Source organism: Pinus tabuliformis, chromosome Q, assembly GCF_031772625.1.
Source record: "Pinus tabuliformis cultivar Carrire ecotype Pingquan chromosome Q, CPIR1, whole genome shotgun sequence".
NCBI lineage: Eukaryota > Viridiplantae > Streptophyta > Pinopsida > Pinales > Pinaceae > Pinus > Pinus tabuliformis.
In genome coordinates, this window is record NC_142296.1 from 732,867,061 (window position 1) to 732,939,149 (window position 72,089).

The 72,089-nt window shown below is 37.9% G+C and overlaps 1 protein-coding gene across 1 annotated transcript; it reads left to right on the forward strand.

Annotated features, from left to right (window-relative positions):
* Positions 1–11,985: 11,985 nt before the first annotated feature.
* AN (NAD(P)-binding Rossmann-fold superfamily protein) lies at positions 11,986–58,107 on the forward strand. The gene is made up of 7 exons (XM_089385157.1): positions 11,986–12,882; positions 15,400–15,571; positions 15,808–15,938; positions 56,041–56,823; positions 56,934–56,981; positions 57,285–57,401; positions 57,799–58,107. Exons 1-7 carry the CDS (start codon positions 12,289–12,291, stop codon positions 57,871–57,873), a joined length of 1,920 nt encoding a protein of 639 aa, XP_089241283.1. The 5' UTR covers positions 11,986–12,288; the 3' UTR covers positions 57,874–58,107.
* Positions 58,108–72,089: the final 13,982 nt, after the last annotated feature.

Genomic DNA, 72,089 nt, shown 5'->3' on the forward strand with positions numbered 1-72,089 from the left:
ATTCTTTGATGATCCTTAACTCAACCATGAAACATAAGGAGACATAGCCACTATTAGAGATAAATGATCACCTTGCATCTAATAAAATTTCCTCAAACACCATTGTTCAATAATCTAAATATACATCAAAAGTATACATGCATGCTAATTGAGAACTTGATACTCAATTGGATTAATTACAAACTATTGTCCTTATTTCACCCTCCAATGCATTATTTATTACATGCTTGCCCTAAATACATGCTCAATGTTTCTAAACATTAGGGAATAAATCATTGCTCTATGCATTAACCTCAAATAGTAAACACAAACCTAAAGCTCACTAGTGTTCACATGATCACTAATTTCCAATGAGAAAAGTTCATGCACAATACGTGCCTTTTTCTAGAAGTTGTAGGAAGACATTACTTGCTTAATTATTAGTATTGCATCTTACATATACGATGTCCATGACCCTAATACATGTGTTGCTCCACTAAAGAAAATGTTTTCCAACACTTCCTCCAAGCAGATGGTAGAGATGATGTTAATCTCAACACTCATGCGTACTACAACATATATAATCCTTTTGTCTATAACTATTGTAACAAACTATATTTTTGTATTAAAAGAACACTATTTGTATACCTTAATGAAGGAAAGTTCATCTTCCTCCTCGGCACCCACCACATTGAACACAAATCCCAAGGGATCATAAATATTTCTTAATTTTTTCTTGTCCCAACTTAGATTCTTCACCTACGAGGTGGGGTCCTTGATCTTCTATTTTTAACTTGAAGGCGAGACTCTACAAGAAAAAATAAACCTCCTTAAGACCTAATATACCTATTCTTTAACATTTTATAATCCTTTACAAATAACTCTTATTAAGCTTGGAATCCACATCATTATCATTCCTTGAGCCTTCATGGTCAAATTCCACTTGTGCTACATATCCTCTCAAATCAGCTCTTCTGGTTCACGTTTACTCTAAAGATAATGGATAAATATTATTTTCCTTTGGTACTCAATAGTTGAATAGGCTAAATAACACCTTGATGTGAATATGATACTTGAAAATTGGTTTATTGCCACATCACTTAATAATCTTCAATTGTCAGAAGGTGAAGAGCTTACTATTAGGATAAGAAGAGTTTGTCTCCACAATCTCCCCACTACATCTTTCCATCAACTAGACACATTTTTTTCATCATCCTCATGATGCCATAGAAGAGTAGAACTCTACAATGATCATTTTAATTGTGTTCACTTAGTCCTTTATCTTCTTATCCACGATTTTACCGCATTGCTTCACAAGTGAACAAGTAGTCATGTCGTTTTTTACTTCCATCATAGGTTGGACTATGAGAAGGATCAACATGTATATTTTATTTGCCATATTTTCTCCCTTTCATCAGCAAATTGTCTTTAAATTATCCTTTCATTCTATCTTGATAACCATAATTGTGATGGAGCTTATAGTTGTTATCATGCTGATGAGACTCCATCAACGTCTCTCACCTAGAGCTTAATCAATCACCATCCAATGTGCTCTTCTCTCTCCCTCGTTCATCTCTATTCCCATTATCATTAGGGTTTGTCTTACCATTACCCTTCTTCCCACCTTTGTTCACCACTTTTATCCCTTTGTTTAGTAATAGGGATAACAATGGTAGTGGTAGAGATAGAGGGTGTGGACAGTTTCAAAGGTTTTTTACTCCTTTTCTCATGCTTATTGTTCTCATCATAGTGGACATCACCCTCCTTTTCGTGTATTGTGCTCTTCCTCGATGACATTTCACCTGAGGTTGTTTCTTTCCCTTTGTCTTTGATGGAACTAATTTCTACAAGGGAAAACACAATTTTCTTCAGTCTTCGCCACATTGTGGATTTCATCCATTTAGTACCACACTTAGATTTCTTTCTTTGACTCCTTTGTCTCCCTCATCTTTTGTTGGTACCTCCTCTTTCACTCAAGTGTCCTTCTCTTTACGACACTCAAACAAGCCAAACCTCAAGATAGCTATGAACTCAATGATCAAATGTTATTGAATAAGTTCTCTTGATGATGCTCAAAAACATGCTGTTGGATTGATGGCCACAATCGTAATGGCTTGTCAACTAATAAATGGAAATACCTAACAAGTTTATCGCTAGTCAATAATGTAACACTAGTGATTTACATGCTTAAACTTCTAATAGATAAGATATTGAATCATCAACATAAAAACAATGAGATAGACATATATATACACAAGATAAGCATAACCAACATAAACCATCATAATCATAACATAGAGACATCCTCGTAACATAATAAAACAAGACACAACATCCATCCTATAAAGTAACACAATGGAAATAAGTGTGACATGTTATCATTATCCACACGATTGTGACTCCCTCCTCTATTAATCATTATCTTAACCATGATCCATTAATAGCACAAGCACTATTAGAGATCAATGATCAACTTGCATTTGTTGCCTTAAATCTTGGTGCTCAATAATTTAAATATATGTCAAAAGAATCTATGCATGCCAACATACTATCTAACAATCATTACAGTTATCCATGCTTTGCTCTCTAGTGAATTATTTATAACATACATACCCTAAAGTCATGCTTAATGTTCCTGACATCAAGGAACCTAGCACTACTCTATACATTAACCTTTAAGCATTAAAAAAATCATATGACCCACAAATTTTATAATTAAAAATAAAAACTTTATCCAAAAATGATTTTTGGTCAAAGTCATAAGGAAATGTTAGTTATCAATGCTTTGTTAATATACATTGCTCCATTAATGTAATGTCCCCATCCACTTAGGAGCCACGAGGAAGGGGATGTGCTAACCTAATAAGGTCCCCGTAGGCTAGAATGGGAAAAATTAATTAAGAGAACACGATTCACCTAGGAGAAAACATTACAAAAGCTAAAGTGGTGAAAATGGGACATGTGTCATAGGCTAATGAAAAATCACTTTTAAATAATAAAATGAGAAAACCCAATAAAGTGACTTTATTAAAATAAAAGGGTAAAAATGTGGCAAAAATGGTAAATGAGTTATAAAAAGGGAAAATGAGGAGTTGGTCGTGGCCATCAAGTTAATTTATGGACATAGTTCTTAACCATGATCCATTAATAGGCACAAGCACTATTAGAGATCAATGATCAACTTGCATTTGTTGCCTTAAATCTTGGTGCTCAAAAATTTAAATATATGTCAAAAGAATCTGTTCATGCCAACATACTATCTAACAATCATTACAGTTATCCATGCTTTGCTCTCTAATGAATTATTTATAACATACATACCCTAAAGTCATGCTTAATGTTCCTGACATCAAGGAACCTAGCACTACTCTGTACATTAACCTTTAAGCATTAAAAAAATCATATGGCACACAAATTTTCTAATTAAAAAAAAATTGTATCCAAAAATGATTTTTGGTCAAAGTCATAAGGAAATGTTAGTTATCAATGCTTTGTTAATATACATTGCTCCATTAACGTAATGTCCCCATCCACTTAGGAGCCACAAGGAAGGGGATGTGCTAACCTAATAAGGTCCCTGTAGGCTAGAATGGGAAAAATTAATTAAGGGAACACAATTCACCTAGGAGAAAACATTACAAAAGCTAAAGTGGTGAAAATGGGATATGTGTCATAAGCTAATGAAAAGTCACTTTTAAATAATAAAATGAGAAAACCCAATAAAGTGACTTTATTAAAATAAAAGGGTAAAAATGTGGCAAAAATGGTAAATGAGTTATAAAAAGGGAAAATGAGGAGTTGGTTGTGGCCATCAAGTTAATTTATGGACATAGTTCTATCTCATACAAGGAATTGAAGTCATTTTTATGTTTGTTGGCCTAGCCTGTGTCGAAGGGCCGAGTTTCTCTTCCATTATAGGTCGAGTTTCTCATTGTTAAGAGGGTCGAGTTTCATCTTTTGTTGGGCCGAGCTTGTACTCTAAAAAGGGGTTGGGTTAATTGTCACTTCTTGGGACTGTTTGTGCCATCCTTGAGGTCGAGTTACAATTGTTCAAAGGAGGCCAAAGCACTCTTTCCTGGTACCAGCTCGAGCTACAACCAACCTTTAAGAGTACAAGTTATTAGTTCAATGGGTTATTTGTGGGTTGAAACCCCTGTGGAAAAAGGACAGAACTCACAATCATTTGGGGTTGATATTTCCTCAGAGTATGTTGAAGTTGTATGCCCAAACTGAAACTAAGTTTCTCTATTCCACTTGTTCACTATATAATCTCATATTCTATTAGTGGAATGATTATTTATACTTTAAATTATGGTTATGCATAAATGTATAGGTTGCATGAGCATTTATGGGCTTATTACAAGCATATTATATTGTTGTGAAGCATTTCTTGCACATGTGTTAGTCGCTATATATATTTAATTGAAATTAAACTCAAGGAAGTGCACCGATGACCTAGTACATACAAATTATTTGACAAAATGGCAAACCAAAAACTCTAAACAAACTCATAAAATTGAAAAAAAAATATTCCAAAAAATTCATAAAAAATATTTTACAATTAATATACATATAAATATGTATTTTCATAAATCTACACTATAACATATAAAAAGATTTATAAATACAATTAATATTTAAATTTGTCGAAATTTCAAATTAAAAATAAATAAAAAATACCAACCCAAAAAAAACAAAACAAACATATATTTATAATATACTTGATATCTCACTTACATTCATAAAATATGTACTTAATATATTTGTAATATCCTTGATATATTACTTACATTCATTAAGTATATACTTTAGTATATGCATGGGTATATACTTAGATATTTTACTTATATTCGTTGGGTATTATAATAACTTTAAAAGTGATCTAATTATAACGATCATTATTTTCCCTGCATCCATAATTGAAATGACATGACAATGTTCGAAAATTTAAGTGCACAATTAAATATATTTTAAATAAATAATATCATATAAATTATATTTTAAATAAATAATATCATATAAATTTATACATGGTCCAATAACTTTGGGAATAATCTAATTGCAAGTTGTCAACAACCTCTCCTCCCAAAAAGATTCATAATCATCATGCATATATAATTATTTGTTCACACTGAAGTGGTAATGATAGAGAATTAAGTACGCAATTGAATACATTTTAAGGCAATAACATAACGTAAAAAGTTTATTCGGGGAATGCTGTTTGAGGTTTAGTTTTAGTTTTGAAAATCTAAGTCAAAATATAAAGTTATGCACTCCGTGTCTTTGAATAACTTTGCCATGAAAAAGGTATATACATCTCTCAAGTGACCTAACACAACAAACATTTTGGACTATTCACACCAACCTTTCGAATTGCAATTAATGACTTGCAAGGAGGTTGCATTTTCATGTAGCAATTGCAATTAATGACTTGCAAGGAGGTTGCATTTTAATGTAGCAATTGCAATTAATGACTTGCAAGGAGGTTGTATTTTAGTGTAGTAAGGACTTAAAATAAAGTTTATATTATAGTTAGGGTTTTTCATAGTTAGGACAGTGGAAAAGATCTGAAGAAGTTTAGGAAAAATGGGTGTGTATATTTTGTACATTTGAGGCAGTGGAATTAGAAAAACATTTTATTTTGGAATGTGATGCATTCAAAGACGTCAGAGAAAGTTAAGCGAATATGTTAGCATCGGTTTCTTTGCATTGACTTTTCAATGAAGGGATTGTTGGAAGGTTGTGCCAGCTCATCATCAATTTGAATAAGAAAAAGATTGAATTGCAAAAGACGAAAAGCAGGGACCTAATAGTCCCATAGACTATTTCTAGTCTCGTGAACGTTAAAATATCGTTTCATTATTTTTTTTTTAATATTTTTCATATATATATATATATATATATATATAACATTTATTTATTCAAAAAAACTATTTGTTATAAAAAAATAAATTTATTTATTATTAAATAAATTATAGAAATTATAACTAGTAATTTAAATTATTTTAATTTATAAAAGTAAAATTATACATTGTTTAATTAATTTAAATAGTGCTTGCATTTATATCAAATATCCATAAATTTTATTTTGCCACATAACCATTCCTAAATCTTCTCTTTCTTTTCATGAAATTCCCACATTAAAACTAATTCTTACCTATTTTTTTATTAATTATAACAAATTCTACATGAAATGATTAATATTAAGCTTCAATCGTTTTGCATAGTTAACACCAATGCTTGAAGGTTCACATTTATGAGATATTCAAGAACTTTCATTTACTGCATCTTTATTGTCCTTTATATGTGGTTATGGTAAATGATTGATAATAAATTTCAAGATAAAGGAAGTAACAATCATGGTAATGCTAGTCTCAAGGGATTGCTTGGTTGGTTTGACCCTTTTCACTAAGGTGCAATGGAGATTGTGATAGCCATTCCTATTGTCTTACGGAGTTACTAGCAATTATTATGATTGGTAGTTAATAACATCCTCCATTTGAAAATTTGAGGAAGAGGCGGGAAGTTGTGAGGTAATAATAAGGTATCAAATTCCTTATTTTAAATACTAAATACAAGGGAGGGTGAGTGAAAATTATTTATATTTAGAAACAAAAAATAATTCACGATAATTCCCTATATGCTTGTATTTAACCATAATTGAGGAAAATTATATTAATAAACACGACAGATGTGTCTACAATGAGATTAAATCGCAATTATGTTTCAACACTTTCAAATAAAAAAACTATGCCAACTACATTTCTGTAGCAAAGTACATCTATATATTCAGACAAAACTTCCTAGTATTTCTTAACACTATATATTATGAAATATAAACCCAACATTCGAATAACTTTGAAAAACATGATACTTGACATAAAGCATGATGACTAGTTGCTTCTTACAAGCTTGTACTCAGAGGGTCAAGGTCCTACTTTATGATTTCCATGTCTTTGATAAGTTAGTGCATTGTGTTGTCTTCCTTTGGCTCCCTTTAGGATGAGTTAATTGACTAAATTTGATTTGAAGCCCCAAATTGATCTCCCTTGCTTGAATCCAGGACCAGGGTTCTAAGAAGATTACATTATGCTTCTAGGACAATTATTTATTGTTTATATTGCATGAGAATTCTCATGATTGCTATTGTTTGAAAGGTAATTTGGTGTTCATGCTCATGGACTTTCTAGGTGGTTGTAGATATGGAAGTCCTATTGCAATCTATATGCTACTTGTGGCTTCTAAGAACTATTGTGATTTCTTGAAACTCTATGTGATCCATCAAGTTTGCATAAGGACTAATATCCCTCACCGATTGTAGGTTGCCAATTCCATCTAAATTCCAATTCTCTTGTCACACCTTTAGGTCATATAATCCCACTTTTTGCTAGAATGGTTCTAAGGAGAGGGCTCCCCTCAAAACTTACAACAATGCAAAATAAAAAGCCAAACAAAATCCTTAGTAGATTAAGATGAATTCTTACCATAGTACATAGATTTGGGATCTTGTATTCTCATTATTGCAATCCATGTAGACCATAGTACCACCATGAAAGGGGAAATTACTAGCTGCTAGTTTGAATTCATGAGCATTCATGACTATAGGCACGTGGAGGAGGAACTTATGCCTCTTCTCGCAACTAGCTCAATGTTGAGTATGAAGTTCAATGATCCATGCAAAGGTTTAAATGTACGAGGTGTGTCATTATACCCATAGCTATAATCAAGGAATATAATGTTGATTAGTGTTTCCATTAACATTAAGCAGCCCCTCTTTTAAAGTTGAGGCTATATAGGTAAACATGTTTGCTTCATAACTATTCTCCCATAAAACATGCTAGAATGTGATTTTTGTGAAATAGTTTGCCTCTTCCTTGACTTGGGTCATAACAAATACAAAGAATTATCATTTGGTAGAGAGTTGAGGACCGCGTGGTTAATAATTGACGTTGAATCTCCTACCACAACCATCGATCAAATGCGAGAGCCAATAGCTAATCTTAGGCCCAGCCACAAGGAATAAACTTTTGTTTAATTATTGAACATGATACCAAGTCCCCATGCAAAGGATATTTCAATTGTTCCTATGGGGTCCATGGTGACACCCACTTGCACCTGCCACCCTAGATAATGCCTTATATATTCACAACCACAATCCACTGTGATTTTTCTTAAAAAAACCTCATGTGGAAACCAACGGGATGTTTCCCTATATTTGTGGATGGCATGCCTAGTAAACTTGTTAATGTAGACTAGTATAAGTTAACTAGGGGAATTTGAACTAGACACTTGCCAACATGAAACTAGAAAAATGTCCAACAAACAGCAACAACAATTAGTTGAGCCTTTTTTTTTTTTTTTTTAAACAATTGTTGGTAAATTATTTAGCAATTTTTTTAAAACACAATGGGATTACATATGAGAGCTTATGGTACAATCATTTCTTGAGATTTCTATATAGAGATACTATGCTTGGGCGATTTTCTAACCCAAGACCAAATTACAAAATAGTAGGGAGGTTTGCAAGTGAACTCCTTGAAAAAAGCAGTCACAAACATACAAATTTTTTACTACGTATTAGGCCTTACAATATATGGATATCATGAAAAACATCTAAAGTAGTTATGATGTCAAGAGAGGTTGCCAAATTTAAATCAAATGAGTGGGCAAGGGGAGAATAGACTAAGTTTACTGAGGATATCATATACGAAGCTAGGCAAACTTCCACTTGCTATAGCAATTTCAGTTGATTTCTCAAATTATTTATTTCATCAAATTTTCCTTTGAATCATGTGTTAGTGTTTTATGAAAATATCCATTCTTGTCATTATTTGAGTAGTCAATTGTTCCATGTGCAAATTCAAAGCTAAACATTGTTCACGAAGCTTGGCCACAAAACCATTAGGAAAGGGGTGACCCATCTTCAAACTATCTTGATGAGTAGCCATGGCCAAAACTAGTGGAAAGCCACGACTCCTCGATTTGTCTACTTGCAAACCTAGAGCAATTCACCGACGTTTAAACAACTAACGATCTTCAATTTTCCAGATGTTGATTTGAAATAAGCGATGACCATAAAAATGGGAATCCCCACATGGAATAGAGCCCATCTCTTGTCACACTTTAGTTCCCACGTAGATTGATGCTAATCAATGAAACTTCCCATTCTGCTCACATAAGTGAAAAGTATCAATCTAGCTATGTTCATGATGAAGGATTAAAGTTTAGTCAACTTACGAAAAGCTTAATCCCCAATTTCTTGAGCCTTGATTAAATCCCATCTTATGTCAATTCCACCATTATACTTCCCCATAATATTCACACAGGCGAGGGAGATCTCCCCTACAATGTTCATGATGGGGTCATTATGCTATGGCCCCAAGCTATGTGTTAATAACCACCTTGATGTGATTGCCCATTCAACCGTTTGGTAAGCAAAACTTTCTCTGAAGGTCATGATGAGAGTGTTAAGAGATGGGTGGAGTTTTGTGGAATTGTTCACCCACAACGTTCTAGGTGGATGAGTGACTATTTGGTTAGCCAATGAGTTTGCTAGTGAGTTGAGACCCTAAAGGACGTGGACAAATTGAAATTCAAAAACAAAAGATAGGCTTGTTAAAATTCTCTTGGATATAGATCGATTTTTTTGATATGAAGGAGCAATGCTAAGGTTTAGGTGCCTTATAATGTTGTTGAAATTGCTCATGATAACTAATTTGTGGATTGGGGATTTCCTGGCAAGGATGATGCCTTGTAGCAATGCCTATAACTTTCCTTGGTTATTCAACGTTGTGCCCAAACTCTAGGAATAAACTTGTTATTTTTTTTGGAGGTATCGTCAAAACAAAGAATGTAGGAATCTTGGGATACTAGCCATTCTTATTAACTTGGTTTGGAGAGGGATAATTGCTAATGCTACTTCTAAGTGGAGAGGAGGGAAAGTCGAGGTTGAAAATTGAATTGTGCCACCCATCTTTCTTCACATGAATCCAATTTTTGAGGCCAATATATCACAACACATTAGATTCAAATATGCTTCGTTAGTAAATATTATTTCATTGAATATTTTGGAATATAACTCTGTTATGTTAGAAGCCAACCAAAGATTTCAACACACATACTTGGGGAGTGCCATCAAAAGGTTTTTTAAAAGCTCTCAACTAAATGAATTAAGATAATGTTGATTTTAGGCTTCAAAGAATTGGAGGAGAGATTTGGGCCACTAAATGAGATGTAGAAGTCGCTGCATAGCATGATTCCATATTTTCTTGGTGAGTTACATCCTAAAAAAAGATGAAAGATGATTTCACTCTTAGAAAGAGATAAGACACATCCCAAGGGCCCTTTAATTCCTCTTTTAGCTAAGTTAACTTCTTACACTCAATACATTATTATTTACACCCTCAATAAATTTGATTTTTTTCTTCTTCCTATTTTAAAATTCAACAAATCAATTCTTAATCAACCACTTACCACCATTAATATTAATAAAAGAATACAAAAAAAATCTTCTAACATAAAGAGAATCATAAAATATGCTAAAAAAAAAATTCCATATTTATCTCTTCTTTAATATCATCACGCAACCATAAAAAAAAATTCATAAAATGTGCTAAAAAAAAATTCCATATTTATCTCCCCTTTAATATCAATCAACCAACCCACCATAAAACAAAAACAAAAAAATTCTTTAGAATCACAAACACTCTTAGTATAATTTTTCTTTTCATTTTATTATTGAAATGCTTAATCAACCAACCAACCATGAAACGAAAACAAAAAAATTCTTTAGAATCACAAACACTCTTAGTATAATTTTTCTTTTCATTTTATTAAATGCTTTAACTTTTTAATGGTTTAAGATTTTAAATTTTTTTTAGTTAAATAATTTGTATTAGAATTATAATTTTAATTAACAATATTTTTTATTTATCTTTTTATAAAAAATAATTTAATTATTTAAAATATTTTTATATATCACTTCATCTAAATTAATTTTCTCAAATTTTAAAGTAATAATAATATGAATTCTTCTTATTAGATATCATTTTTTGGGATTCAAGTGCGTTAAAAAAGTCATTCATTTATGATCATTTCCATGAAAGGTAGTCGTAATTGACTAATTTCTCATGATTTTTGAATAGTCTACTTAGCACTCATTGCATCTGTCATTCATCTATAACCATTTCTATGAGAGGTATTCGTAACTGACTGACTGATTTCTCATGATTTTTGAATAGTCCACTTAGCACTCATTGCATCATCATTCATCTAGACCATTTCTATGAGAGATTTTGTAACGAACTAATTTCTCATGATTTTTGAATAGTCCACTTAGCACTCATTGCATGAGGTGATGCTCACAGGGGTGAAGAAGTGGGAATGAAACTAGTGAAATGAATCACATAGCGGCAATCATCACTTTCAGGGCTTGCACCTGGTAACTGGACTTCCCGAGAGGTCACCCATTCCAAATCGCCTTTGGCTCAAGCACGCTTAACTGTGGAGTTTTTCCCACAATCAAACCTACTTAACTTGCTACCTCATTTGCTAACACAATTGAATCCCAAAAAAATAATATCTAATATAATACACTTAAAAAAAACCTCCATACTTAAATTTCCTCTTATATTTTTAATATTTAAAAATAACTAAATACATAACATTTAAATAAGAGAAGAAAATAGTCGTATAACTTTGCCCCAGATGAAACCTATCCTTACAGATGACGTGAAACCCCCTTTAAAATTCATTCCTTCCATAGGAAATCACAGTCAAATATTTTACTAATAAAATTCGCATAAACGACTTAACATCCAGTCGTCAACCTGACACGAGTGAAGCACTAAATCTAGTATTATATATCTGAGTCAAAAAAGTGAACATGTGTAGTGTAGACCAACATATATGTTCGTGCAGGTGACCCTAGAAATAGGGAACATCTACGTCCTCAAAACCGTTTCTCTGCGGCCTACTTCTGCTGCCTCCATGTGACCAAAGGCTAAGAAATCAACGGCGCTATATAATCCTCCGGACCGGAAATCCTGTGGAGGTAGGAAGGAACCGAACAAATCCATGATCAACTCTCTCGCTCAGACATGGACTGCTCAACGAATTCAAATTTCTCTCACTAATCTTAGTCCACACCCGAAGAATAGCCAGTGCACTTTACATCAATGAAATCCTCTGATCTAAGCATCTAAACCCTTAAGGGCTTCGGTAAACAGGACCCGAAGAATAGGTCTCCAATGAAATCCTCTGATCTGCTCATGTAAAATCCACCGCCAGTCCACAAGGGCCTCGGCAAAGATGACGAAGTTGGAGGCTGTGAACAGCAATGGCAGGGAGGGGGATAGGGATCCGACGGGTGGTTTGCCTCTGGTGATCGCGCTGAATTGCCTGGACGACTGCAGATTCGAAGAAGAAACCCTCCGGGGCATCGCCCTCGTCCAGCATGTGGAGCTGTCACGCATCGCAGACGGGCGCATAGAGTCGGCCATGGCTGTGCTCCTTCATTCCCTCGCTTATCTCCCCCGGGCCGCTCAGAGGAGGCTTCAGCCATGGCAACTGATCCTCTGCCTCGGCTCGTCCGACAAGGCCGTCGATTCCGCCCTCGCCACGGATCTAGGGTTGCAGCTCCTCCATGTCGACACAGCCAGGGCCGAGGAGGTGGCCGATACTGTCATGGCCTTGTTGCTCGGACTGATCCGTCACACGCACTTGCTGTCGAAACAGGGCTTTTCCAGTTCCGGTTGGCTTGGATCGCTCCAGCCCCTCTGCCGGGGTATGCGCCGCTGCCACGGTCTCGTGCTTGGGATAATCGGTCGATCGGCCTCGGCCTGCGCTCTGGCCACCAGGAGCCTGGCGTTCAAGATTAGAGTCCTCTATTACGATTGCGAAGAGGTATGTGCTATTGATATGTCTTTTGTATTTTTACAACATTTGCCTCTCAATAAATGACTTTGCAAGTCAACTCGTTACTGGCTTTTGAGAATTAATGGGCCCGAAAAAACATTCTGGAACATAATTTTTTTTTTGGCATTTGAATGCTGGATCTGTGTACACTTCTGAAAATGCCCTAACAAACGTTATCTTTAAATAAAGACTGCCCAAGGGTAATCTGCAATGACGTTCCATGATTTTCTTCAAAGAATGAGCCCTAAAAAACATTTGAGCCATGGATGGCTTCTTTGGCTTTTGAATGATGGATCTGGAAACATGTTTGGGCTTATAAGAATTATACTGCGACCAACGTCATCTCAATGTGTTCGGTGCTGGAAATTTTGTACAATCAAACTACTGTGTTCACTCGAACGAGTCTTGCCATTGTGATTCCCGTGGTTATCACTGGCTGAACAGGTTAAGCTTTCTGGATTATAAGAAGGGATTAAAACATATTTGGTTAACTGTCAAATTGCAAAATCCATCCAACGAGTACACCGGTTTTCGCATCTTTTAGTCCTTATTATTTGATGTTGTCCACCGCTTGGCAGCTTTTTTTGAACTGGCTTCCTCTTATCATGGTGGGGGCTGACTCACCCTGCTTTAGTATTTCGGGGGAACCATTAGCTCCGTTCAATATGGTTACCTTCTGGCAAACAGCGGCAAGTTGCGTGTATGTATTCCGCCAAAGTTGCCCAAGATTTGCACTTGACCCCAACCACTGTTGAGTGCTCTGGTGCACATCCATAAGTGTGAGCACAAGCATTAGACAGTCACTTGGTAGGACTTGAACCTCGGTGGAGGTTAAATTAGCTACCCGCTTTCACCAACCTTGCAAGCACTGCTGATGGCTTGACACTTTCAGTTTATAAAGTTTGACAGTGATGAATATTTAATCACGTACAGTAAATCCATGCAACGCCAGTATTTTGATGTAGAGGAAAACTCAACGGAAGTGATGCTCTTGGCCTTTCGGCATTGCCATGCGTAGTGTTTTTGGATTAGGAGAGTGAAATTTTTTGTTTAGGTGCATTGAAATGTTGCGTCCAAATAATTCGAACTTTCTTGCAACTCTGCCGTATCAGTATTTTCTCGGAAGCGGAGGGTAAAACTACGCCTACTGCCATATCAGTATTATCACTTCATATGTTTTGGAAGAACCGGGTCTCTATCTTGTGATTAAACATCATAACCGCAGATTATGTGCATATGCTGATTCCTGAAGTGGTTTCAACTTGTGATTTTCTGACATTCAGTTTCACTTACCGGTATCTAGAGTGTACCCCTCTGTTCTACATATGAGTACTTCATGATATTTGAACATGAATTAACTGTGGGTAAAACTATGTTTAAAACTTTAATGCCATATTTGTATTATGGCTCCATACATGTTTTGGAAGAACCGGGTCTCTATCATGTGATTAAACATGACAACTGCAGTTTATTTCCATATGCTGAAGTGGTTTCAAGTTGTGGTTTGTTGGCAGTCAGTCTGACTTACTGGCCACTAGAGTGTACCCCATTGATCCACGTATGAGTAGTTCATGATGTCTGGACATGAATAAATTGTGAGCAAATGCCACCCTATTTGTATCCTTGGTTCACACGAAACAGGTCTCATCTTCTGGCTGATCAAACCAGCAGGTTATGTTTCTATGTTAAAGCAGTTTCGCATTGTTATTTTCTGTTGTTGAGACAGACAAAATGGCTTCTAGAGTATACCTGTTTGATATGCATATGAGTACACTGCAAGTTTGGATATATGAATAAGTTGAGGGCAAATGCCAACCTGTTTGCATCCTTGATTCGCATGACTGAATACTTAGTATCCCTCTGCAGGCACTGTAGTCTGTGTTTTCTTGCTTACCATCTAAAAATGCGAGACCAAATCTAAATTTCTCTTTTCTCACACTTCTGTTTTAGATGTTCTCTTTGCTTATATTTCTTACCAGAAAAGAGGGAGCTTGTGACTGGCTTGTCTGTCTTGCTGCAAACTACTTTGTAGTAATCACAATCACTGTGTTCCTGTTGGACAAAATATAAATTAGTGAAATTCTGCACATGCTGAGAAATATTTTTTTGTCATCATAAAACTAATTGAGCCCGTAGTTTAGAGATGATCCAAAAAATGCTGGAAATATATTTTGCAGCCTTTCATGCAAAGCATAAAGAAATTAGGCTCTGTGTAGGCTTGCTCTTAACATTATCGTTTGCTTACATGTGAACGTGCTCAACCAACAAGGTTGTGAAACAACAATATTAAATAAATTCAGGATTATATTGATCATGGCTGAAAGCATGCAAAATAAGATAACACTAGGCAACAATTTTGACATTAATTACCTTTCCATATAGCAGGTATTTTCATGTCTTCTTTGATTAAATTCACTACATACTTGTGTATAAGATTTTACTTAATTCTTTTCCTATGCTTGGGGACATGAGTAATGATAGGGGTGATTTTAAACTTTGGTTCAGGTTAATAAGGGAAAAGCTGTGAGAGGGCGCAGATCTTTTCCCCCAGCTGCCAAACAGATGGATACTCTTAATGATTTGCTTTCTGCAAGTGACCTTGTATCGCTCCACTGTGCTGTGACAAATGAAACACTACAGATTCTTAATCTTGAAACTTTGCAACACATAAAGCCAGGTAATGGACTGAGCTTGTTTCAAGCTACTCCTCTTTGGCACTATTAGTTTACTACATTCTCCACAAAACAAGTTGTCTTTTTGCATGTGAAGCATTTAGGTCTTGTTTGCATCCATAAACAATCTGTTCTTCATGCATCGTTTATGCATGAGGAATATTGCTGAGTGGGATGCAGGAGTAATGGATTTCTGATCTTGTGTACACAAGCTGATGGTCAAGTGGATGCTGGTACTCAGGGGCCTTTATTGTGAATACCAGCAGTAGCCACTTACTGGATGATTGTGCCCTAAAACAACTTCTAATAGATGGAACTGTGGCGGGATGTGCGCTGGATGGTGCAGAAGGTCCTCAGTGGATGGAAGCATGGGTAAGTTCAACTGATCTAAAAATTGTCTCTCCTTTTCTTTATTGCTATACACGATACAAATGTAGTTCCCATTTAAGCAAATTTCTACTGTTTGTTGAATATTTATTTGTTTTTTCTTAATTATACTGAATGTAATATCCCTTAGGGAAATATTACTGTTAGGGTTGAAAAGAGCACATGACAAGATTTTGTATTCTAACTAGTATTACAGTATTCTTTCAAGTTGTGCAAATGGAGACAATATTGAAGACAATAAACAATGTAACCATCACTTAATTCCATCAACAACTTATACACATGCAAGCAATCCAGCAGTACATATTGGGTTATAAACCCACTGTCCTTGCAAATTTCTGAAAACAATTTAGGTTCTCAACAATTTATATTTCACCCACAAGCCCTACCATCCTAATACTTTCAATCTGACCTTACAGCCAGCCTCAGGAGTCAGCCAGATTTTTCTGCCTATTTGCTGCCACAGTCCAATTGCAGCTACTGACCTGCAAGTGGGGCCAAGGTGCAGGTTTACTTTTTTTTTAATATTCCTTAGGAAAATTTAAATTTTCCTTTAGTAAAATTAGAGCAATCTCAGCCGTCCAAGGAGATTTAATCTCAGCCCTTGGTAGCAGTGGTGGGCCCAGGTCAACTTCTAAGAGGGAAAAAGGGCATAGACTTGGTCATTATGCACTAGAGAGCTTGGTGTTTCTACTCAGCAAAGGAGAAGAGAGTTCTGTTCAACGACTAGGGCTTCAAATCAGCGCAGATAGAGGGAGAAAGAGAGGCCAATTCAGCCTCAAATCATTTCCAGCTAGTGTAGACTTCTGCCAGGGGCCACATATAGTGTGCAGAAGGCCCGTACAAATTTGTACAAGTTGCAGAAGAGAGGCTGAGTTGGTAAGATGCGTGCAGATCATTAGTGCAGAGGATTGGCTGAGTGAAGGGAAGTTTTCCCTCACATTTGTAATCATTATTTTTGAAGATTTGCTGAACAGAATTATAAAAAAACAGCAAGTTTGCAGGGTTTTCTGATTTCCCCTGCATGCTAGCTAGTAAACTCATTATATTTGTGGTTTAAAGTTAAAGTTCAGTTTTCAGCTCTTTGCTTAGTATAATTCACATATCAGATAATTCAGTTTTAAGAAAACTAACATGGTATCAGACCCACATCTCTGAGCGAAGACCAACACCTGTCACAACCATCTATTGGGCAGGCCGTACAACAGCCCGATGAGGAGGTAGCGCAGGAGCAGGAGGAGAGAGAAGAGTGAGAGGGGCCCACTCCAACAGTGACATCTAGCACATGCAGCAGAAAACTGAGGTGGGCTGATTAGTTGATTCAGGAGGCTTAGGATAGGGTTGCGGTACCCAACTCTACATTCAGGTAGAGCAAACAGTCACAAAGATACACAGGTTTTATGGCACTGATGTCTGAGGTCTTAGACACAGAGCCTTCTAGCTACAAGGAGGCAACCTCTCAGTAGGTTTGGCATGATGCTATGGTGGAGGAGTACTCTTCCATCATGTAGAACGATGTCTGGGAGATTGTGCCAAGGCTGGAGGGCAGATCTGTGATTGGATCTAGGTGGGTCTACAAGATTAAGCACGGAGCTAACGGGAGTGTGGAGAAGTACAAGGCTAGATTTGTAGCCAAAGGATTCTCTCAGGTGGAGGGCATTGACTACAACGAGACTTTTGCACCCGTGGCTCGTTATTTGTCCATTAGGATCATTATAGCACTTGCAACGTAAATGGGGTGGAAGATCCACCAAATGGACGTGAAGACTGTCTTCCTTAATGATGTGGATGAGGAAGAGATCTACATTGAACAACCATAGGGGTTTGAGGCACATAACAAGGAGACACATGTGTGCATGCTCAAGAGAGCTTTATATGGGCTCAAGCAGGCCCCACGAGCATGGTACTTTCGCATTGACAACTATCTTCTTGGACTTGGCTTCACCAAGAGTGAAGCTATACCTAACCTGCACTACATTATGGTTGAGGGGAAACCTCTCTTTCTTGTGTTGTACGTAGACAACATCACACTGATAGGGGATGAGAAGTTCATCAGTGACTGCAAGAAGGATCTGCAGTTTAGTTTGACAGGAAGGATATAGGACTCATGCACTATTTAGTTGGGTTGGAAGTTTGGTATGGAGATGGACATATTTTCTTGGGATAGGGCAAATATGCTTTGGAGATTCTCAAGAGGTTTGGCATGCAGGATTGCAAGCCCATGGCCACACATCTGGTGTCAAACTAGAGGAAGGTAGATGCTAGTAGAGCAGAGCGAGTTGATGCCACTCTCTATAGGAAACTTATAGGGTCATTGATGTATTTTGTGAACATACGATCGAGCATTTGCTATGCAGTGAACTAGTTGAGCCAGTTCATGGTTGAACATACTAGAGTACACTGGGTTGTTGCCAAACATATCCTTAGGTACCGTAGAGGCACAATGGATTATGGGTTGTTGTACAAACAGGCTGATGGAGTGAAGCTAGAAGGCTTGACAGATGTAGATTAGGCAAGAGGTTTCATACACAGGAAGAGTACCTCAGGTTGCATCTTTAGTATTGATTCAACAACTGTTTGCTGGTTCACTAGGAAGTAGTGATCAATGGCATTGAGCTCAGCCGAGGTTGAATACGTGTTTGCCAACATGACAACATGTGAGGTTATTTGGTTGAGGAAGCTGCTTGTTGGGCTTTTTCAGTCAGAGGTTTGAGCCTACAATCATACATTGTGACAATCAACGCTGTATTAAGCTCTTTGACGACCCAATGTTTCATGTGTTGAAAATAGTGTAACTAGGTTCGGTCTTCATCATGTCAAATAATGTAACAATGTAATTTTTGTATTATTACTTGAGCATCGGCTTCATGCTCAAGAAATGTTTATTTTTAATTTTAAAAAGACAACTATGAGTTGTTACACTTGTAAAGTCAATATTTGTCAAAGAGTCATTCCAGATCATCAAATGAAAAACCACCGAAATGTACCCATCGAATACATGCCCACCAAAATCAAAGGAAATGGTATCCGCTTGGAATGTCGGCCTAATAAAAGGGATCACGTTGGCTTGAAGAAAGGAATACAAGCCTATAAATAGGCAACGTTGATCTCACTTTGAAAAACACAAGTGATACACCCTCATTCTCGCAGCAAGGACGAAGGAAGCCGAGACGAAGGAGGAGAGTTGCAGCAGAGGAAGTTTGTTCCCTCACCCGAGATCATATTTGGATCTGTTCACACGTGTGGAGGTTTGGTTTTGTGCTAGGGTATCATTGCGAAGGTGTATTGTCTGGGTTTACATGGTAGATCTAGCCTCAATCTATGAGGCAGATCCAATCTCTTGAAGATCGAAGTATTGGAAGGGGTAGAAGAGCCTCTATCACCCTCGCACATGCCTCCAGATGACTGTAATATTTTCACTGCTCTTGGACAATACAAATTTTGGCATATAATGAAGTGAATCAAGCTCAATTCAAGGAGTTGCTTCATGGGTGTTTAATTTGCATGGAAAGCAAAAGTGGAAGGAGTCTAAAGGAAGCTGATTACGGCATCATTTGTTCACTGTCATCACTTTGGTGCAGCTCTACTATACATTGCAAAGTTGGAGAAGGAGATTTAGTGTTTGGGTACATTTAGGAAGATTTGTCATTTTGATGTTGAAGGCTATCTTGTGTCTTTTTTAAGGGACTTGGAATTCATCAATAAAGATTCTATAAGAAAGGGTTCAAGGGTTTTTCCTCTCAAGTTTTGGAGAGGTTTTTGCTGTGGCTTGGTGCCAGTATCTTGTGTACTTGTGCATGATTGATCTTCTTGTTTTGATAGCTGGTTGATCTTCTTGTAGGCTCAGTTAGAGGTTTGAGCTTACAATCATACATTGTGACAATCAAAGCTGCATTAAGCTCTTTGACGACCTAGTGTTTCATGTGTTGAAAATAGTGTAACTAGGTTCGGTCTTCATTATGTCAAATAATGTAACAATGTAATTTTTTTGTTTTTGTATTATTACTTGAGCATGGGTTTCATGCTCAAGAAATGTTTATTTTTAATTTTAAAAAGACAACCATGAGTTGTTACACTTGTAAAGTCAATATTTGTCAAAGAGTCCTTCCAGATCATCAAATGAAAAACCACCGAAATGTACCTACCGAATACATGCCCACCAAAATCAAAGGAAATGGTATCCGCTTGGAATGTTGGCCTAATAAAAGGGATCACGTTGGCTTGAAGAAGGTAACACAAGCCTATAAATAGGCAACATTGATCTCACTTTGAAAAACACAAGTGATACACCCTCATTCTCAGGACGAAGGAAGCTGAGATGAAGGAGGAGAGCTGTAGCAGAGGAAGTTTGTTCCCTTACCCGAGATCATCTTTGGATCTGTTCACATGTGTGGAGGTCTGGTTTTGTGCTAGGGCATCATTGTGAAGGTGTATTGTTTTGGTTTACATGGTAGATCTAGCCTCAATCAATGAGGCAGATCCAATCTCTTGAAGATCGAAGTATTGGAAGGGCTAGAAGAGCCTCTATCGCCCTTGCACGTGCCTCCAGATGATTGTAATATTTTCGCTGCTCTTGGACAATACAACTTTTGGCATATAATGAAGTGAATCAAGCTCAATTCAAGGAGTTGCTTCATGGGTGTTTAATTTGCATGGAAAGCGAAGGTGGAAGGAGTCTAAAGGAAGCTGATCTCAACATCATTTGTTGATTGTCATCACTTTGGTGCAACTCTACTATAAAGTGCAAAGTTGCAAAAGGAGATTCAATGTTTGGGTACATTTCGGAAGGTTGATCATTTTGATGTTGAAGGCTATCTTGCGTCTTTTGTAAGGGTCTTGGAATTCGTCAATAAAGATTCTGTAAGGAGTTCAAGGGTTTTTCCTGTCAAGTTTTGGAGAGGTTTTTGCCGTGGCTTGGTGCTAATATCTTGTGTACTTGTGCATGATTGATCTTCTTGTTTTCATAGCTGGTTGATGATAATCATGATCTTGGTTAGATTCTTGATGAAAATCTCTGTATAGATCACATAATTTTTGATGCAGAAAATGTTATGTGAAGAAGCAATATTGATTTTGATGAATGTGCAGCAGTGTAGTAGTGATAACATTGATGATACAGGTAGTGATGAGATTAGTGATGCAATCACAAGGACCTCAGTGTAGCAGCAATAATGATGATGATCTTAGCAGTGTTTGAGAAAGGGATTGATGATCTTGGTCTTGGAGTGGTAGAATAAGTCTGTATCAGATCTCGTTCTAGCATTGATTATGAGAAGATATTGGTACCACTGTCATGATCTTATTTTGTTATGAAGACAAGGTCATGAGCATGATCTTGGCTATGATGAAGGCAAGGTCCTGATCCCTATCTCGATGTAGCTATCATAAAGACATGATTGTTATGATCTCAATAAAGGTTCAACAATGATTCTCGGTGAAGTAGCAACAAGGATGATTGCAGTCATTGTGCAACAGTAACCTAATTGAAATGCTCTCTGAAATGCTGTAAGGAAGGTCATCTTCATGAGATCTCAATTGGTAGATCTGAGAAAGATGATAAGAAGACGATCATCTATTTTAAATAAGATGTCAAGTGTCCTTGGGACAAGGAAGTTTCCTCATCTAACAACTTATGGTACTTGTGCAAAATGGAAAAAGGATAAGTTGTGGACAAAAGTGCTAAAGGTTTGGTACTCAAACAAGACAGTGTAGTATAGCTAAGACTCAGTGCTATGGGAATCATGAAGAACATAGCTCTTGGGAATCTCATTGAATATCAAAGGAAAAGAAGAAGTCATCCAGGACAAAGGGATCACTTGCCAGATAGGGATATACTAGACGCTGAAGAGTCTCTGATAGAAACCTCAGCAGAGGATCCCCTAGTCTGGGAAGGCAGCAAGAGCTTCATTAGGGATTCCAACTTATGGAAATCATGAGATGAAGGACCAATGACATGATGAAGCAAATCAAGGAATTGAAGATCCATTCAATCAAGAAAGCTGTTGAAAGAAGCCTGAAGGAATAATGAAGTATGAATGCTTGCACTTGTTTAATATTATAATGTCATGTCATATGGTTGTAGGTAACATGGCTCGAGCATGATCAAAAGGGAAAAGATCTGTTGAAATTTGGTACTGGAGGACAGGTGGTTCCCTAAGGCATCTTTGGCTTAGGGAAAAGTGTCCAAAAGAATTTAATTTTTCTCCTAAAGTGACTTTATAATTTTTATAAAGTCAAATCTAATTTAAAAGTGACTTTAAGTGATAAAGTTACTAAAGTCTAATTTTAAAGTGACTTTTATAAAGTCAATGAAACATTAGAAAGGAAAAGTGACTTTGGAAATAAATGACTAAGCGGGTCTTTATTAAAGTGGGGTGAATTAAAAAATAGAAAATGAGATTTAAATGAGCATTTAATCTCAGCCATAGATCTAAATCTATTTCAGCCATTGGATTTAGGGATCACCCAAAAGTCACTTAGGGTTAGATTAAAGGAGGAAAAGGAGGAAAATGTCATTCATTCTTTCATGAGCAGATTGAGAGAGAGAGAGCAAGAGAGCAAGGGAGATTTCTGGACAAGGAGGAGAAGGAGGCAATAGCTTGGCACACATACCAAGGCAACATTTAAGCAAATCCTTACAGTTGAATGAGCAAGCAGTGAAAGGCAGATTTTTGCTCAGCAAACAGTAAAAGGCAGATTTGTTTTTGCACAAAAATCGAGGTCCATACATTCTGTCCGTACCTTCCGTACAGCCGTCTGTACAGTCCGTACAGCAGCCGTACAACAAGTTTCAGTGTTTTGTTTTGCTATTTGGAAATTTCCAATGGGCTGTGAGGCTCAAAAATCGAGATAAGTTGTAAAATTTGTTTGCTGATTTTTTGCTGAATATTTCTCACTGTAAAAAGGCATTTTCCAGAAATAATGAAGAGCTCTTGAACTGGTTTTCCCCAAGAGTTGTAGGGGGTTTTTCCAGGGTCACCTTGACCAAAAATCTCCGTGTTTAAATGTGTTTTAATCACTGTTTGTAACTGTTGAATTTTATTTTTGCATTTTCCAGCATTCTGTAAAATTTCCAGAATTTGTGTTTTCAGCAATTATTATTATTATTTATTTTTTTATTTAATTTTTTAATTTTTAATTAATTAATTAATTAATTTTATTTTATTTTTTATTTTTTATTTTATTTTATTATTATTTTATTTTATTTATTTATTTATTATTATTATTATTATTTTATTTTATTTTATTTATTTTTTATTTTTTATTTTTTATTTTTTCAGTGTTAAATGTATGGATATGGGAATGGGCATTTAACTATATGGGAGAAATAAGGTGAAATTGAAAACCGGGGTGGGAAATCAGAAATTTCTACATGGTATCATAGCTTGAGTGCTGAAGTGCAGTTTGGGACAGCAAGGAGGAAAAATTACAGCTGTTGATTTTTCACTCAGAAAATTCCAGCAAGCTGATTTTTCACAAACAATAGTTTTATCTATACTACAGCAGTGCTATTTTTCAGTGTTAGGGCAGCAGGATGTCATTGGGATTGAGGGTGGAGGATAGGCTGGATGGGCATACAAATTACAGCGTTTGGAAGGAGAGAATGCACAGTATCTTTGAGGAGGCAGAAGTCTGGGATATCATGGTGCATACCACACAGAACCCTGTTGTTGTGCGTACTGATGCTACTCAGTTGGCTGAGTATAATAAAAAGAACAACAAGGGTAAGAGGCTGATTCTAGACGGAGTCAAAGACCATTGCATTCCTCATGTGAGAGGAAAGAGCAATGCCCATGAGATGTGGACAACATTGTCCAATCTCTACCAGAGTACCAATGAGAACCGGAAAATGGTCCTGAAGGAGAAGCTGAAGAACATTAAGATGGGTAATGACAGTGCAGCTGGATATCTCACAAAGATTACTAATGTGAGAGATGAGTTGGCAGCAATTGGAGAGGCCATTCCACCCACTGAGTTGGTGCGGATTGCTGTGAATGGCCTCCCTCGTTCATGGATGAACTTTGCTGATGGGGTTTGTGCACGTGAGACCCTTCCCACATGGGAGAGGTTTTGGGATGATTGCATTCAGACAGAGATCAGGAAAGGTCAGCTTGGGGCAGCCAAGCTAGTTGAGCAGGATGAGGATGTAGCACTGTTGGCAGGAGGCAAGAAAGGCAAAGGGAAGAAGCAGGCTTCCACAAGCAATGGTGGGGGCAAAGGCAAAGGTAAAGGTAAACAGGGTAACACACAGAAGGACTATTCCAAGGTGAAGTGTTGGAATTGTCAAAAGATGGGACACTATGCAGTTGTGTGTCTGGAGAAGAAGAAGAAGGGGAAGGACCAGAGCTTGGCAGCTTCAACAGAGGTTGAGGACTTTGCAGGTCGTTTTGACCGGGAGTTTGCGTTCACTACGTGTGAGTCCTCGAGTGCAGGATCACCTGCCACACAGGTTCAGAGGGAGCATGCTTTTCCCTCGATTGGCGGAGCATCTTCGGGTATCTGGTATGTGGATAGTGGGGCTTCACGTCACATGACAGGAGTCCGGGAGTACTTCTCAGAGCTTTCAGAGAGTGGCACTGATATAGAGGTAGTACTCGGTGATGACAGAGTTGTTAGAGCAGTCGGTGTGGGGACACTGACATTTCAGAGGGAGTCCAAACCTCCTTTGAAGGTGTCAAATGTTCTTTATGTGCCAGGGATGAGGAAGAACCTCATATTCGTCTCAGCTTTGGAGGATAGAGGATATGAGGTACTGTTCAGGGGAGGACAGGTGTTGATGTATCCCAGGGGCACTCCAGCTGATTCAGCTAGAGTGATAGGTGTACAAGTTTGCATTCTAGCCCCTTTTGGCATTGAGCAGTAGTACCGACAGTAGAGCTAGCAGTTCTGAGCTGTGTGAGATTTGGCACCACAGGATGGGACATATGTATCATGGAGCCTTGAGGACCTTGCGGGAGATCACTACAGGTGTGCCAGATTTCAGTACTGATCACTTTGATACTTGCAGAGGATGTGTGATGGGCAAGTTTGTCAAATCCCCTTTTCCCAGCAGTGACAGCAGAGCGACTAGGATACTTGATTTGATTCATTCCGATGTGAGCGGTCAGACGTCTCATGTTTCCTTGAGTGGATATGAGTACTATGTTTTATTCATTGATGATCACTCCAGGAGGACTTGGATTTATTTCTTTAAGACCAAGAGTGAGGTCTTCAAGCGGTTTCAGGAGTTTAGAGCTCTTGTGGAGACACAGACAGGTCGGAAGATCAAGTCCCTGAGGTCGGACAATGGGGGAGAGTACACCCTTGGAGAGTTTGTTGACTATTGTGCGGAGGCAGGGATTAGGAGGGAGTTCACTGTTCCTTACAACCCCCAGCAGAACGGGGTTGCGGAGAGGAAGAACAGATCCATCGTAGGGGCTGCCAAAGCCATGTTACATGATCAGGGGTTGCCATTGTTCTTGTGGGCAGAGGCCTGCAACACAGCTGTTTACTTGCAGAACAGGAGTCCGCATCGTGCCTTGGGGCACATGAATCTGGAGGAGGCTTTCTCTGGGAAGAAGCCTGATATTAGTCATCTTCGTATCTTTGGGTACATTACATACTCCTACATACCCAAGGAGAAGAGGACCAAACTAGAGCCCACCGCAGATAAGGGTATCTTTGTGGGCTACAGTGAGACCTCAAAGGCCTTTCGGATTTACATTCCTGCACAGAGGAGAGTTGTCATCAGATGGGATGTGAAGTTCGAGGAGGACAGGGCCTTTAGGAGATCACAGGAGTTAGAGTATCTGGATCAGCCAGACCCTCAGCAGCAGTTGAGTCAGTCGCAGGGATCAGGAGGATCTGGAGGTACATCTATGAGGATGTCAGGTCCGTCAGTGAGCAGTGGCTCACCGAGCCAGAGGGGTGGTGCTCCGGGCAACATGCAGAGCAGTTCACTAGGGAGTCCACTGATGGACAGTTCACACGGTACCTCAGCTTCTACAGGTTCAGGTGCAGTGAGGAGAACAACAAACAGACAGTCAGGAGTTCAGGCTCCTGATGATGATGGGGAGGCGTTTCATTTTCCTATGGGAGAAGTGCACTGAGGCAAGAGGAAGCCCAAGTGGCTTCAGGACACCTTGAGAGATGCCACATCTGTTGTTGAGCCGAAGAGGCCGGTCAGAGAGAGTAGACCACCTGAGAGGTTTTGTAGCTATATGGCAATGGTTACCAACATCCTTGACTCTGAGCCTTCTAGCTATGAGGAGGCAGCTAGCCAGCAGGTCTGGAGAGAGGCCATGCAGGAGGAGTATTCTTCTATCATGAAGAATGATGTTTGGGAGGTGGTGCCGAGGCATGAGGGCAAATCTGTGGTTACTTCCAGATGGCTTTACAAGGTAAAGCATGCTGCAGATGGCAGCATTGAGAAATTCAAAGCGAGGTTTGTGGCTAGAGGGTTCTCCCAGGTAGAGGGAGTTGATTATGAGGAGACCTTCGCTCCCGTGGCTCGATATACTTCGATCCGCTCCATTATATCGATAGCAGCAGAGATGGGTTGGAAGATCCACCAGATGGATGTGAAGACTGCATTTCTCAATGGCTTCATACAGGAGGAGGTGTACATTGAGCAACCACAAGGCTTTGAGGTGCATGGGAAGGAGTCCCATGTGTGCAGACTGAAGAAGGCCCTTTATGGCCTGAAGCAAGCTCCTAGAGCTTGGTACTCCAGGATAGATACATATTTGCAGGGGATGGGTTTCACAAAGAGTGAGGTAGATCCGAACCTTTACTTTATTGTGATAGGTGAGGAGCCTCTCATTCTGGTGCTGTATGTGGATGACTTGGTCATTACAGGTGTAGAGAGACTCATAGTGCACTGCAAGAGAGATCTTGCGACGGAGTTTGAGATGAAGGACATCGGCTTGATGCATTACTTTTTGGGTTTGGAGGTGTGGCAGGAGGAGGGGCATTTCTTCCTGGGGCAAGGGAAGTATATTGTGGACATCCTTGGCAGATTCCACATGGAGGATTGTAGACCCATGACGACACCGATGATTACCAACTGGAAGAAGCTTCATGCTTCGGATTCCGAGTTAGTGGATCCCACATTGTACAGGCAGCTGATTGGTTCCTTGATGTATTTGGTCAACACTAGACCAGATATCTGTTTTGCAGTCAACACGATGAGTCAGTTTATGTGTGAGCCTAGGAAGGTTCACTGGGTGGCTGCAAAACACATTTTGCGGTACTTGCAGAGGACAGTGGATTATGGTCTGGACTACAGGCAGGGGGATGGAGTGAGATTGGCAGGATACACTGATTCTGATTGGGCAGGTTGTGCTTTTGATAAGAAGAGTACTTCAGGAAGCTGTTTTGGGTTGGGTTCAGCAGTAGTGTCATGGTTCAGCCGGAAGCAGCAGTCAGTAGCATTGAGTTCAGCGGAAGCAGAGTATGTGGCAGCCAGTCTAGCTAGTTGTGAGGCCATCTGGCTTTGCAAGATGTTGTTTGGCTTATTTGGTCAACCGTTGAGACCTTCAGTGATTTATTGTGACAGTCAGAGTTGCATTAAACTCACGGAGAATCCAGTATTTCATGACAGGTCAAAGCATATCGGGATCAAATATCATTTCATCAGAGACTGTGTTCAGAAGGGTGCTGTGAAGCTTGAGTGTATTCCCACTGATGAGCAGGTTGCAGATATTCTTACCAAAGCTTTACCACGGGGCAAGCATGACTACTTTAGAGACAAGATGGGTGTGGTGAGGAACACCTTCCTCGGTAAGAGGGAGTGTTGAAATTTGGTACCAAAGGACAGGTGGTTCCCTAAGGCTTTGATCTTTGGCCTAGGGAAAAGTGTCCAAAAAAATTTAATTTTTCTCCTAAAGTGACTTTATAATTTTTATAAAGTCAAATCTAATTTAAAAGTGACTTTAAGTGATAAAGTTACTAAAGTCTAATTTTAAAGTAACTTTTATAAAGTCAATGAAAAATTAGAAAGGAAAAGTGACTTTGGAAATAAATGACATGACTAAGTGGGTCTTTATTAAAGTGGGGTGAGTTAAAAAATAGAAAGTGAGATTTAAATGAGCATTTAATCTCAGCCATAGATCTAAATCTATTTCAGCCATTGGATTTAGGGATCACCCAAAAGTCACTTAGGGTTAGATTAAAGGAGGAAAAGGAGGAAAATGTCATTCATTCTTTCATGAGCAGATTGAGAGAGCAAGAGCAAGAGAGCAAGGGAGATTTCTGGACAAGGAGGAGAAGGAGGCAGCAGCTTGGCACACATACCAAGGCAGCATTTAAGCAAATCCTTACAGCTGAATGAGCAAGCAGTAAAAGGCAGATTTTTGTTGAGCAAACAGTAAAAGGAAAATTTGTTTTTGCACGGAAATCGAGGCAACTGATTTTCTGCACAAAAATCGAGGTCCGTACAGTCTGTCCTTACCGTCTGTACACCCCGTACAGCCGTCCGTACAGCAGCCGTACAACAAGTTTCAGTGTTTTGTTTTGCTGTTTGGAAATTTCCAGTGGGCTGTGAGGCTCAGAAATCGAGATAAGTTGTAAAATTTGTTTGCTGATTTGTTTGCTGAATATTTCTCACTGTAAAAAGGCATTTTCCAGAAATAATGAAGAGCTCTCGAACTGGTTTTCCCCAAGAGTTGTAGGGGTTTTTCCAGGGTCACCTTGACAAAAAATCTCTGTGTTTAAATGTGTTTTAATGGCTGTTTGTAACTACTAAATTTTAGTTCTGCATTTTCCAGCGTTCTGTAAAATTTCCAGAATTTGTGTTTTCAGCAAATTTTTTTGTTTGTTTGTTTGTTGTTTGTTGTTTTTAGTGTTAAATGTATAGATATGGGAATGAGAATTTAACTATATGGGAGAAATAAGGTGAAACTGAAAACCGGGGTGGGAAAACAGAAATTTCTACAAGATCTCCTCCTCTGAAAGGATGTTCAAAGACTAAGTCACACTAGATGAAATCAACATAATATGTCCTCATATAAAGTATGAGGTAGTTGATCACAATTGAAGAACTCTGATTGAAAGCTCCTGGGAATGAAAGATGTGAGGATGGAAGAGATCGTGAATTATGCAACCATGATGAAGGCAATCAACATCCAGAGGATCAGGAAGACTTGACCAAGAAATCTCCTGGAATGATGTAAAGACTCTGATGGAAGTCTGAAAAGATGAAGACCCTTGTCAACAGATATCGTTGGGAGATGTGTCAACATGTATACATGATGTTGATACCTACAAGGAGATGTCACTGGAAAAAGGCCATCACCAAAAGGTAACTTGTGATTTGTTTTTGGTGTCTAACCTCTTGGAAAATTCTGGGTATGTGTGCAGGGCCAAGGTAAGGAGAGTTGTGAAGGATGTCACAACTATGTACCTTGTGAATCACCGTTGAAGAAAAAGGTGGAGATAGATGGCCCTACGAGGAAGGTTCCAGATGTAAAGCCAAGGAGGATACTTTCCAGGATGACATGACAGAGGAAAGTAATGAATGGTTGAACCCTACATATGGAGAAAATTGATGACATCGAAGTCAACTAGAAGATGCTATAAAGCACTGATGATAGAGTCCCTGGGTAAGAGGGAGCTCTGGAAGGTTCCTATAAGTAAAGGAACTCGAGCAAGTTTATGAGTGAAGAGAAACTTGGAACTCGTCCTTGATTAAGAGGGAGAGTTAGACACTACATTCTTGTCTTCAGTTTGGAAGAAAGAATGGAGGATTGTGTAATCATCTGGCATCCGACACTCTTTGAGGATGTGGTAGGGCATCCAAGACAAGAGTGGGCAAGAGGATCGATATTCTTGAGGGCTGGGAACTCAAGATGAGAATAGTCCTAGTAGGGCATACTCGAAGAACACCCGGGTGGGTATGACCCTAAGAGAGATAATGATGAGTGTGTCTATAAGCCATTGGTCTTGCCAACATTGTGCTCTGATCTATTTGAGAGAGAGAGCGGTAGTCAAGGCCTTGCTGTATGGAAACAATTTAGTGTCGTTTTAATAAATAGTAAAAAAATGTGATGGTGTTATTTTAATAAATAATAAAAAATCAATTTGCATTAGGAATGAATAATGGTTATCTACATTATTAATTTAAATTTAACAATCGAAGAATTTTTTATGATGTAAAAATAAATAAACAATAATTTTAGAGATGAACATTTTCATGAAAAAAGTAAATAAATAATAATTTTAGATTAAACATGATGTCTTAGTCTCTTTTTTAGTTTAGTATCACATGCAATTGATAAATATATCATAGAAAGATAAACCATAGAGCATATGCTTGGACGCTTTATTACGTGTGGAGTCCTTATTAGCTCTATTATTTAGAGTCCTTATTAGATCTATTATTTAAAATTTTCTTATTATTTTCATGATTTGTATATTAAAGATTTTGTAATTATATTTTTATTTTTAATTTTAATTTTACATTAAATTTACATAGAGATAAAAATAATTAAAAGTAAAAAAATATAATTTATTTTTCTTTAGATAAAGAGGATATTAATTTGTTGTAAAAATAATATTATTGATATTAAATAATGTATAATTCATTTTATGTTTAATTGAAATATAATGTTTAAAACAAAAATATATTAATAAAAAAATATTATAGTGCAATATTTATTACATTTTTAATGTGGAGTTGATGTATAATGTTTAAATAAAAAAACAAGTTTAATATAGGTTTTATATATATATATAGGGAGAGTATGTTATTTCATTAAGAGGTTATTTCTAAGTTATGAAAGAATTCCTTTAATCTTTAATATGGACTTGACATGTAACATTTTTTTTAATAACAAAATAAATACATGTTTTATATTTCCAAATATGAAGGGGCATTCAACACATTTTAATGGGCAGAGTATGAATCATAAATAAAATAAATATTTCAATGTCAACTATGTATATATTATTCAAGTCCCCGTTGTTAAAAGCACCTTTGCTATTGAGAAGTCACAGGTTTAATTCTTTGGACACTCTTGTTGATTAGCATTGGGTTGACCTTGGCCGTGTTAGAAATAAGATTTGCAAAGGCGCTATGGTATGTTCTGTCGAAAAATAAACTCAATGAAGCTGAGTTCATCAAAGAGAACCGCGTTGTGGATATTTTATGGGTGAATAAGTGAGACAATAAACTGTGGTTTGCAGGCCCTGAATGCGGACTGGGTATTCAGTTGCTTCCTCTTCTACCAATTACAAAGCTCTTGTTCTCTGATTTGGAGTATGTCAAGGAGTTGGTGGATTGGGTGAGCGGAAGCGAAGATGGGGACATTGAAGGTGGGTGGAAGGGCTTTATATTTGCGTTCGAAGGAGTATATGATACAACAACTGCCCTCCAGAAGGTCCAATCTCTCACCCACTACGTTTATGGTAATTCTATGACCAATTTGTTGTGGTGGATGTACACGAGAGGCACCTCTAATTTTTATCATCAAGCAACATCGATGTCTACAATACAATATATAGGGCCTTGCAACAACCAAAACCCCTAATCCATTGACTCAAATTAGATTACAATATTATTCCTTAATCAAAATTAGATAACCATGGGTTGAAACAACATGTGCCATGAAATTACCAAAAGAAAAATCCTTGTGTTGAAAAATGCTAACATGGACCTACAAAACCAGAGAAACATAAGCAGTGTGTAGCATCCCCAAATAGATGGTCGAATCAGAGGGATCAATAAGTAGTTAGAAGCCTATTTTTGATGATTCGTTTTTGAAAAACCACTCCGATGGGCATAATGGTTGTACAATACCACTTATCATGGAGCTATCAAAACAACAACATATGAAGTTGTTTATGCCCTGAAACCCTTGTTAGTAACCTCCTATTTACCAGGCATCTCTAAGGCTTAGACAATGTATGATGCACTTCATAACAAAGAAGACATTCTCTACACATTTAAAGAAAATTTGCTTATGGCTCAAAATAGAATAAAACCACAAGTAGACTAGCATCTCTCCAAATTTTCTTTTGTAAAAGGGGATTAGGTGTTTCTTTGCTTGCAACCTTATAAACAACCACCACTCAAAGAAAATAACCCCCCAACAATTAGCACCAAAATTCCATGGACCCTATAAAATCATACAATGTGTTGGACGACTAACGTATATCTCGCCTCTTTTGGATTTTTCCCGTCTTTCTCATGTCTCGCATGAAGGTCATGGTATCAAAGTGCAAGGGGTAGACTAAATTATCAAAAATTTATCAAGAAGACTCCATTTGGTTACTATTCGTAGTAGTATTGAATACTAGACAATGTGAAGTGTACCAATGCATGATTCAAGTACTAATGCAGTGGAAAGATATGTAGCTTGGATATGCAACATGGTAATCAATAACAATTCTGCAACAATTTCCTCATCTCTAGCCTTGAGAAAAATGTTTCTTTTGAAGGGTGAGGACATTTTCATGTCCTACCCTAATCGCCATACTTTAAGCTACCTAGGAGTCAATCAATTGATGTATGCAACCATCCTCTTTGAATAAGGTCCATTATAAGGACAACTAGGCAATTGGTACCCATTAATGATAGGACCATAAGTATTTAGGGTTTTCTATCGAGAATCTATTTAAAGAGAGTAAAAGGCTATGTAATGTTTTGTGTTGTATTGTTATATTTGGAGTTTTGTTAAGTGAAATGTTTCCCCACTTTAATAGGCAAGTAAAAGTTGTTTTCTTTCTTCCAGTTGTCATAATACAAGGGTATATTCCATATATTCTGTCTTAGTCAACATAATAAACCAACAATTTCCTCAATACTCAAAGAATTAAATAATGAATTGTATAAATTCTGTGGTCTATTTACTCGCGTAATTTTTCATCAGTCATCTTACTTTGGCCATAACCAAATGTTGCAATGACAAATTTCCATCAACAAGTAAGCAACCACTAAAGTAGAAGCTTGCTCTTCGTACTCCAACAATTTTTGTGCTTTTCTTGTGATAAGAACATTAGTCTCATTCCTGAAATAGTGTTGACTAGACTAGTGAAATCTTGCAGGAGGACCCATTGTGCAGCCTGCTGAATGAGTTGCTAGGCTCTAGGACCTCAACATAGATCGAACATGTGCTCTGGTAGAAACCCGAGACTGGCAGAGAAAAGACAGATAGTCGAATGTGACACACTTGGGGCAAGGTTTGTCAACACCTTGTACTCATGCATAGGTTGTGAGTAGTGGGCTTGCCTCATGGTACTTGCATTCGAGAGTTTAACATACCTTATGCGCATGCATTCAACAGTGGGCTTTGTTCGTGCGCTTGGGCTAAAGAGTTTGCATTAATTAATATTATAAAACAATTGTATTATATAAAACTAATGCTTTGTCTCTACAAATTTAAAAGACATGCTAGTGATGTCGTTGGCAATTTGGAAGCTGTTTGAATTCGACGCATGTAGATGGAAACGCCACATTTTTTGTTATGTTACTTGAGTTTGGAACAACTAGACATGAGTTGGTGTAAAGAAATAGAGGAGCTAAGAATCACCACAATCTTCGAAGACTATGTATTCACTAATGAAATGAGATACTATAGCTGCTAGTGGTAGAACATCTAATGTTTTTTTGAGAGCCTCGATGCATATGGCTGCCCCAAAATTGAGTGGTGTGCGGGAGTAGTGGAGCATAATAAATTTTGGATTAAGTCGATCCATTATTACATATACACCCTTTGAAAAAAATTCTTGGCATGGGTGAAAACAAAAGTTGTCATCCTCACTAAATTTATTGTCACTAGACATCTGTGACACTTAGTTGATTCTTGAGAGTCCACTTTGCAATAAGGTTAGCATTATCTACTAGAGATATCTGCTATTCATTGAATCCACTTTTTCTTAATGCAATTCATTGAATACCCCAAGTTGTGTCGTCAAATGTACATGCAATCATACGTTTTATATATCTCAATATTTTTTCAAATAATCTTTCTATAATATTTATTCTTTTTTCCTAGGAAAAATCAAACTTTTTATTAAGCTAATAAAAAGTTACATCTGGAGATGGAAAAAGCATTACGGTTTCCGTGCAAATTGAAGAAACAGAAACATAACAGTCAATGACAAGTCCACAAAACATCAAGTGAAGGAGAAAACAACCCACATATGTACAAACTGTCTATATGATAAAACATAGTGCACTAAAATAGTATCAAAACTCGATCCCAACTGTAGAAAAAACTGAAGCATGGACTGCAACCTGTGGAAAGAAACCTGTCAAGTGACGAAGGAAGGATGATCATATATTCCTGTGCCGTCACATCTATGAACTCTCGGACGTGCCGATTGCCCATAACATGTTGAGCACCCTCTTTAGATAAGAGGTTTGCGTAGAGTTCTATTCCCTGTATATGCGGCAAACAAAAATAAAATCAAAATACTGTTTGATAGATTGAATTTCTTCAATGATTGGGAGCAAAGTATGATTTTGGCATCTCTGCACTGCATTAAACCAATTAATGACATTCAAGGAATCCCTAAGCACTTACAATGAATTAAGACCAAGTTCTCTTGCCCAACACATCAATAATTTCAAAGATAGAAGCTCCGCATAATTGTTTGTTCCCAATCCACGACCAATTTTTGATTTTAAGTTTCTTTGGCTGTTGAGGTGAATAATCAGACCGCCCCCGCATCTATTTTGAGCATCAGATGCTCCATCAAAGTATGACCACAAAATTTGTGGTTTGATTTGCTCTTCTCTAATAACCCTCAGAGCTTGGGTCGACAGGGAGGTTGGGAGTAATGAGTATATTGCTGCAATTTTAGAGGCTATGAGAGAAGGAGCCAAAGTTATGTCTTTGAATATTCCTTTGTTTCTTGCCAACCATATTCCTTAGCTATTTAGTGGTGGGACATTCCTAGTTTTTTCATCTCTCGCATCATTCCACTATGTATGCCAGGCTTCCCTTATGTTGATATCTCTCCATTCAAGCTGAGACCTAGAAGGCTCAATGAAGTTTCCCAAACTTCAAAGTAAAGGGGCATTTTACAAAGAGATGGTTAATTGTATAAAGAGATGGTTAATTGTTTCTTCTTCATTTTTGCTCAACACACACTAACCTGGCCCATGTTTGTTCCTTTTCTGTAGATTATCCTTGTTGGTACTTTATTCCGGAGGAGACACTAGAGGAATAACCTTGATTTAGCAGCGCATTCCAACTTCCATAGAGGCTTCCATCACCAGAATTGATAACCTAAAACTCTTCTTTCAATTTGATATCTGTAACCAAATTTTGGAGGGTAAGAACCTGATGTTGCAAGGGCCCATATGAGTTTATGTTAATTTTAGGTATGTTCTATGCTTAAAGCAATTTATTTCAATTTTCACAGTTAGCTCCATATCTTAGCATTGAAGTAAACCGCAGATAGAACATAAACATAAATCACAGAAGACAAGCCAAGACAAGAGGACACAAGATGTGGCGCTAGCCAGGGACAAACCCCAATGTGGGGAAACCCTTGAACAATTCTTCTTATATGTTCTTCAATAATTCAGCAGAGAGAGAGAGAGAGAGAGAGAGAGATAGTACGTTTACAACAGAAGTCAACACTTTGACTTATCTAAATAAGAGCATAGATCATCTCTAAGAAAATGATACATGAGATCAATTGAAGACATGCTGCTTCAACTAATTCTCCAAGGTGACTCCTTCACCTATCGTTGTGCTGCATTTCGTCATCATGCTTCACCTCACCGCGCTGCACCATGCTGCACCCATCATAACTATGCTGCATCTCATCACGCTTCATTAATCATGACTGTACCCATCATTGTACTGCATTATGTTCTATTGCTGCACTATGTTGCCATCCTGACCTATGTGTTGGCTGCACCTTGCTTGCTTGTTGTCCCTAGCATGCTTGTTGTTGCATGCTAGTTGTAACATTGCATGCTTGGTGTATTTGCTGCTAAGTACCATACAACTGTCCCAATGTTAGTTAGCTGTCCCTTGCATGCTACTCTCCTTTGGAGACAGATGCTCCGGCTGTTTCGGCAGTTCCTAGCAGTTCCGACTATTCCCGGCAGTTTTGGTTGTTCCTGGCAATTCTGACAGTCCCGACAATTCTTGCTTTTTTGGTAGTTCTGACGTTTCTGGCAGTTCCGACAGTTCCTGCATTCCTGACTTTTTTGGCTTTTTCGACAGTTTCGTCTTTTTCGGCAGTTTCGGCTTTTTCGACAGTTCCGGCGTTTTCGGCATTTTCGGCGTTTCTGGCAGTTCCGGCATTTCCGGCTTTTCCGACAGTTTCGACTTTTCCAACAGTTTCGGCTTTTTCGACAGTTCCGACATTTTCGGTTTCTCCGGCTTTTCTGGCAGTTCCGGCATTTACGGCTTTTTCGGCAATTCCGGCTTTTCCGGCAGTTCCGGCTTTTTCGGCTTTTTTGCCCTCTGGATCAGGGCAACGTTATTCCTTAGGATCTCTCCTCTTACTAAAACCCAAAGACAAGTAGAGAGAGGAAGAGATCCCAAGTGCGTTGAAATGACTTGAAGGCCAACATCTGGAATCCAACTCCCTCTTACTTCTGCAAATGAGGGGGTCTGCACCTGTTAGAAATAGGTCGTCCTCATAAGGTGCCGACATGAGAGGTCTATCATCCACAACCTTCGGGTAATGGTTTGGATCAGTTTCACTCCGAGTGAATCTCAGCTTCATCAGATAGCTATCAATCCTCTCATACTACGCTCAGGGTGTTTTGCTTCAAGCCATAGAGGGCGTTCTTCCACCTGTATACATGAGATTCCCGATCATGAATTTCAAACTCCTCGGGTTGTTCCAAACCTGTGGACCTGCTGCATGAGGGGAATGGTCCCCTTATAAGATTTTCCTTTGGTACATCTCAGACATGTACCTTCATGCTCTACTTGAATTCAGACATCCTTATCACCATTTGACTCACATTAGGTAGGGCCCCATAGGTAGACCTTCAATGTTATAGATGCGATATGTCAATTGACATGATTCCCAATGGACCATCCTGCAACTTGATACAAATTGCCAACCCTCAACCCATGAGAGAAAACATCTTTGAAAATTATATTTTTTAACACGTACCTTTCCATCGATGAATGCTACCTTGAAACCTTTGACTCCCATTTCCGAGATGGACACCAGGTTCTTCTTGCAATCAGGTACATAAAAGAGATTTTGTAAATGAATTGAGTTACCTTTATTCAATTGAGAGTTAACATTCCCTACACCCTTTCCTGGATAGGTGGCATCGACTCCAAGTATAATCCCACGGTCGTTTCCATCTCTACCAAATTAGAGAGTGCACCCATCTATCCGATGAAGTGCCTTGAAGCACTATAAACTATAAGCCAGATTCCCAAAGAATCTGAAGGAGAGGGCCAATACAAAATAACACTTCTTTATCTTATCAAAAACAACATCTGATTCTTCATACCTGGGGTTCCTTGCTTTCTATGAAGAGTCGGCCATTTCCTTGATGACCTGCATTACTTGTCATTCCTTTGATCATTTAAGATGTCCCTGGAATGATTGTTATCATCATCAAGTGATGTGTCCCTGCCATTCAGACACTCCTTCGCATAATGGCCAAACTAGTTATCTGCCTTTCCTTCCACCCTAAGATCCGGTCTTCCAGTGAAGTGATCTTTAGGTAGGCCATATTCCGCTGTGCCATTCTGATAATATTCTCTGATTCGACTTCACCCTTGGTGAATGTGAAGAGGGATGAGGAATCCACTGATCCTTTTGTCCTTTCCCAATTGTCTTTGGTGATTGCTCTTTCACTCATGCTTGGGCATTGTCTTCACCTCAACTCTGATACCATGTTAATTTTAGGTATGTTTTATGCTTAGAGCAATTTATTTCAATTTTCATAGTTAGCTCCATATCTTTTCCAGATTAACAATCACATTAGCATTAAAATAAACTGCAGATAGAACATAAACATAAATCACAGAAGACAAGCCAAGACAAGAGGACACAAGATGTGGCGCTAGCCAGGGACAAACCCCAATGTGGGGAAACCCTTGATCAATTCTTCTTATATGTTCTTCAAGAATTCAGCAGAGAGAGAGAGAGAGAGAGAGAGAGAGAGAGAGTACGTTTACAACAGAAGTCAACATTTTGATTTATCTAGATATCATCTCTAAGAAGATGATACATGAGATCAGTTGAAGACATGTTGCTTCAACTAATTCTCCAAGGTGACTCCTTCACCTATCGTTGTGCTGCATTTCGTCATCATGCTTCACCTCACCGCGCTGCACCATGCTGCACCCATCATCACTATGCTATATCTCATCACGCTTCATTAATCATGACTGTACCCATCATTGTACTGCATTATGTGCCATTGCTGCACCATGTTGCCATCTTGACCTATGTGTTGGCTGCACCTTGCTTGCTTGTTGTCCCTAGCATGCTTGTTGTCCTTAGCATGCTAGCTGTAACATTGCATGCTAGTTGTCCCTTGCATGCTAGCTGTAACATTGCATGCTTGGTGTATTTGTTGCTAAGTACCATACAACTGTCCCAATGTTAGTTAGCTGTCCCTTGCATGCTGCTCTCCTTTGGAGATAGATGCTCTAGCTGTTTCGGCAGTTTCTGGCAGTTTCGGTTGTTCTCGACAATTCTGGCAGTCCCGACAGTTTCGGCTTTTCTGGAAGTTATGGCGTTTTCGGTAGTTTCGATAGTTCTGACATTTTCGGCTTTTCCGGCTTTTCAGTTCCGGCTTTTCCGGCTTTTTCGGAAGTTCTGACAGTTTTGGCTTTGCCGGCAGTTCTGGCTTTTTCGGCAGTTTCGGCTTTTCCAGCAATTTCGGCTTTTACGACAATTCCGGCAGTTCCAGCTTTTCCAACATTTCTGGCTTTTCTGCCCTTTGGATCAGGGCAACGTTATTCGTTAGGATCTCTCCTCCTACTAAAACCGAAAGACAAGTAGAGAGAGGAAGAAATCCCAAGTGTGTTGAAATGACTGGAAGGCCACCTCTATTTATATTAAAACGTTGAGCACATGTGGGGTTTATTTGGTTGTTTGCCGACCTTGACGAATTGTTTTATAATGCAAATAAATTCATAACTCCATGAATACTTATCGGAATCGGATGATCTTTAGATCAATCCTACAACTCTCGATGAGAGGGATCTAAGAAAAATATTAGCTACCATAAATAAGATGACCCACATGGAGTTTGGTCCTAGTTGCCCATTTTAACAGTTTATCTTCCGAATCCCTAATCCTGCGTGTGTTCTTTGTAGTTCTCTAATGTATTCCTACCAAGCAACTTCAAGGTTCGCATCTAAATGAAGATGACTGGTTGATTTCCAACCTTGGTGCCAGAATAAGGAGCCCTCTTCATCTGCTACTTGGTTTAGGTAAAGGATCCCACGATCATTTAAAGTCGTGACAAATTCCCTTGATTGTTCCAAGCCTTCTCTACACCCAACCCAAGGATCAGTGCCAATTCTAACTTTTTCTCCATTCCCTATGTACCAAGCAAGTCCAACTTCTATGATCCTAAAGGATTCCATTGTAGCTTTCGAGGTTACTGAAGCATTTGGGACTCACTTGTTCGGCCTTAGCACCCACTCCTTGATGGAAAGAGGGTAGATGTATTTTCTTTTGACTACAACCATAGATTTTCCGATGAGAGTATGCGCCACCCAGATTTTGCTACAAGAGAATTAGCAAAAACAGGAAGATCCTTAATTTCCCAGCCTCCCCAAGCTTTTGGAAGAGCTCTCTTTTCCCATGCCACCCAAGGGAGTACTCCTTCCTTTGCTCCAACCCATAGGAATTGCCCACACAACTTTCTAATCACATTCAAGATCTCTTTGGGGATCCATGTGAGGGCTATCCAATATACAAGAATTTCCATTAAGACTAATTTTATCAGTACTAGCCTCCTAACCCTCAAGAGCCATTTGAAACTCCAACTCTTTACACGTTTTTCAATCTTGGTCAGGAGCCACTTCTAGTCATGTTTTTTATAAGCGTCAAGCTTAAGGTGGAACCCCAAATATTTGAGACTACCCTTCATAATTTTTGCTTCAAATGGAAGGAAAGACTATGCCTTGTGAATTCTAGCCGTGATAAACCTTCATGTACCAAAGATGACTTTTGCTCATTTATACACGTACCTGTAGCTTTTAGGAATAGGTTGAGTGTCTCTTTCAGTTGCTAAAGTTCCCTTCTGGACCCATCATTGAATAGGAGAATATTGTCAAGAAACAGAAGATGCATTATGAAAATATTTGTGGCTACCTCAACCCCTTTTACATCTCCTCTACTTTTCGCTGTTAGAATCAACTTGCTTAAACCTTCAACGACCAATAAGAACAGGAGGGGTGACAAGGGGCAACCCTGTTTGAGGCCCCTCTAAGCATGGAAGAAAGGGGAGGCCGCCTCGTTTATTAGCACTGCAAAACTCACATTTGTAACACACCCCTTGACCTAGATGATAAACGCAATATCAAATCCTAGATGGGTGAGCAATAACTGAAGATAGATTCAACTAATTATGTCATATGCCTTAGACAGGTCTATTTTTGCAATCATATCATTTCTTCTACTTCTTTAAGGCTGTGCATTGCTTCAAGGGAAACTCCTATAGCCTCATGAATTTGGTGTCCATCTAGAAACCCAAATTGTTCCTTGGAGATGTTTTTTGATAAAATGGGCTTGAGGCGAATAACAATGATCTTGGCTATTATCTTATATATGTAGTTGCAAAGAGATATTGGTCTAAATTCTTCAAAACACTGAGGGTCATTATTCTTTGGGATTAGGGCCAAGAAGGTAGTGTTTAAAGGATCGTAGATTTGACCCTTAATCCTAGAGTCCCACCCCAACCCGAGGTAGATCATCTCTAATAAGCTCAAAGAAGTGTTGGAAAAGCTCAACAGTCCAGCCATCTGGCCCCGACTCTTATCTTTTTGCATGGATTTGATGACAATTCCACCTCCATTTTTGTAAATGGAACCACTAAATGGTCATTGTCTACCTCCTCCGCAAATCTCGGCAACAATTGGGCGACCTGAATTACTTCTGCTATAGTTGCTTGTTCAGGCGCTCTGAAAAGGGTTTTTAAATGGTTTTTCCCCAAAGAAGCTAATTCATCAAATGCTTTTGCTGTACTACCATCTGTTCTCTGAATTTCCCATATAGTATTTATATTCTTTCTTCCTCTAGCATAAATTTGTTTTTTTTTATTTGTTTTGTTTTGTATTTGACGCTGTGGTTCACGGACACCCTGGTCAACGGGTGGCGCTACGTCCATGGAAAAATCTGGGTTGATCGACCCCGGAGGGAATCTAGCCTTGCGGCCCACTAGCAAGGCCTGACCCCAAGGGCTTCAGGGAGATTGGACCCTGTGACCTCCCAATGGCGAGGCATTGATTTTGACCAACTGAGCTAACCCTTGGGGCTAGAAGAATTGAGTTTTTATCTCCATTAGCTAACCATATAGCTCTACTTTTTAGTCTCCATTGCTCTTCTTTATCCTTTAAATCATCCCTTTTGAAAGTTCCAGTTGATTTATTCTTTTCCTGGACTCTTCCAATTCATACCCGTCTCCTTCCGGGCTTCCTGATTGGGGGAGGTATGACAGGTTGGTTTATAACAGGGATGGAGGTTATAATACTATCCAGAGCATTTGACAGAATGCAATGCAGAGAAATGTTTGAATTTTTTGCCCTGGAGGGACCAGGCCTTGAGCCAGCATGAAGTAAAGAGTGTATATAGAGGATAAAGAAGAGTACGAGTGTAAGATAATACTCGCAGTTTGAGGGAGGGTGATAGGGATTTCTTGAGCATCTTGCTCTCCTAGGTGTCGATCATTCCCAGGAGCTTCTTAGCGCAAAAAATTTGCTGAGGATCAACTTCCACCTCCATCGGGATGGGACAGATCTCCCTTTGTTCACCCACTCCTTGAACCTCATTTGCTCCTTCTACACCAATTTCTTCAGCCCCTTCCTCTCTTATATTGCCTCGCTGCCTTCTCCTTCTGTGAAAACCCAAACGATAGTCCCGAGCTAGATGGCCATGTTTATGGCATCGGTGTCACTGGAAAGGCAGTTCCTCATAATCAATTCGTTGAGAGTGTGTATACCCTTGAAGATGCAGATCAATTTTCTTTGACAGTCCTTCTCTCGGGTCCAATTTTACGAGGATTCTAGCCACTATCCTAACTTTAGTAACCTTAAAAGACATGTTTGCTTCTAGAAAAAGGCCCAATTTGTTACCTATTGCTTTAAAAACTTATTCCGTCCAAAGCTGAGGAGGCAGGGCCTGTAAGTGAACCCACACTGGAACCTCCTTGAGTTTTTCTCGTTTTGCATCGAACAAGGGAGTCCATTTTTTGAAAAAATCGGTGAGGCACCAATGCACCAGTCCCGCTCGAGGACCCAGTCTAACGCTTCTGATTTGCTAAATCGAACCATGAACCATTCTCGAGCTAAGATGATAGCCTCAGATTCATTTTCCGAGGCCTCCTTCCAAGCCTTTGATATCCATTCCGCGATATAACTTGCTGTGAAAAATCTTCCTTTTGCTCCCCAACAATGATTAATTTTGATGCTGCCATGGCATTGCCAATTTGAATGTCAACCCTGAGGACTAAATTAAGGATCTCCGACCTTTTCCTAATACATTTGCCCTTCTTCCTCTTGGATACAGATCTTTGTGTGATCTCCTTCTCTAGGTCGACTGGATGGGAATGTTGTCCTTGCGATTGTATCTAGCCATTTCAGGGTTCTTCTTGCTGCGGCCCTTCGGTCAGTGAAATCATCCTTGAAACTCCTTGATTCCCATTAGGGTTATGTTCTCCCTCTGCGTGTTGTAAAGAGACAACTATTGTAACCCCCAAACAACCAATCCTCTGTTGTTTTCCATTTTCCTTGCTCGAGATTGCTTGATTAGAATCTCCTTCGAGGGTATTTCCTGTCGCACCAAAGGAACCCTGTGACACTCTGGCCTGTGACACAATGAGGTCTACCAGCCTCTCTTCTCCCGGGGAAATCTTTGAACTACTAGCTAGTCGAGGGTCTCTTATATCTGGGGTCTCATTGTGGGTGAATTTTACAGAGAGGGGTTTGATGACTCTCTAGGTAGCACCCTTGTCCTTTAAACTCGTAGCACCAGTAAAACAATTCTTCAGGCCTTCATTATCCCAAAGACCACAACTCTTGACTATGTCCTCTAAACCACTCGTAAACCTAAATTCCTGAGGAGTAAGTGCATAAACTTCTAGGGAATTTGTGGAGCTACCAAGATTTTTGTTGCCAGAAGAGATTGTTTCGAGGGTTTGGCTGGAAGGATCTGACATTCCTGTTGAGCTTTGACTGCTTCCCATAAAGATGCCCTTTTTGAGTTAACCTTACCATCATCCAAGAAACCAGATCCACCTTCCACCGTTAGCTAGGAGCCTAGGAAAAAACCATTTTGACAGTTGGATCTAGCTGGAAGCCTGACCTTGTCTAGGTTTTGCTGAGTAGGCTCAAGTCCGCAAAACGTCAAGATGTCTTCCGGCTTAGGTTCCAGGTTGACAAATTCTTTTGGGCTGATCGTTTCCCCTCTTGTGTAAAAAATATTTACCCCACCGACTTCTCCCAATCGTCTGAGACCTTCCCCGAGCTGTTGAGCCTTTTTCGCATGGTGAGGGTAACAAACGAGTAACTGTTCTTTGTTGCAACCTAAAACCACTTGCTCTTGCATATGATGCATTGTTGAGAATACCCCAAAACCACATGTCTTCCCTCCTCTGACCAAGTGTTGACAAGACTTTGACGTGGGCTGCCAATCGTACTACTAGCGGGGCCATGTTGCAACAAACCCTAGGTGCATGCTGATAGAAACTCTAAGCTCCATCCCATTGACTTTGTGTTTCTGTTGTAGCCTTTATAATATTTATTCTATAAAAATAAGAGTTCTTATATTTAGTGATTAAATTTTTGAAGATGATCTTCCCAAATTTTCTATTACTTCGGTGTACCTTTGTACCTTTAGGGACAATTGCTAGTGTTTTAGCCTTTGATGTATATGTAGTAATGAATATAAGACATGTTCTTCATGTCGACTTAAAAAGAGAAATTTTGAATTTTGAAATTTAAATTATTTGCCTCCAAAATGTAAAGTTGGCCTCTCCAAGAAGTTAGGTTGGCTTGCCCCTATAGACACACCACTTGGGTTCATTCAATCTCTCTCTATATATGCCCATTCTATCTCATCTCTTGGCAATAAAGTTCAGATCACAGAGTCATGCTCTTGAAGATTATGGGACTATTCCACTATTTCAAATGTGCCACAATTATTTCTTATCCTTTCAAAGATGGAGGATAGACAAAAGTTAGATGGAATGTGTTCTATGAGAATGCTTGAGTCTCCAATCATGATTAGTTCTCTATTTCGTAGATTGGTGGCTAGATTGAGTCCTTGTAGAAAAGCTTAAGCTTCTACCATGTTGTTAGTCATGGCTTTGAAACTCCATTCGTAGGTATAAACTAATGTACCTATAGGGCTATAAATAGTCCCTTCCCACTTGCCACCCTGAAAGTGCACTTGTCATTGGCACACATGTTCTTGGTGATTTAAATTTTAATCTATTAGTTGTAATAATTGGAAGGACTATTATATTTGAGTATTAATTTTTGTGCATACATGTTGAAGTTGATTTAATTGTTCAATGGTTAAATTAACCTAATTTATCCAATTTGATGTTAATAGCTTGTGCACTCTATTTTTACATGCTTCCTTTGCACATTTGGAATGGTTATTTGGACTCAGTCGAAGCTAGGGCTATAAATAGTCCCTTCCCACTTGCCACCCTGAAAGTGCACTTGTCATTGGCACACATGTTCTTGGTGATTTAAATTTTAATCTATTAGTTGTAATAATTGGAAGGACTATTATATTTGAGTATTAATTTTTGTGCATACATGTTGAAGTTGATTTAATTGTTCAATGGTTAAATTAACCTAATTTATCCAATTTGATGTTAATAGCTTGTGCACTCTATTTTTACATGCTTCCTTTGCACATTTGGAATGGTTATTTGGACTCAGTCGAAGCTTTCTATTGGTGCATCCCCTTTATTGGGCACAATTTTCAAGGTTTGCAATATGTTATTTGATTCTTAGAGAGATTGGCACACTTCTCACATGGTATATGGGGGAGTATTATATTGATGAGTTCTAACCACCTTGGCACATTCTCCTAGGGCACACATCACATGGAGAATATTTTATGATTTGTTGGGTGGTTGAGGTCGTTTCATGGCATAGTTTTCTTGGGAACACCTCTCCTTGATGCTCTCTCATCTTTATTGCAAGGATATTTCAGCTACACATATTTTTTCACCTTCATTGGAGAGCACCCATTATTTTATTTGGGGTGGTTATGGAGGTTGTTATTGGGAAGTGTGGCACATGAGAAGTGTCACATGTGTGACTTGGCATGCTTTGTACTTGGTCTCTTTTCTATTTTTGGAGATTATTCCTGGAGGGCGCACATGTGAGTTTTTTCTTGCTACATTTGGATTTTCTTGGAGGGAATACTTGTGGAGAGATGTTCTACTTTCTATTATGGGAGGTGACCACATTTTTCCTGTGGAGCACTCCATCTACTTGGCATCTTGCACAACCATCCATGGAGTTGGTTACCTTGGAATTCACACGTGGAGTGGTTGCAGATGTGCACATTCTTGGAGGGCACATTCCATGTGGACACTTGGCATTTGACTTTGTTTTTGCCTATTTTTGGTGGTGTTCTCCCTACATGAGTGTTATTTGGTTTATACTACTACTGTTTTTGGATGAGGGTGAATTGCCTTGAAGACGCTAGTGTCCACATGTTGTAACATGGTCAACCATGAACTGAGAAGAGACCTAGCTTCTTCTTTATTAATATATATGTTTGACTTGTCATGGAAATTAGCAAATAATAGTATTTTATTGTATGATAGAAGAGACTCACTCTACAAAGAGGAGCTCTTTCTCCTTTCAAGTGGTTGAGAATTTGGGGATTGATGAGCTCTTTCTCCTTTCAAGTGGTTGTGAATTTGGGGATTGAGGAGCTCTCCCCCCTGGCTACATTGTACATCATTTGGCAAGCTTAATGGAAGATTGAAGGTATTTCATTTATTTTATGTCAGGTTTCAGTTTTGTAATTCTTTCATATTTGTTAGAAAAAACCTTTTTTATGAAGGCCTAAATGTAGCACCCACCATTTGGATAAAGTAATGTGAGGATTAGATCCCCCATGCGTTCATTGTTGTTATATTATTATTATTACAATATTAAACTTGTATCTAACAAACTAAGCTGTTGCTTGAACCAATATATCATCATCCACATGGCTTTGTTTTAGAGTAGCACTCCTAGCTCTCCAAGGATAATTTTCTGCAAGTGAAGGCTGATTTGTGCCATGCATAGCAGCTGTTATTTGCCATATACACTCATGCATTACCCCTCCTAGATCCATGCCTTTTTGATTCCATTCTTCCCAAGATTTGGTAGGCACTAGTCTTGGGGTTTTCCATCACCTTTTGTTCTCACACCACTCATTAATCCATCCTACTACTACCACCATTTTCTTAAGGCTTAGTCTTCGAAAATCTCCTTGTGCCTCCACTCCAGAGCCTTAGTGATCCTTCCCCCCCCCCCCTGGGTTGGAGAAGAGCCAATGAAAAGTGTGAGGAAGTGCTACTGTCATGACGGTAGCCTTTCTCAGTGCACAAAACTAGCCCCTTGATACTTGGGACTTAACATCATTTAAAGATGCTAGATTTTGTTGCAACACACCCTACCTACTTGAAGGCTATAGATAAACCCTTGAACACATTTGTAAATGTTATCTTGTGATAATTCTTTAGCGTAAGGGCATTATTCTATACCAAAGTGTTTTTAGCCTATGGGCACCCATCCCTTTTGTTGTTCTTTTCATGCTTAGTGTTATAGTTGTGAGTAGGGTTTCTCATTTGTGGTGCTCTTGTGTGGGGCTGGTTCTCTGTCTTAACACACATATTGCAGAGCTGCTTGTGCATATTGCAGTGCTGATTTCACACATATCTTCTGAGCTGTTACAGACATTTACTAGGGTTGTTTTTTGTCTCACTTATGCACAATAGTCTTCTCGTCCAGCACTCTCATGGATAGCTCCAATACAATGTTGAGTGCTGCCTTTTCTCCTTTATAAGACGGGTTTTTGGTTCATTTCAATCCCCACATTCTTTTAAATTCTCAACGTGGATCTTAAGCAGATGCAAATCATACCCTTTCTTCTTGCTGTGGGGTTTTTTCTTGATCTTGCTGGTTTATTTTCCCGTTTTATCTGTATTTGTATGTGGAAAAAGACTTCGGAGAAGTTTTGGTGGCTACTTTGTTTGTTTTTAGCTGGTTGGAACTGGAAGGAATCTTTTTGGGCTATGTTTGACCCATTTTCAGTGCAGATTATAGAGAAGGTGTCCACTTATTGGGTGTTCCAGCACTCTAGGATTTTCCAATGTGGCTATTCATGCCAGGTTTTGTGCACTGGCGCCTAATTTCAGCCTTTTATTTGCTGCTGATACGAAGTTTTGTCTCGTAAAATTGCTAATGGGCAGTTAAACTTGCCTTTTTTTTGGGTTAGCTTATTTTTCTAGGCTTGCCAAATGTTTGTCTAGTGTTTATCCTCTCTTTACAAATCGAACATGCCTTCTGTAACATTCTTGCAGCAATCATTTTTCATCCGAGTTGCTTTTTTCAGCCAAGGATTTTGCAGCCATACCTGCAGTAAACAAAGCAGCACATTTCATGGAAGGCTGGTACTATTTTCTTCTTTGGTTTATAAAAGGAATTCTTTGAAGACTTAACATTGTCTTATCTTTTGTTCAACATAATGACCTGAAAATGTTTTTTTGACGTATTCACAAGGGCTACTTATATTTTGGCACATCTGATGCAAAAGAACTCTATATGCAATATTTGTAATAAAGAGAGTAGATTTTGCAATAATCAAATGCAATATACCTTTAGGTGCAACTAGGTGAAGATTAATAGAAATATAAAATATTGTTCATAACTTCATAGTGGAGACTTAGATAAAATGAAGTAATGAATTATATATATATATATATATATATATAGAGAGAGAGAGAGAGAGAGAGAGAGAGAGGCCATATCAATAAATAGTATAAATAGAGAAATACTCAAGGTTACTTGGGAGTGGGAGTGACATTTTCAGAAGCTCCTGGTTTGGGAGCGATTCCGGGACTATTTTATATATATATATATATATATATATATATATATATATATATATATATATATATATATATATTATGCATGCATGTCAACAAAAGCATGTGGAATGATGAATTAGATATAAAAAACATAAAAAAACAAAGATTGAACCATATAACAACAATCATCTAGAAGTTATAATCTTCATCAACCACGTCCACAAATTAGTAACATAGTAACATACAACATATTGAGTCTCATGATTCATCAATCTTAAAAGTTTCAAGCTTTCATTAATTCAATATATAAGATTTTCAAGCTTTCAAAATTCAATATATAAGATTTATCATCATTGATCACCAAAGTTGTACTTGTAAGCTAAGTGTAACCATTAACATGAAATGAAATGAAACAACTCTCAACTTTCACGAAGTATCATATTGTTTGAACAAGTCTGTTTGCTGATCAAATAATTGTTATATGTTCTTTCTGCAAATATTGTTGTTTCTCTTGCATGAGAAAATTATATTGGTGATTTATGCTGCCTGGTGCATGAGGATGTTGTTTGCTGTGAATCAGTTCTGAGAAGAATGTAAATATATGCTCGTTGCAATCTATGGTCTGAAATAAATATTATTACTATACTCTATTATCTTTATGCTGATGGGCATGTCGTTGCTTGTTTGAGTGTCAAATATATATGATGAATCTGGTATGCGTGATTTAACGTTTGATAAAATTTGAAATGCCATCAAATGGAGCCCCTGTGGGTGACACGTTTGTTAAGTTCACTGCTGATAATATTTCATGCAAACTTTCTGCTATTGTATGCTTAGTCACCAGGTTCGAATTCGAGTTCGAGTTCGAGGACCTTGAAATTCGAATAAAGTTCGGCAACTCAAATTTTGTCGATAAAATTCGACATAAAATTCGACATATAGAAATTCGAAAAAAAAAATGTATATTAAAGATAGAGGGCAGATTTATACAATTATAAAGACTATCTTATTGTTAGAAATACAGATTCTAAACCCTAATTGGTTTGCAATACACATTTTCATGAACTTATTTGTATATATTGTTTTATATTTTTATTTGTATATATTTTTAATTTTTTTTATTTAACTCCAAAAAAACAATCTAATTGTATGAAATTTCTTTATATAAATGTTTAGATATAGATATCCATCATAAACTCAATTACAATTTAAATACCCTCTCTAATAATCATATCAATCACCTCTGCATCAAATTAAATAACCATACATTATTATTCATATGCCGCATCTCAAACCATGTTAATTGAGTAATGACATTCCTGCGTTTTAATGTTGCACATAAATTATTTTATATATTCCTAAATTTATAGTAGTATACTCAATCTTTTTAGGTTATGACATTATATTTTATTAATAATATTAAAGTTTTGTATATTTATATACTGATTCTAAACCCTAATTGGTTTGCAATACATATTTTCATGAACTTATTTGTATATATTGTTTTATATTTTTATTTGTATATATTTTTAATTTTTTTTATACTTTGTAAAAAAAATTGAAAATTAAATATTAAATAATATTTTTTCTTTTTTAAATAGAATTAATTTTGGCTATATTGTTTTGCAAAATGAAAGTTAAAATTTTAAAAAATGTGTTTTTCTATCCATTAAATAAAATTTAGTTTTTCAACGAAATTCATACCACATACTTTCCAGCCGAAAGAAAATCTATCTACTTATGACATTGATGATCAGTTTTCATACACGCTGCTCAACCACTTCTTTGAAAATTAATTCATCATTCTCAGGTCATTGGTTAATAGAATTTCGTCCGAATCACAAATTCTTAGCAGGTGCAAGTCGTGCTTAACGACGAAAATTTTTAATTGAAATTGCCGGAAAGGTCAATCTTGATTTTCAGATCATTCGTTGGCTACTCAAATCATCATTCTAAGGTCATTCGTTGAATATAATTTCGTCCGAATCATAAATTCTTGGCACGTGCTTAAAGAGAAAACTTTTGATTCTCAGATCATTCGTTTATGAAATTTCGTGCGAAGACCATCTTCTCAGTAGCTGGAAGAAATGCTTGAGGAAGAGATACTCTGGTTTTGCATTCAACATTTGAACTGGAGTTGTTATTGTTCCTTTCACTCTTTTCCAAAATGGGAGGAGGAATCCTAAGTTGAACCGAGAAATTTAGTGTACACTCTAGCACACTCAATTCAGACGGTGGCTTTTGGGCTTGCCGGTCCATACACAAGAAATTCGTCGCTTCTGTCACTCTCAATTTCCTTCTTGTAGTTATCGGATCTTAATCCAAGTCAGTGAAACGATTCAAGGGCGCTATGGCCCGTTTGCCGGTCTGGCAACCTACCGAATTGCTCCCGGATCTTAGAATCCGTATACTCTGTCTCTGTCGTGCGGCGGCAATGAAAACAACAATAAAACCTAATCTAAAGCCTAAGTTACCAACACGCATGCCCGAAAAACGAATTTGAACGCATTAAAACGAATTTAATCGATTTTAATGTCGAATTTATTCGACAAAAATTCGAATACGCATTCAAATTCGAATACGCCATTAAATACGCCGAATTGAAACGAATAAATTCGACTGTCCATTAAATACGCCGAATTTCGAATTTTTTCGATTAAATTCGCCGAATGCGGTGACTAAGATTGTATGGTTCTTCCTCCATTTAAATAGTTATATGTTGCCTTCTGGTTCATGCTGGGTATATATTTATATAAATATAAATCTGGATGCTGTTGATCAGAATGTCACTGTCATTTTGGAGTACATGCCACCATTCAGTGTCTACTGTGCCCTTGGAACTAGAATTGTTCTTGTCTGACATTAATTGCTGGTAGACAGCTGCTTTGTGAAATATATAATGCTACTGATATAGTGCTTGTCAAATAAATTTGCTGCCAGTGGATGGTCACGTAATGATATAATTCTGACTTGACATGTGAAAGTTCTGGCTGTTCAAAATCACAGTTTGAATACTGGTTGGGTATCTACCACAAGCCTCCTTATCTATACAGTACTTCTTTTTATCACAACTCACACCTCTAGTCTTAAGATGACCTATATTTCAGTATTTCTTCTTTTCTGAGTATTGAGGTTATCCTCGAGCAAAATAAAGATATCATGCCAACTCTGTCTAGTAGCTCTCCTAACTGGGGCTCTGACAATTCTTAACCTGAGATGGTTTTGCTGTATTTCTGGAGAAAATAACAAATCCTTGATTTGACATAAATTGGATAAAAGCACTTGTTATTATATTGATAAATTATATGATATGAATAAATTTTTGTGTATATTTTCTGTATAATTTGTAGAATTCAAATATCTATTCTTAAGTTTATAAACTGTTAGAGTGTTCATTAACATCTCAAAAACCATCATTTTCAATAAATTGTTTGGAATCTGAAAAAAGAGGCTTCATATCAATGTCATTGCCTTGATTCAACAATCTAAAGTCCAGTTGCATTTTCTTGAAAAAGGAATATGGTCAAGCATGCATCATAGCCCAACCCCAATCTGATGTTTAGGATTTAGGAATGAAAAACAAAACTGGGAAATGGTCTGCATATCGTCTTCCTGCAACTTATGTTGAGGGCACTTATATTTATTCTTTATCGAGGGGAAATTATGTAAAATTATCTGATTGTCATGACCACAACATTAAAGGCATTTGTGGACTGTGTTTCATGAGTTAGTTCAGTGTCAGATAAGTCTGCTATTTCTGCATCAGCTGTTAAGATGTCACAGATTAGCAATATGCTGTGGGAAAGCTACTACCATTTCCTCTGAACAATGATTAAAATACTATTTATCTTAGAAATCAGATGAAAATCTGGTTGATCAGACTTAAAAGCACTTCTTACAGTGGAGGAGAGCTTCAAGGAGTAGAAGAAATGGATCCAATTCTTCCCAATCTTTCAATCAGTTAAAAATAAACTGGAGCACGCTTGTAAAGTTGTAATCTACAAGTAGCTTCACACAGCAAAGGATAGCATTAAGCAGCAAGCAGAAAAGAAAAAATCAATTAAAATTGCCAATTTTATGAATGAATATTGCATCTGAGTCTGAGGATAAGTTTGAGGATGAGCCTATGCAAAATGTGGGAGTGTGGTGAATTTAGGTGATGCAGTATGACTTTGTAAGATTAACCAAGGTTTACCATGTTGAGCTGAATTTTGGAGTCATGTAATAGGCTGGTGAGTCTAATTGACTCAGTTTGGAAGTAAACAGCAAATTCTGTTACGCTGCCTTCAGTACTTGTCATGAAAATGGTCTATTAGATTCAGATTTTTTTACATAGCTGGAATATGATATAGCATGGGTAATATAATAAGTAGCTCAGTCTCTTGCATTGAAAAGTCTTAATCCCAATTGGTTCCAGGGACCCACTTCATAGTTGGTTTTTTTATTTCACTTTGGATTGAATCTATATTCTATGGTTTTGCTATTATGCTTTCACATCAATGGTATGGAAAGAAACATATATAAGTTGACATTTATCTAGCAGCTTTTGAGTGCTACAAATATCTGATGATCATGTATCTAAAAAGCAAAATGCAACTGGATGCTGTACCAAGGCAATTGCATCAGTACCCAGGGTTTATACCAGCTTGAGACAGGGCTCTGCAATAAAACATCTGCTGTTAGCCTGGTAGGGTAGCGTGAGTGGTTGAATGCTTTCAGGTTCACACAGAAGGTCTTCGTGTTGATTACCTGGGCTTTCTGCCCTTGTAGCATCCCTCACTGAATCACTCTGATGGGTCAAGTGACGTAATCAGTGCCAACAGGTTTGCACTGGCTACCATCCACAAATGCAGGAAGTGCCTGGAAGTTTCCCTGAGAGGTTTTCCTTGGAAAAAAATAAAATAGAACATCTGTTTGTGAGTTCACTAGAGTTTATTTCAACAGAGTGATACAAATTTCTGATGATCATGTATATGAAGGCTCAAATGCAACTTGCTGAAGCGCCAAAGAAATTACATCAGTACGCAAGATTTTGCTAACATGAGACAGAGCACTACAACAAAACATCTTCTGTTTGTGAGTTCACTAGAGTTTAATTCAACGCTAAACTATGATTTAGTTCTTAATTTTTCTTGTCTGACTATACAACACTCGGTAGAGACTAAGTGGATGTTACACTGCAATCCAGTTGGTGCTTATGTGATTTCACTATAAGTTAATTGTTTGCTGCAGTATATAAGTAGGTGTTTGAGAATTAATTTTGTAGTACATTTCAATGCAGTGAGGGAATTTACCATGTATAGCTCTTGAAGTGTACCTTGAAGCATCTGTTAGTTCTATTGAGAATCTGTTTGGGTATGCTAGCTTGTGCGCATATTTTGGCCTATTAGATTTTTCCCATGCACTTGCCATGAGAATCATTACAATCTATCAAGTGAAGTTCAGCAACCTGCAAATGTTTTAAATTGGAAAAAAAATTTGCAGCATGAGTAGGCATGCAACCAATATTGTAATAGTACACAATGAGCATACTTCAACATCTGTTGGTAATTTAAAGTTTAAACACTACAAACTGTGCCTTCCCATTACAGAGGTAGAATTATGTTGCTTGTAAAAGACAATTCCTCTGCTTATTTGGAATTAGTTAAAACATGTTCTGAGATTTGCCCATTAGTGATCTCGGCAATTAGCTTTCTCAAATTGTTAACAAGATCATTTCATGACATTCAAAATTATTGCCAAAACAAAGCATATACATGACAGGTTGAGATCTTAAGATAATTGAGATATAGGGTCTTAGGCATGAATATCTACTCATGAAACTTCAGCTTACGAAAGGAACATGGGTTGTTTATGACGCAACTATAATTAAGGTAGTCACCATTGTTTGGCGAGATAATTTGAAAAGTAGAGGTTCATTTTACATGGATTGTTGTTCTTTTATCCTATAGCAACATACAGTCGGTCCTATAATCATAATCTTTTCCTCAGTAGTGACTTGAAACTTGTAGCATCATTACACATGCATATGTTCCGTTGCATTCTTTTGAGTATTTTGAAGTTTTGACCAGATGGAAGTGCATTTGCACATATTTGAATTATTATGTGCTTTGTCATATATTCTAAAATCCTTTCTCTTTTTCCTATTTCCTTTAACTCCATACTGCAGATTTTTAAGTTTTAACTTTTCGCTCTACATATTTGCCTTTGTGTGACCGCTCAGATAAATTGAACAGCTCAGACATATTTCCTGTTATGCATGAGGATATCTGCTCCTGTCTGTTCATTTAAGTCTCTCCTTGCCTTGGTTATTGATTCATGTCCTTGCAAATTCAATCTCTCTTGGCCTTGAGCAAGATTAACTTCAGCAGAGAATTTGCAGAATAAATCCCGGAAGTGCCTTTGCATTTCTCTTTCTAAAAAGTGCATCCTATGCCCTATGAAGCCTGGAAGTAGTTTCTTGTTGGTTTCGGATGGATTTGGCTTCTAGAAGCCCCTGAGTCGCAAAAGCGTCCACTGGGATATTTTGAGAAGGCTCCAAAGCCACATTGAAGTTTGAAATTGAAAACTGAAACTTTAGCAGAAGCTTCAACTTTCCCGCAATATCTAAAAGAAACTACCCTTTTTTATCTGTTATATGTAAAAGAAACTGACAGATTTAACTTACCCTCACTTCTAAAAAGGAAAATAGAAACAGTGGAAACTGTCAACAGTGGAGTTTCCTTTGTTGAGTGATGTTTCTGGTTGCTTCCTATAGATGTATTAAGTTTTTTACCCTAGTGGTCCACGGCCATTTCCATTTCCTTCTGATGTTTCCAGATTCTTATTTTTTGGAAACACATCGCTCTGTTCCTGATAGTATGCCAATAGGTGAGCTGCAGCCAGTTTGTTGTTTAATATTTGATGACTTCCCACTTGAGGGCAGGCACTGAAGAAGAGGAACTTGCTTAAGATCTTGTCTGGTTCACGTATGTTGCACACAATCAGGACTATCGGACTGTTTCATCTATCTGAGATCATACTTTCACCATTCCTCAATCTTAATTTAATTGACCTATTTTTCATTGGATGTCCTTGCAAAAACATTTTTCACAGGAATTATTGAACCTTAGGAGAGCTTCTACAATGCAATGATTTTGAAACGGGGTTTAATCTGTTGGGCACAACCATGACAGTTGGTTTCAGTTTTTTCCAAAGTCATTTTTTGACCATTCCTTGAACTTGTCTTTAGTCCAGCCTATTTTTCATTGGATGTCCTTGCAAAAACATTGTCCACAGGAATTATTGAACCTTGTGAGAGCTTCTACATTGCAATGATTTTGAAATGGGGTTTAATCTGTTGGGCACAACCATGACAGTTGGTTTCAGTTTTTTCCAAAGCCATTTTTTCTCCATTCCTTGAGCTTGTCTTAGTCCAGCATGTTATTCATTGGAAGTCCTTGCAAAGATATTAATCATAAGAATTATTGAACCTTGTGAGAGCACTCCCACATTGCCAAATGATTTTGAAATAGTTTCTAATCTAGGGAAATGTTCTGAAAACCCCTTCTTATGTTGAACAAGGTCACTACTGAGGATGGCAGTGGGTGTAGTCTGATATAGTGAATTTCCATGGATTGTTTGGTACGAGAGCTTCATTCTGCCATCCTAAATCACTGAAAAATGGCTTAGCTTGGGGAATCAGCTGTGATTATTCTAACTCCTTGTGTTATGGTTTTGGTCTTATCCTATTTTGAGCTTATCTCTAAGCTATAATCATCCACATTAATTATCTTTTTCAAGTTTGAGTCGATTACAGATTTTAGCTGTAGAATGCCTGTGTATTTGCAGATGTTTCACATTTGGATTCTGATTATTTGGATATTTTTCCCTATTCTTTAATTACAGGTAAGAGAAATGCCAAATGTGCTGATTCTTCCACGCAGTGCTGATTACAGTGAAGAGGTATGGATGGAAATACGTGAGAAGGCTGTGTCAATATTGCACTCTTTCTTCCTTGATGGTGTGATTCCTAGCAATGCAGTTTCTGATGAAGAGAAATCAGAGAAACAGGATAAAGATAAACTTATAGGTGCTCGTGATGGAGAACAACTGGGTGATGAAAGTCAAACGAGTCCAGAATTTCGGCAGAAACAGGCTTATTATCAATCACAGGAGCAGCGCTTGCAATCTCAGGATTCTGGTATTTCACAGAACTCTGGAGGTCAACGTGAAGTGAGACATGGTAGATCAGGAAAGAAAGGCAAAAAGAGGCCTGGACGACGCAAATCACAGCAAAAGTCAGATTCTACTGTTTTACTAGAACGGGAAAATAATTGTGTAGCTTTGCAACGAGATGACAATGGTGCTAGTGTAAGTGGAAGAGACCAAGTTGTTAGTTCAAGTTCACGGTTTGCTTCACCTGAGGATTCAAGGCATAAACGTGGAGGTGATGTTGGGTCAACAGTTGACACAGCATCTGAGAAACAGGCAGTAACTAGTAAAGGACCTTATGGTCAAACTGGTGACCTGCTAAAAGATGGGCTTGTTATATCTTTGCGTGCAAGAGACCGCCCTGGATACCATGTATCCAGACAGCGAGGTCCTGGTGGTGGTTGGTTTCTAGACACCATGTCTAATGTGACAAAAAGAGATCCAGCTGCACAATTTCTTGTTGTTTTCCGAAGCAAGGTGGGTAGATTACATTACTATCAAGTTACTGTTTTCAGCAATATCCCACATGATTTTATCATTTCTCATTTTTCTGTATGATACTTGATTCTGAGGTTCAATTTCTGCAGGATCGGATTGGTTTGCGTTCCCTTGCAGCTGGAGGCAAGTTGTTGCAGGTAGAGTTATTTTCTAAATAGAGTTGTTTTTTTCTCATTTGGTCAATTTGTATGTAGGAAACTATCCCCTTTGTTTGCATGAATTGTTGTTAGAGCCGTTATTTATACCTTGAGATTTTCAATGGAATACTAGTTTGCTGTGTGGCATTGTTCCAAAATCACGTCACCTGCTTTACAAATTGCACATGGTTGATCTGTCCTGATGAGATTTAACTGACTACTTCAAGTTGCTAGATTTGAGTCTCTTCATTGTGAATATGTGCTACTTACCGAGTTTAATTTGGAATGACTTCTCTGGTCCAGGTAAATAGAAGAATGGAGCTTGCATTTGCAAGTCACAATTTTGATGCATGGGAGAACTGGATTTTGGAAGGCTCAACATTGGAGGAATGCAGGCTAATAAATAGTAGAATTCCCATGGTGAGTTGATCTGCTTGTTTATGAAGAAGAAATGACCTGCATGGTTTTGGCTGTTTCTCTTATTACAATCCGATTCCCAGACCAAGGTTTTCCTGACCAGTGAATCGACTTATTATTGGAGTTTTTTTTATTCTCTTGCTTACTGAATTTGTGAACATCTGTTCATGACATAGGACTTACAAGATTGCGCTTTTACTCTAGAAAGACTACCTGGTTTAATCATGTTTTTTATTTGGAGTGTCAAATCATGTAAATTTTCTTTCATGTCACATGCATCAAATTTCAAATTAGTTTGTAACTGTCCTTGGGTGTAGAAATGTTTCCGCGGATCTCTGAATTATAATTTTTGAAAGTTTTTATCCTCTGTCATGTAATTAAGCAAAGGTTTATGAGGCAGGTGGCATTGGATGTGTCTATCGAGATCCTGGCTGCTGTAAGCGAAGAAGATGGTATTGCTCGATGGCTCAGCTGATGAATCACCCTTGTTTGAATGCATGATTTTCTGTATTGTTATTGGCTCTATTTAATGACGCCTGTGGATTATTGTAGATTATACGGTTTGTGATAACCAGACAGAGGCCTTTCTGGTCTGTTAAAAAGCCATTGTATAATAATTTTCATTTGGTAGGCTGCGCTTTCTTGTGTGAGGCGATGATATAGTTTCAGAGTTCATTTCTTTTTTTAAATTTTAGCCATCGTTTACTCATCCATTGTATCAAATGAGTTCTTGCATAACATCTAAAATTTGCAGTGTGAACTAATTTAACATGCATGGTTATAGAAAGCTATATTTGAATGATTTCTCAGTCAATTTCGTTTCACCGTGTCATCTGTTTCCGTCAATCAAGTGTAAGATCTGGTATTGCGGTTGACTAAAATATGACTATTTTCCTTCATTGGCTCAATAGCACATGGATAATGAAATCAACATAAAATTAGCTTTCAGATCAAGCTACTTTGTCGCATTATATATGCTTTTATTCTGCACGGGAAGAACTCTGCAGAACATCACCAAACTTTGCAAGAGTGTTCAAGGATTTTCTTTTACTCAGCTTTCGGGAACAAGTATTAAACAACAGAATTTGCAGGGATATGCGTCACACAAACATTTAACAGTCGCTTTTATTTATTTATGAACAGTATAAACTGTAGAGGTATATATTTACCAAGCACCCCACTCATGAGTTCAATACATCACTTGTGGGAATTGAACATTGGTGAGAAGGATAACAATCATTTTTACCAACCACCTGAGATAAATACAAATAACAAATAAACTATTGGTGGAGAACTTTTTACTAATATTTGAAATCTGCTATACTTTTTGCCAGTTGGATGTGCAAATTGTTGTAGTTTTCCTTACAAATTTATGCTGGTTTAGTGTAGTTTTTATATCATCTTTCCAGAGAGTTAAATAATTACACAATCTTAAGAGGACGCCATTTATTTCAAAGTTCTAATCGAGAAGAGTGACAGCGGAGTACGTTGGGTGGCAACCGAAATCGTGACGTGCATGCCCTCACTTCCTTTCGTTGCAAAATATCTAATCAAATCTACAAAGGCCTCATACATGTTATGCACCTTGATTACTAATGCTTTGGAAGTCTTGACATTGTGTGTATAACAAGGCTTGATGTTCATTTTCATATAGTGTGCATGCGTAAGCCTACTACTACGAGCCAGCTGAAAACCCGATGATTTACTCGCATAAATAATAAACTACTTACCAAACATCTTGGGTTTTATATAAAGTTGAAGCTTTGTGATTGGTTCCTTCTGAAATATCAGTTCTTTAATACTTCTCTTCCTCACGCTATGCTTTTAGTTTTGTATAAAAATGTCTACCGGCCATGTAAAATACTGTAAATGAAAAGCGATCTGGTAAAAGTTATGGAATATATTTAGAGTAACACAAAATATTTTAATTGTACTAAAAGATTCAAGATACCCAGATAATGCCAAACTTTTGCCGTGATGTAAAATTTCGTGACATGTTCACTGAGCCATTTTATAAAATGTGTTGCATTGTTTTTCCTATATTATTAATAAGTTATTTGGTATTCAGTTTTAATTATTATTTTTTGTACTTTTTATTTTTGGTATGTATTCAAAACATATAGACTGAAAGTGTTTAAATCAGAAAAAACAACATAATTATAATCAATATTGTTCAGATTGGTGTATATTATGTATTTGTTCAAATCCATAATCTACAAAATCTATGGGCCATGGTAATAATATCATGAAACTACATATTGAAGAGACATTAAGATGCGACAAAATGGCCTTGTTTGAACTCATTGGGTTCATGTTGGAAAAAATGTTGGTCGCAACTCTCTTTTGTTGTACCCAACAGAATAATGTATACAATCTGACTACACTATTTACATTATGGGATGATGTGTAATGTCTACCCAAATCAAAATTATATATTTCCCAAGCTTGTTGACTCTGATATCAATACCCGCAAATGGCAGTTATGAACTTGACCATAGGCATTGGTTTAAAAACATGGACTTGCTTGCATTGTCTTGCTATCACATAAGCTTATTGATACCAATGTTTTAAAACTCTGACTCTGGTGCGGAAGCGGCCGGCTCTGGCTCTGACTCCGACTCGGTATCGACTCCGCTGGTTTGATTTCAATGACTCGGTCGTTGTAAGAAATACATCAAATATTTATTTTTTAATAAAAAACATGATTTTAGAGATTTTCATTCATCTTTCCAAACACAAAGCTTTAGAATATAGAGAGAAAACAACATATGATCAAAATAGGCTCATGAATATATCCATTATATCAAAATGGTACCTGGTGCAATGTCCAATACAATGTTAATATTTAGCCACCAATGTTAGGATTCTTTTTTGCTTCAACCTAAAGACAATCACTACTATAACAACAACAATACCAATTCTCTGCTCCCTAATAAAGTTTCAAAACCCTTGATTTAATTCTGGTCAAGCTCCAGAACAATCAAAGGTAAATATGTATTTATTAGTCCATTGCTAGAATGTTTGCCTTTTTAAAAACATTGTATGGCTCATTGCATTGTTTCAGTTTTTAATTCATGCCACTAGGATAACCATACTTCGGCTGTGTAAATTTTTCACAGTTATAGATTACTTTAGGGCTATATATATGCAATAAACAACAACCCAACCATTGATATGTAGGAGGCGGAACAACTTTTGAAAAATGTGCTTCAGGATTTTTGTCAAAGAGCCAAGTTGGCCGAGTTGTTACCACGTCGGCCAAGTCATTACCGAGTTGGTCGAGTTGATCGAGTCAATGAATGGCTCGGTAATAACCCGACGAGCCATTCTGTTTCGGCCATCGAACTGACCTGACTAGGCATTGGCTCGGTTTGACTCGGCCGTTTTTTAAAACAATGATTGATACCAATAATCAAACATGGAGTGCCGGGTATAGTTTGATGATTACAACTATCATGTAGATTCAAGAAATCATCATCTGAATGTTTAAATTGTTGTCCAATTATGATGGGATATAAAAGAATTATGGACTTGTACTTGGATATTACTATCACAATTACATTAGGGATGTAGATTACAAATACTAACAAATGAATGTCAAGGTTATGAAAAATATCATCTACAAGATAAGAAATATTGGAATTTTTTCTTGTCTAGCTATCTTAATTTGTACCGAAAATCTAATTGATTTAAACATGGTTTCCCTAATTAGCCTTAAAACAAAACGCTAAAGAATGCAGTACTGATAATTAAAAAGACCGCCGAAATAGTGTTATTTGTTGTTAAAGCTAAACCACATTATTATTTGATGATCACTATTTTAAGATCACATACCATTGCACGTTATAAAACTACAATTAGTAAACCCCCTTATTATTTACCAGTATAAAATAACAGTCTATGCCATATTAATGTATTGAATTAATGTCATTGTATACATACACAGTGTTGTCATCTGGTAAACCAATGATTGTTGAAATAACGATCTATTGTTCAAATCACTATTTTGCCAATTTGGGTTGATTTGAAGATGCTAGGTTACTCTAAAATTGCAATTTACCATTGTGAATATTGTAGATTTCTCTGGTTCAGATTTTGTATCACTGAATTTACGTCAAGTTCTTAGAAAAACTATTGGAATGAGGGGTACCTGATGCCATTTATCACATGAGGTGTATTATGTTTCAATATTTACAAGTTAAATTGGTTTTTACTTCGATTTGTTTGTTGGGTTGTGTTATATTCTTTCCATGTAGTTAACAAGGGGTTTGAGGGGCACTCGTAACCCCACTTTATGGGGTCCGGGGTAGCGCCTTGGAAAATTTTGGTTTTGGACCCTATGTTAGGTTGGGTGGACCCACCTATGGTTTTGTGCATGATTTTTGCACATGTTTTTTGAACGCGATGGTTTTCAATTCATGGTATTGGATGCGATGGTTTTCGGTCCATAGTATTGGATGCTTCGGCACATGTAAATATGTATTATAACATTGAAAGGAACATAGTGAAAAATCAAGTTGGTAGTCCTAGTTTTGGGATCCAAGGGAAAATCTCTGTGTATATGTGTTTTATGTGTTATGCTCTCGCATTATTTATTTTCTGTGTTTTAGAATTCGTATGCAGGTAATTTCTGTACGGGGTTAAAACCTACACTGCGTGTATGTCACATTTGTTTGAAATCAATTAATGCAAGGGAAAAAGAATAAGGAAGGCCAAGTGCAAGCCATCTTTATACATCAATGTCTTGATAGGAAAAAATGAATAATTTAGGGGATTGAAGTGTAATAGTGGCTTGGCTACGTTAATTTGATCAACAAAGGCAGAAACATTTTTTCACATGGGATGCGTTGTTTCACTGAAGGTCTTGTACCAGAGACTTAAAATCTGATAACTTATCATTTCATTGCTATTGTGGTTCTCTATGTAGTGCAGTGCACATTGGACAAAGTTTAATGTGATAGCTTTCTATTTGTGATACTTCATCCCACTCTAGTTGCTTATTATATTTCTTAAAATTACATTCAAATTGTTTCGGAAACTATTATATAAAAGTCATTTCAAAAGGGTTATATTTTCTTGAGAAGTGTGATATTATATTTAATTTGAGTTATCTCATTTACACAATCAAATTGTCTATTTTAAAACAAGAGGGAGCTTTTTGTATAGAAACTTAGATATTGATAAAAGGTTAAGATGAGAAGATATATTGAATTAGGATTTTGGTGGAGTGTTTCATATGATAGCTCCAATGGACTTCTTAAAGTTCTATGAGATCTGAGGGATTTCTAAGAGAACTTGGAGCCTCTTGTAGAGTATACGGAAGACTTTTTATTGAAGGAGGATATTTTGTTCAACACTCAGCGAAATATGATAGATTTGGTAGCTAAAATTCCTTGTCTGGGGAGTGGATTAGGCCTCATATGCCAAGTACTCAATGGTCGTGTAAGGAGTCACTTTTATCCCCATGTGATAATGATCCAAATTAGATCCTAGAACACTCTAAGTTTTCATGAACTCTTTAAAAATCATGCTAAAGTTTCCAAGTCTTATAAAGATCAAGCTTATCGGAGATATCTTCGTAACAGTTGCAATTTGTGATTAGCGCGGAGCAATGAGGACCGTTGGTCAAGCGCACAGACCGTCGACCCATGGTAACGCGCGCTATCACAAATTAGCAAAACCAGAGGTCAATTCAAGAAATGGGGGTAGTTTCTGATATGCGATTAGCGATAAGTCGCTAATCGCATATCGCATATCGCAGGGCAAACTCCTCAAAGAAGGAAAGGCCGCAAGCACCCGGACCCGAAAAATCATAAAATGCAGCGGATATCGTTCCGAGTCCGTCAGAAGCGGGGTCCCACAAAAACCGGCAGGGTATCGTACGGGTTTCGAGCGGTAAGCGGTTTCAACCGAGTCCCACCCGATGCCACACAATGGTTGCCACGTGTTTGACGAAAGAGAGAGAAAACCGCTCACATCGGACGGGTGAATATCATGTTACTTATCCGCCCAATATGGACAATGACCGTAGGATATGGAGGCTCCAGATCAACGATGGAGACGCGTTCCGATGGATGACCAGATTTGATGAGGTTAATTCGCAGAGAGTTGTATAGGATTTGAACCCCAACATGGAAGATGTGTTGGTAGAAGGTCGTATTTCGCGGGCATTCTTGGAGTTAACGAGAAAAAACAGTCGTTTCGAAAACGTCCAAAAGCACTGACACTCAGTTCGTTATGAAATAGTTGGCCACCTCCCTGTGAGGTGTTATACAGTGATGATTACACAAAACAGAGAGATTCAAACGAACAGAGGCAGGGGAACCGGAAAGCCGGGAAGCGGAAACGAACATTCGGGAAGCAGATTGGCTTTAAAGCCACACGCTGACAGAGAAAGAAGTAGGTGAAGCATTAAGAAAGCTGAAAGTAGAGAGCAGAGAGAAGAAGCCGAGTTGACCGACGGAAGTAAAGGCAACATCAAGCCAGACAGGAACCGAGAGAGTCAGAGAGTCTGTGTACTCCAGAGAAAGCTTGAGAGATTCAAGCACACTCAAAGCTTGATAGGTTCAAGCGCACTCTGTAATATCTGTCATGTATGAGTCTCAAATTGAGCTCATATTACTGTGACCAATAGAGGTCGAGAGTCAATAAGGAGAGTCTGTGTGCTCTAGAGACTTGGGGGATTCAAGTACAGTCTTGATGATTTATATATGTGTGTGAGACTTAGATTGAGCTCATTGTTGTAAAAAATCTACTTTGAAAACATAATAGAGAGGCCACCACTGAAGGCTGGACCAGAAGACGTAGCCCAGGAGTATTGGGTGAACTCCTTATTAAACTTGTTGTGTTTATATGTTTGCTTGTTATGTTTTCTTTAACTGTTTCATTGCCTGTGTATTTCGCAATCTTATCGATCTGTTGCATAAAATAACATAGGCATTTCCATGCACATGAGTCTGTAATACTTTAATTGTTTGTATTAGATTAATTTCAGATCAAGTGGTATCAAAGCTCTAGGTTGCTAAGGTTAGACAAGTGTGTGCTGGATTCTTTTTTTTGGTTGAATGCTAACTAGGATAAAGCTTAAATTAGGAGGAGGAGAGTTGGTTGAAGCTAACGCAGAAATTGGAAGAATCTATCCTGGGAGGAAAATGGCAGAAGAAAGTCCCTTGGAATCAGACTTCAAATTCATGGACAGTTTCATGACCATGAGAGCCATGGTAGAGGAAATGTTTAGAGAATTTAAGAGAGGTAGAGGCGAAGAGTCATCCACCTCCAAACAAGATAAAGGAGTAGAAGAACCTCTTCTAGTTGTCCACCCAAAAGGCAAAGGAAAAGAAGAGAAGCCCTCTCCACCGTCTCCTCCATCATCACCTTCATCATCATTTTCTTCACATAAAGAAAGCCCTGAAAAGAAAAAGAATAAACCTTCTTTGATTAAATTAGATGTGAAGTTTGATTTGCTAATTTATGACAAAGAATTGAATGCAGAAAAGCTAGATAACTGGATTAGACAAATTGATGTGTATTGCAGAGTGCAGAACATTGATTCAAAAACTAGAAAGATTCAGTTGGCTAGCCTACATCTTGGAGGCACCGCCCTGGTGTGGTGGGAACGTAGGACACAAGCTGATTTCAAGAAGCATGGTAAAATTCTTTCTACCTAGAATGAATTTGTTTCTGCAATTAAAAAACAATTCTATCCACTAGCTTATATGCAGCAAGCTATGATGAGTTGGCAAACTTTTCACCAATTGAAAGGGCAAAGTGTACAAAGTTACACCCAAGAATTTAGAAAAAGTGCTTTGATTTAGGGATCTCTTTAGACTCACCTGAAACTTTGCTGAGGTATATAGGTGGTCTACACAGTTAAAGCACGCCATTTTCATGTTTAATCCCACTAGCATAGATGATGTATATGTTCAGGCTACACATCTAGAGGCTAGAGGCAAGAATTTGAACCCAGAAGTTGGGGTATCATCAAAACCCACTGCAAGCAAGAATAAGGAAAAGAGAAAACAGAAATGGAAAAAGAGAAAGACAAACACTGTACAAAAGACCAAACTTTCATGCACTCACTGCAAGAATGATGGGCATGATGATGAACACTATTCGATTCTGCATCCGGCGCTGAGGCCTAAGAAGCATGATGGCAAAAAGAAGAAGACTGTTGCAGCTATTCAGAAGGATTTGGTGTCAGACTCAGGGGATGAAACAACGATCACAACCACAGGTATAAAAGGTAAAAATTCTGAAGCATCTTTTAGTAATTTTGCACAATTTACTGATAATGAAGAAAATGAGAGGAAAAGACGTGAACTTTTTCATATTAGAGTTATTTCCAAGCATCAAAAGATTGATAATTTGTTTGATAGTGGCTCACAAGTAAACTTAATTTCTGAAGCAATTGTAAAGAAACTGGGATTAATAACCACACCCCACAAGAAGCCATATCCATTGGGTTGGTTATGTGATAAAGCAAAGCTACAAGTGACTAGACAATGTAAACTTAGTTTTTCTTTTGGGTCAGCATTTATAGATGAGGTTGAGTTAGATATTGTTCCCTTGGATATATGTGAAATTGTTTTAGGAAGTCCTTAATTGTATGATAGAAAAGCCATTTTCTATACAGTTGAAAACAAGTGTCAACTTGTTAAAGATGGAATTGAACATATTGTAAGAGCTCATAAACTCAAGAATAATTATAATCTCATAAACTTAGGGCAGAGGAAAAGAATTGTAAATTCATGCAAACAATTTTTACTGATGGTTGTAAAGGAAAAGAAACCTGATAAAACCAATGTATTTGAGGGCTGTAATGCTAAACAGCAAGCTGATTTAGAAAAATTCGTTTCAGAATATGATATACTATTTGAAGAACCTAAAGGTCTGCCACCCAAAAAGGAAATAGTACATGATATTAATTTGCAGCAAGATGCTCCATTGCCTAACATCGGAATGTACAGGTTGTCCACTTTAGAGAATGCAGAAATCAAGAAGCAGGTACAAGAGCTGCTCGAGAAAGGGTTTATAAGACCTAGCATATCACCTTGTGGGTCTCCAATTGTCTTGGTGAGAAAGAAAGATGGCTCATGGAGAATGTGCATTGATTACCGATCATTGAATAATATAACGATAAAAAATCATTATCCCCTTCCTCGCATAGATGATCTATTAGATCAATTGAAAGACGTTGTTTACTTTTCCAAGTTGGATTTGCATAGTGGCTACCACTGGGTTAGAGTTGCAGAGCAAGATGCATGGAAGACTGCTTTCAAAACAAAGTAGGGATTGTATGAGTGGTTGGTTATGCCTTTTGGCTTAACTAATGCTCTTGCTACTTTCATGAGAGTAATGAATGATGTACTCAGGCCTTTTATTGATGATTTTGTCATTGTATATTTAGATGACATTCTTGTATTTAGTAAAACATGGGAAGAACATTTGAAGCATGTAAAGCAGACTCTAGATGTTTTGAAAAGATAAAATCTTTATGTTAAGCTATCAAAATGTGAATTTGGCAAAACATCTTTGAATTATTTGGGTCATATTGTAGGGGGTGGTGAATTAAAGAGGTTGCAGTCATTGTGAACTGGCCTAAACCCAAATCCACTACAGAAGTTAGAAGCTTCCTAGGAGCATCACAGTTTTGGAGAAAGTTTATTTCTAACTTTTCCCTGATTGCAGCTCCCTTACATGCTTTAACAGGATTGAACAAGGTGTTTCAGTGGGGAGGAAAACAACAGAAAGCCTTCGATACCTTAAAAGAAAAGATTAGTACAACACTAGTACTAACACTGCCCGATCTTCAAAGACCCTTTGAGATTGAAACAGATGCCAGTGATTATGCCATGGGAGTAGTGTTGATGCAGCATGGTAAGCCCATATGTTATCACTCTGAGACATTTGATTTTGCAGTGGTTAATTATCCCACATATGATAAAGAATCGTATGCATTAGTACAGAGCGTGAAAAAGTGGAAACATTATCTAATCACAATTATATATACTGATCATCAACCACTTCAATATTTACACTCACAAACTAAGTTGCAACAATCAAGACACTATAGGTGGATGGGTTTTCTACAACAGTTTCATCTTGTCATCAGATAGAAAAAGGGCATACACAATAAAATTGCAGATATGTTGTCCAGACCAATCATAAATGCATCTACTATACTTAAGCATAATTTAGTATTGCATGAAAGCTACATTGAACAATATGCTCAAGATATAGATTTTAAAGATGTATATGCAACTTTAAGTCATGGCAAACAAGTAGAAGAATTGGATTATCATGTTAAGGACCGACTCTTGTATCATTTTGGAAAGTTATGCATTCCTCAAACTGAAAGAGTAAAGATAATTCGTGAAGCACACACTTCTCTCATATTAGGTCACTTTGGTGTAAGTAAAACAGTGGCACAGCTGTAAAGATTTTGTTATTGGCTCAAAATGAATGAGACAGTTTCTAGATATGTAAGAGGGTGTGCCATGTGTGCTAAAAGCAAGCCCAACAATAGAAAACTAGGCTTGTACACTCCCCTACCAGTTCCTTCTCATCCTTGGGAAAGTATTTCCATGGACTTTGTTGGGGGATTGCCTAAATCTAGAAAAGGTCGTGACTATTTATATGTTGTTGTGGATAGGTTCAACAAAATGTGTATTTTAATACCCTGTAACAAACACTACAGATGAACAAACTGCAAAGTTGTTTTTTCAACATGTATGGGTTCATTTTGGATTACCCACTTCCATTGTATTTGATCGAGATTCTCGGTTTGTTGGGAAATTTTGGTCGAGTCTGTGGGAATTGATGAACACCAAACTGAAGAAGAGCACATCTTTTCATCCGCAAACAGATGGCCAAACAAAGGTAGTTAACAGGACAGTGATGCAGTTGCTCAGAGGATATTGCAAAAGCATCCCAAGCTTTGGGATGAACATTTGTGTTATGTGCAACATGCTTTCAACCTGACCTAACATTCTTCTACACAAAGATCTCATTTTGAGACCTGTTTTGGTTTCACACCAAGGTCTCCCTTGGATTTTGTCTTTGGTAAAGACATAGCGGTTGATGGACATGGTGATGTGGACAAGGCAACCAAGTTCATTGAACAAATCCAAGAGATTCACCAGGCAGTACAGGAACAACTGGAAAAGAGCCAAGTCAAATACAAGGCGAGGCATGATAAGCATCAGACTGAGCATAGTTTACAAGTTGGTGATCAAGTCTGGCTGTATATCAGCAAAGACAGAATGCAAGGTGAAGGTAAGAAGCTGAAGCCAATAAGGTATGGACCTTTCAAGATACCTGAGAAAATTGGTGAGAATGCTTTTCGCCTTGATTTTCCAGCGTACATGCACATCTATTCAATTGTTAATGCAGAAAGCTTGAGACTATTTGAACCTTCAATGATTGAAGATCCCGAAGAGCAAAGTCAATTGCCTTCTATTGATGATCTGTTGCCTGAATATCTCAATGAATTCCAGGAAGATACATTTTTGGACAGGAAGGTGAGAACTACGCGCAAAGGGGATGCTGAGTACTTTAGGATTGGACTCAAGGGTTCAAAACCAAGCAGTGCAAGATGGATAGATATTGGGCAAGCGATGAATCTATATCCGCACTTGATTGATGTTTAAAAACCAACTTTTGGTGGTCCAAAAGCTTTTTCAGTGGGAAGGCCATGATCCAAATTGGATCTTAGAACACTCTCTAAGTTTTCATGAACTCTTTAAAAATCATGCCAAATTTTCAAAGTCTTATAAAGATCAAGCTTATCGAAGATATCCTCGTAACAGTTGCAATTTGTGATCAGCGCGGAGCAACGAGGACCGTCGGTCAAGCGCGTAGACTGCCGACCCATGGTAATTCACGCTATCACAAATTAGCAAAACCAGAGGTCAATTCAAGAAACGGGGGTAGTTTTTGATATGCGATTAGTGACAAGTCGCTAATTGCATATCGCAGGGCAAACCCCTCAAAGAAGGAAAGGCCGCAAGCACCCGGACCCGAAAAATCATAAAATGCAACGGATATCGTTCCGAGTCCATTAGAAGCGGGGTCCCACAAAAACCGGCAGGATATCGTAAGGGCTTCGAGTGGTAAGCGGTTTCAACCGAGCCCCGACCAATGCCACACAATGGTTGCCACGCATTTGACGGAAGAAAGAGAAAACCGCTCACATCGGACGAGTAAACATCATGTTACTTATCCGCCCGATATGGATGATGACCGTAGGATTTGGAGGCTCCAGATCAATGGTGGAGACGCGTTCCGATGGATGACCGGATTTGACGAGGTTAACAGCCAGAGAGTTGTATAGGATTTGAAGTCCAACATGGAATATGTGTTGGCAGAAGTTCGTATTTCGTAGGCATTCTTAGAGTTAACGGGAAAAACGGTCGTTTCGAAAACGTCCAAGAGCCCTAACACTCAGTTCGTCATGAAATAGGTGGCCACCTCCCTGTGAGGCGTTATACAATGATGATTACGCAGAACAAAGAGATTCAAACGAACAGAGGCAGGGGAATCGGAAAGCTGAGAAGCGGAAACGAACAGTGGAGAAGCAGATTGGCTTTAAAGCCACAAGTTGACAGAGAAAGAAGCAGGTTAAGCAGTAAGAAAGCTAAAAGCAGAGAGCAGAGAGAAGAAGCCGAGCTGACCGACAAAAGTAAAAGCAGCATCGAGCCAAACAGAAACCGAGAGAGTTAGAGAGTCTGTGTACTCCAGAGAAGGCTTGAGAGATTCAAGCGCACTCCTATGTAATATCTGTCATGTATGAGTCTCACATTGGGCTCATACTACTGTGACCAATAGAGGTCGAGAGTTAGTAAGGAGAGTCTATGTACTCCAGAGACTTGGGGGATTCAAGTACAGTGTTGCTGATTTATATCTGTGTGTGAGACTCAGATTGAGCTCACTGTTGTAAAAACTCTGCTTTGAAAACATAATAAAGAGGCCACCTCTGAAGGCTGGACCAGGAGACATAGCCCAGGAGTATTCGCTGAACTCCTTATTAAACTTGTTGTGTTTATATGTTTGCCTGTTATGTTTTCTTTAACTACTTCATTGCCTATGTATTTTGCAATCTTATCGATCCGTTGCATAAAATAACATAGGCACATCCATGCACATGAGTCTGTAATACCTTAATTGTTTGTATTAGATCAATTTCAGATCAGATAAGATTGACAAGATCTTGTGAAAAGATAGCGATAGGGTTTTGGTTAATGGATAACTTTTGGATTTATTGTTCCTTAGTAGATTAGCAGACATTTGGTCTATCCAAGGCCCAAGGATTGCTAATAGTCCTTTCAAGGCATGTGATTGACATGTTTGTAATGTCAATACCAATTGTGAGCAATACCCATCTATCAGAGTAGGTTTTCTTGATCTCTCTGTTGAGGGGCACTTTGAACCTTGTTTTGGAGGTTATGTTGGAGGTAATGCTATAGCTAAGTGGTCATCGAGCCTAATCGATTTGCAAGGAGGAAAATATAACAGGAAGTAGGGTCATATGTAGGAGAACTGTAAGAAGACGATAAAAAACAAGTGGAAGTGGTGTCTTTGGTTATGGGGGAAGATATCATGGTTTGAGATATTTTGGATTTGAATGGAAAAACCCTTGTGTGTAAATTCGATGGAAGAAGGGTTTCAATGGAATCCTTTGAAGGTTGGATAAATGAGAAATTACTCTTGGTTTTGGGACACTTCACATCTTTACATACCTTGCACTCGCACATGCCAACATACTTAACATTCTATTGCAATAAGATGGCATACTCCACTTCCACTGAGTGCTCTTCCTTCGTTGTTGTTGCCCCAAGTATTTTTGTTGCGTATGAGGTGACTCCCAGTGGCAGGGGGGATATTTCTACCACATTTCTAGCTTTTCTGGCTCACTGGTTTATGGAGGCCCAAGCCCCTCTGGCTTGAAACCTCATTGCATCCATTTTTTGGAGCAAGAGAGAGGTTGTAGGGACTGCTAGTTTGGGAATTTGTGGCATCTAGAGGAGTGGGGAGCTTTGACAACACCACTTTGATGCCCAGTGGGCCGTCAATGAAGGGATAACTCATCCTATGTCCAATCTTTGCAAGTTTTCCAACTTGACTTTCTTTTCATGGTGATTTTATTATTATTATTATTATTTATTTAAAATAGTTTGTACTATCTTGGTGGCGTTGAAAATTTTTGGATTGTTCTGGTTAATTTGGTTTGTAGTCCCTGCTTGGAGCTACACCCTTGAACCACCCCCTTCATCACACTTGTCTCACTCCATTCCCTAGTTAGCTTGGGCGTAGTGCATAGATCTCCTCAAAACTCTGTCTTGGTTTACATTGGCTTGGTTCATTGATTTATGCCTCCTCTAAGGGTTTACTAATCATGTGCCCTGTTTACTCTCAAATGTTATGCCCTACTAGAGAATGTGTTCTTATTTGGGGTCTAGAGATTGTGGTCCCTTGGGCTAACCTCGTGCTTAAAATCAGACCCAGTTAGCCATTATTATTTTTCATTCTACAACCCCACCTAAAATTCAGGTGGAAATCCAATAGTAGAAGCTTTAACCACCAATGCTTGTCAGGCCTATTTCGACTCTAAGATTCAAACTAAAGTTGTTAGTTGGGTCTTGTACCCTTTCCACACCAGGGGATGCCACAGTTAATACCTCAATTCCATCTCTC

Excerpts from the sequence above, each read along its gene's own strand:
- AN (XM_089385157.1), top strand. The coding sequence starts at position 12,289 with ATGACGAAGTTGGAGGCTGTGAACAGCAATGGCAGGGAGGGGGATAGG. Across the intron at positions 12,883-15,399 it reads TCTATTACGATTGCGAAGAG|GTTAATAAGGGAAAAGCTGT; the intron begins GTATGTGCTATT and ends ACTTTGGTTCAG. Across the intron at positions 56,982-57,284 it reads CTGGAGGCAAGTTGTTGCAG|GTAAATAGAAGAATGGAGCT; the intron begins GTAGAGTTATTT and ends TCTCTGGTCCAG.